The sequence below is a fragment of the Lactuca sativa genome, chromosome 7 (genome assembly GCF_002870075.4).
Source record: "Lactuca sativa cultivar Salinas chromosome 7, Lsat_Salinas_v11, whole genome shotgun sequence".
NCBI classification, from domain to species: Eukaryota; Viridiplantae; Streptophyta; class Magnoliopsida; order Asterales; family Asteraceae; genus Lactuca; species Lactuca sativa.
Genome location: NC_056629.2, coordinates 80,443,139 through 80,515,015, shown reverse-complemented (window position 1 = coordinate 80,515,015; position 71,877 = coordinate 80,443,139). Strand labels below are relative to the sequence as shown.

The 71,877-nt window shown below is 36.0% G+C and overlaps 5 protein-coding genes and 1 long non-coding RNA gene across 8 annotated transcripts; 4 read left to right on the top strand and 2 right to left on the bottom strand.

Annotated features, from left to right (window-relative positions):
• The first annotated feature begins 173 nt into the window (after positions 1-173).
• LOC111914007 (receptor-like protein kinase HERK 1) lies at positions 174-3,510 on the top strand. Its single transcript, XM_023909745.3, has 6 exons — positions 174-1,376; positions 1,498-1,757; positions 2,163-2,307; positions 2,398-2,534; positions 2,617-2,755; positions 3,108-3,510. The coding sequence occupies exons 1-6, from the start codon at positions 323-325 to the stop codon at positions 3,413-3,415; spliced, it is 2,043 nt and encodes a 680-aa protein (XP_023765513.1). The 5' UTR covers positions 174-322; the 3' UTR covers positions 3,416-3,510.
• Positions 3,511-7,788: 4,278 nt separating this feature from the next.
• Positions 7,789-10,037, bottom strand: LOC111914010 (uncharacterized). Of its 2 annotated transcripts, XR_002857671.2 has the most exons (4): positions 9,924-10,037; positions 9,581-9,693; positions 8,811-8,926; positions 7,789-7,925 (listed from the first exon to the last, which is right to left on the bottom strand). It is a non-coding gene; the product is annotated as an uncharacterized LOC111914010 (long non-coding RNA). The 2 variants fall into 2 exon arrangements; XR_002857670.2 differs by lacking the exon at positions 9,924-10,037 and having other exon boundaries at positions 9,581-9,915.
• Positions 10,038-29,546: 19,509 nt separating this feature from the next.
• LOC111913961 (uncharacterized) lies at positions 29,547-30,149 on the top strand. Its single transcript, XM_023909675.1, has one exon. The coding sequence runs from the start codon at positions 29,547-29,549 to the stop codon at positions 30,147-30,149; it is 603 nt and encodes a 200-aa protein (XP_023765443.1).
• A 15,599-nt stretch (positions 30,150-45,748) lies between these two features.
• LOC111914009 (probable receptor-like protein kinase At2g39360) lies at positions 45,749-47,585 on the top strand. The gene is made up of 4 exons (XM_052765727.1): positions 45,749-46,223; positions 46,407-46,450; positions 47,220-47,307; positions 47,419-47,585. Exons 1-4 carry the CDS (start codon positions 45,749-45,751, stop codon positions 47,583-47,585), a joined length of 774 nt encoding a protein of 257 aa, XP_052621687.1.
• Positions 47,586-48,073: 488 nt separating this feature from the next.
• Positions 48,074-51,674, top strand: LOC111914008 (receptor-like protein kinase HERK 1). Of its 2 annotated transcripts, none has more exons than XM_023909747.3 (6): positions 48,074-49,244; positions 49,347-49,597; positions 50,256-50,403; positions 50,485-50,621; positions 50,701-50,833; positions 51,231-51,674. In XM_023909747.3, exons 1-6 carry the CDS (start codon positions 48,197-48,199, stop codon positions 51,533-51,535), a joined length of 2,022 nt encoding a protein of 673 aa, XP_023765515.1. In that variant the 5' UTR covers positions 48,074-48,196; the 3' UTR covers positions 51,536-51,674. The 2 variants fall into 2 exon arrangements, with proteins under 2 accessions (XP_023765515.1, XP_023765514.1); XM_023909746.3 differs by having other exon boundaries at positions 48,077-49,244; positions 50,698-50,833.
• Positions 51,675-54,654: 2,980 nt separating this feature from the next.
• On the bottom strand, positions 54,655-65,211 carry LOC111914011 (nuclear pore complex protein NUP160). Its single transcript, XM_023909750.3, has 27 exons — positions 64,901-65,211; positions 63,942-64,074; positions 63,566-63,830; positions 63,253-63,313; positions 62,874-63,028; positions 62,565-62,650; positions 62,239-62,343; positions 62,057-62,154; positions 61,791-61,911; positions 61,292-61,474; positions 61,016-61,208; positions 59,924-60,492; positions 59,646-59,808; positions 59,287-59,564; positions 59,015-59,202; positions 58,219-58,295; positions 57,784-58,130; positions 57,631-57,699; positions 57,233-57,551; positions 57,009-57,137; positions 56,170-56,278; positions 56,010-56,060; positions 55,703-55,835; positions 55,495-55,602; positions 55,189-55,326; positions 54,914-55,087; positions 54,655-54,840 (listed from the first exon to the last, which is right to left on the bottom strand). The coding sequence occupies exons 1-27, from the start codon at positions 65,092-65,094 to the stop codon at positions 54,796-54,798; spliced, it is 4,491 nt and encodes a 1,496-aa protein (XP_023765518.1). The 5' UTR covers positions 65,095-65,211; the 3' UTR covers positions 54,655-54,795.
• Positions 65,212-71,877: the final 6,666 nt, after the last annotated feature.

The window sequence follows — 71,877 nt, the reverse complement described above, 5'->3', positions numbered from 1 at the left end:
GATAATCAATAAATAAATGTAGTAGAATAAACTATAATAATAATAATAATAATAATAATAATAATAATAATAATAATAATAATATAACAGCAATAACTTAAGACCATTTCTTACATTGGAATACAAAGCTTTTGGAGCGAGTTGACCTCGCCTCTCTTTAGAGGAAGAAAATGAGTTTTCTACTATAAACGATATTGGTTAGACAAAATATTAACCAAATTGATGTAGTTTTATATTTATCTATCGGAATATAGTAGTTGACAAAGCTAGCTTCACCATCATATATGAAACTACTGCTTCGGCTTCTACATCATCAATAATCATGGCCGAAGGCAATGAATCTCAGCCCTCTACCTCCTCCTCCTCCTCCTCCTCCTCCATAGAATGGTCACAACCATGTCGTCCCTTCGAATTTTCTGAGATTCTCTTAGCAACCGGTAACTTCAGTGAATCATTAGTAATCGGACATGGGGGATTTGGAAAAGTTTTCAAAGGCAATGTTATTAATGGATCAAGTGTTGTTGTTGCTGCATTTAAACGACTGGATTCCATGTCCTCTCAAGGTGCATCCGAGTTCTGGGCGGAAGTTAAGATGCTTTCCAAGTTGCGTCACTGTCATCTCGTGTCTTTGTTTGGTTACTGTAATCACGAGAAAGAGATGATCATCATCTATGAATACATGCCCAATGGAACCCTCGAAGACCACCTCCATAAACTTGGAACCCCTCTTTCTTGGCTTCAACGACTCAAAATCTGTATAGGTACTGCTCGTGGGTTAGATTACTTACACACAGGTACTGGGATTGAGTTTGGTGTCATACATCGTGATGTCAAGAGCTCTAATATTTTATTACAAGACAACTGGGCAGCTAAAATCTCAGACTTCGGGTTGTCCAAAATAGGTGTAACCAATAAGCCATCTACTTATGTCAAGACACTTGTTAAAGGCACCTTTGGGTATCTTGATCCAAATTATTTCACAACTGGAAGGCTGACTAGGAAATCTGATGTGTATTCTTTTGGGGTGGTTTTGTTGGAAGTGTTGTGTCGGAAGCGTGCAGTGGATAGAAGTCTTGATGAGGAGCAATGGGGTTTAGTGCCATTTGTTCAAGAATCAATAAAACAAGGAAGTTTAAAGAGTATAATTGACTCTGGCATAAGGGATCAAATATCACAAAAATGTTTGAAGGAGTTTCTTCGAATTGCAGAGAGATGTTTGCACAATAATCCAAAGCAGCGACCTGCAATGGCTGAGGTTGTGGTTGCTCTTGATTCTGTACTGACCTTACAACAGAAAACCGATAATTCATCTGGGAGAACGATATACGGAAGAATGCTTGATATATTTCCCTTCCCGTTTCATGGCGAGAACTCTGGTATTTCAACCTCCTAACTGCGTGTATAGATTCTTTAAATTTTTGTGTGTCCAACGTTGTATATATTAGCAGAAGGTTATTTAGAGGTTATACTGAATCTGTTTGTATTCATATGCCTTAGCCAATAATGAGTCGAGGCTATCAAGTAATAGCAAGGACAACAAAGATTCAGTGGTTTCTGTTCCAAGTTTGAATGTATTTAACTTCTCTGATTTGGAAAAGATCACAAAAAACTTTAGTCAAGATATGCTCGTTGATAGGGATGGTTATTCTGAGGTGTTCTTAGGTTGGGTTGACAAGAAAACATTCGCCCCATCAACAAAGGGTGTTGGAATTACTGTTGCTGTTAAAAAGTACAATGAAGGTCTTCCAGAATGGGAGGTAAGTATATATATATATATATATATATATATATATATATATATATATATATATATATATATATATATATATATATATATATATATATATATATATATATATAATTCCATCTATTGTCAAGAAAGAAATTTAGATTTCCATCCAAAACTGTTGGACTCTATGTCTTGGTTCTCCTTTTATATTAGTTTATAGTGTTTAATTTTTGCAATAACCAGTTAGATTTCTCAAAGCACAGTAATGTAATAAAAAGAAATGAAAGTAGGATGCTATAACAAACAAATAAATATAAGTATGTTGTTATATCTTCGATTTAATCCTATATGAAAATGTTGAGTTAAGAATCACCCAAAACGGTTTCATGAAGAATCTTTTTGCGGAATATAACTTAAAATTTTGCAAGATCAGGCGGTTGTGGCTAGCTTAGGACGGTTGGCTCACCCAAATATTATTAGTCTCTTGGGATACGGCGATGTTAACAGGCTTGATTGCTTGCTTGTTTACAATTACACAAACATGCAAAACCAAAATTTTAGTCGTTTCTTGTTCGGGGGTAATATACTTAAATCTTTCTCAAAAACTATTTTTGAATTATTTTTACTAAAACGCTGATATGACATGAATAATATTGCCCGTGTACCAGATGTTGTCGCACCACTTTCATGGGAAACACGCCTTATGATAATGATAGGGGTAGCCCGTGGACTTGCGTATATGCACTCGTCGCCAGAACAAGTCATACACGGTGGTATCAAAACCTTTAATATATTTCTGGATCAGGTACTATTAAGCTACTTATGTTTTTTAGTGGCGATTCTTTTGGTTTTGTGCCATAAAAGCTAACAATTTATTCTTATACCAGAACTCTAATGCAAAGTTGGGGTATTTTGGTTTGGCTAAATTTCGCCCTAAAATCCCGGATTTCAATGATGTGGAAGTTGATACTACTAAACATGACATGGATACCTTACGTTATCTTGACCAAAGGGATCAACGTACTGGTAGGTTATCACAAAGTGATATTTGAACGAGTAAACCTTTACAAATTACACTTGTTAGTGTTTCACATGACACATTCCCATTTGTCTTTATATTTATATATGTTGGAGTGACAATCTATGACTCCACTTACCTAACAACAATCGTGTTTTGTTTTTGTTGCAAAACAAATCGTTCTTACAAAGCATAAGAACTGCCCTCTTTGATAAATTATGGGAACATGCATTATTTGTAATTTTTACTGGATTCCAAATTTTAAGAAAAACGATGGTTTATTTTCAACAAGTTTTTAATAGCCAAGTGTAATGGCCGGTTCCAAAAGTTAATCTCTCTATTTGTGGTTCTAAACAATAGGTCAGTTGACTGTGAAGAGTGACATCTATAGTTTTGGAGTGGTGTTATTTGAAACCCTAACAGGCCAACGGGCATGGGAACCAAAGTTTGGGTTCACATTGGTAAAATGGGCAAGGCCATTTCTAGCAGATAGAGGAAAGATAAAAGATATAATAGATCAATGTCTTAATCAAAATTACCCTCTTCAAGGTGCTTTTGAATGTGTTGCACTTGCAACAAGATGTGTAGCTACAAATCGTGAGGCCAGACCTTCAAGTGAAGAAGTTTTGCAGAGCTTGGAACGTATTTTTTTAACAAGTATTGGATAAAAGATATGATGACATCCATGCCTACTTAGGGTGGTTTCGTTTTTTCCCAATTAATTCTTGTATGGAGAAAATGGTTGAATGGGTAAGGATATATATCAAATTGTTTATATATATATATATATATATATATATATATATATATATATATATATATATATATATATATATATATATATATATATATATATATATATATATAGGCTTGGGTTATTTTTTCCTACTAACTATTGTGTGCCAGAATGCACAGATCTAGACTATCGGATTGAATAGAATCAAAGATCATGATCTGAAGGTGTATGATATTACAATAGGGTAATATGTACCATATAATCATACAAATTTTAGCATAAGGACATTTTAGTCAATTGAGACAAATTTAAAAGAGGAAAAATCGAGATTTATGGGATAATTAATGATTTTGATTTAAAAAATCTGATTTTTTTTTTTTAAATTAATTCAATTTCAAACGTAATTTGTAAACAAAAACCGATTTTTCCTATCAGAATATTATTTTGTTAGAATGATATTATGTAATTCTGTCAGAATGGTATACAGCTATGAACACAAATAATTTTTAATAAATACAAATTTTATATAAAACGAAGTTTAATAGTTTAGAATAAGTAATTACATTCATTCTTAAAGGATACAACTATGAACATAAATTACGTTTGTTCTTGAAATCTCTTGCAAAAAAATATCGGCATTCTTGAAAGAATCCTCATTCATTTTCTTGTTTCGTTTCTAAATGTCTTGTGTATGTTTGACCTCTAAGCCACTTCAAAATATGCTAGCATTCTAGGAGATTCACATTTTGTGAGATTGGCATTATGTCAGAATTGTATTGCATGAGAATGATTTTATACAAGGAGCCTTTCCCATCAGGTCTTCAAGCTATTCTTCAAGCCATTTATATCACAAATTCATTGTCAAATATTTTGTAGTGATACACTTGTAACAACTGCACATTAAACATATAACTAATTAACTACAATTCTATCAGAATACAGCAATAATATTCTTACATAATAAACTATTCTTGTAGAATGGTTTTGAATATTCTTAAAAAATTTGTATTATCAAGAATATACTCAACGAACAAAACATTTGAAATATAAATGCAGGAAAAGATCATGTTAACACAAAGATGTATTTTGAATGAATAACTACAAAGATGTATTTTATATCAGATGTGCATACATATATACGATTGACATAAAAACTCAGTCTCACCTTCTAATATAATATGCTTCTGAGACAATCTCCTAGGACTTTAAACTAGAAAATGAAGAGGGGGAATCAAGGTCAGAAATTTAAACTTAATAGCAGCTTACAGTATAATGAAATAAACAAAAATATTATAAAAAGGTAAACAAGGTCTCAGGAAGAGAGCCTATCAAACATCTTGTCACACCCCAAAACCGGAATAGCGGAAACGTTCTGGGGCGGAGGACGTCATGTACAGTATCATAACAATGCACAATAGTAAATCAAGCAACAACATCCATTGCATTAATAATAATAGTTAATACATGTGCTCTTTTGTAAAGTTTAAATGACACCAAAAAAAATGAATGTATCAAAAAGAATAAGACGAGTCTTGAATAAGCTCCGTCTTCGCAAAACCTGGCCATATGTACCTGTCTACTGGTGACCTGAGGATACAAGTTATTTTGAAAGAGTAGATCAGCATTTAAGATGGTGAGTTCATAAGTATTTTAGTATCAAATACTTGTATTAGTTTCATGAAAATATTTGTAAGTGTTTGATGAAAACTGTTTGTATATCTCCTAGAAAATCCTATATTTTCTATTAAAATGGAAAGTAATCTTCTACCCAGACCCGACTATTTTGTATGTTTGTTTATCTATAAAAATGTATGTTTTCCCAAAGTTATGACTATCGTTTACTAGGAAATAGTTTGTATTACCCTTTATGTGGGAATATCACAATACGAATGTAATGAGAAAAAATAAAAGTGTGCAGTAATATTGTATAAAATAACTACTTTACTAGTACGTTTGTTTTGTAACTGACTTGTAGGAAAGACTCAATTACTCAGCTTGTATAATTGAGTTAAGTATAACTTTAAAGGCAAGATTTAATATTCCTATAGGTATTTAGCATGTATAATTATGAGTTAATCGACCGTCGGACTAGTGTATCCTACCCTAAGCCCACAACCAAACAAGGAACAAGAGTCAAGGTCATTAACAATAGTCTTAAGTCCATTAAAGCATATTTATACTTAAATATCTATATGAATATGATTTTGAAAGTAAAGGAGTTTTATAAGTAATTTTTAAAAAGGGTTTTGACATGAAGTTTAACAATGTTTAAAACGGTAAAGTTCTTATGTTTGCAAGAATTCGATGTATAACTAAACACAATTCAATTGTGTTTCAACTTGTATCCCCCCCTAAAAGCATTTTAAAAACATGTAAAAAGTTGATTGTAAGGGTATGAACTCACCTGCAGTGAGTGGTTAGACCGAAAGATTGATTTAGGATGCTAAGTATGCCAAGTGAAATCATGAGCACAAACAGATCCTAATAAACATATAATAACACATATATGTATACTATTAGTGTACATAACAACTAACCATGTATGGGAAACACCCTTAGGAACTAGATATCACTCACAATGGAGTGTATCAATCACATATGATTGATAAAAGGGAGTTTTCGGCCACACTTAAGCGTTTTTACGGCCCTGGGTTTGTTTACGGCCGTAAATGCTTGATCTTATGGGGTGTTTTCGGTCCTAACTTGCATTTTTGAAGTGTTCACGGTCTCATCTAGTAATCCAAGAAGGGTTTTCGGCCAAACTATGAACTGTTGAAGGGTTTACGGCCATAAGAAGAGTTTACGGCCATAAAATCTTGAAGATCATGCATAAAATGGTTGTTTCCAGGTTGTAAGTCTAGTGATTCTAATGGGTAACAAGATCATAGAAGGAATACTTACGATTTGGAAGCTTTGGGGTGTTTACGGCCACCAAGAGCAAGTGTGTGTTCTTGGTGTTCTTGGTGAAATGGATGAAGATTTGAAGATCTATGTCAAAAGAGTTGGATTTATGGATGAAGTCAAAGTGTTTCACTTAAATGTGAAAGATATTAACTCACAATGAAGGAAATACTTACAACTTTGAAGAACAATGGAAGTGTTCTTGATGATAGTCGAGAGAAAACTCGAGTTTCAGCTTTGAAGATAGGAGGAATAAGGAGAAAATGAAAGAAAATGATACTTAAGGGAAGGGGTTCACGACCAGCTTGGAGTTTACGGCCGTAAACCCGAGTTTGCGGCCGTGAACTCCTTGTGATGGAGTTTCCGAACGATTTCAACTCGACAAACTTAAGTGAACACATCCCCACACCCACACCTTGGATGCACTAGGCTTAGAACACTCGAACAGACCCTTAAGAATGCTAAAAAATAGTAGAAAGGAGTCTGACTTTTGATTGAATTGATTGGCTTTACGAGATAGAAATTTTGGGTTGTCACACATCTCCTGTAGATTTTTTATCGTCTAAGTTGTATGCCCATTTAAAAATAAAATGCAACTATATTGAACTTGAATTAAGAAATTGAGTGCAGACAATCTATAATATACTAAAATTGAATTAAAGTAAAAGAGTGATGAAGAGTCAATGGAAATGGACAAAAAAGAAAGTAAGATATATGTTTCAATTGGTGAGTTGGCACACAGACGAGAAACTTCAACCGAGCATATTGACAATCGAAGCAAAAAGTTATGAATGTTTAGAAAAATTAAGATTAAAAACACAAACCAACAAGCGTCATGGAGCCATCACAATTAACAACCAAACATGAACCAGATGATCCATCAATGGGTTCTGCAACATATTGATCAGCTAACTCCCATAATCGCATACGTTTATACAATTTTCGGTGCTGATCTGCCTTCTCCATCATAAATCTTCGATTATATTTTCCTTCTGATCCCTAACAAACCACTCCTACTGAATCAATTAGAATTTCCATTCTCCTACAAGAAATCCTCGAGAAATTATTTTGAGATGAGATGATTTTGTGATCGGCGGCCGACTGATAAAGGGATGTTGGTTTGGTAGGGTTTAACTAATTAAGGAGAGATTAATTGAATTATTTTTTACCATAATTAGATATACCAAGTTTACTGTTATACCCTTTTTAATGTATTTAATGATTTATTATTTCCTGAATTCTCATTGGTGCAGACATGCACACAATAGTTGTTGGAAACATTTAAACCTAGCTTTATATATATATATATATATATATATATATATATATATATATATATATATATATATATATATATATATATATATATATATATATACACACACACACTAGTGAATTTAAGAGGATCACAAAGGGTAATATTGGAATTTTAAAAATGTTATGAAATGTATAATATTAAAGGGTTTCAAATGTGTTAAAATTTGTTCATTTAGACATATGGGAGAGAAGCCCACATTTAACGTTGCTTTTAGCAAATTCACCTGCAAAGTACCCAAAAAAAACTGATCATATAACAGTTAGAAAAGTACTTTGCTACAACATAAACGAAACGCAAAGTACAATGCTATAATAATAAACACATAGGCTTATTCACACACAAACATTATACTTTGGAAATCATATGTAACTATAACAACGTTTTGGCTAAATACAACGCTTCAACAACAAAAAAAAATGCAAAAATTGAGAATGATTTATAGAAATTCTATTACATTTTTGTGTTGTTAATAATATTTATTTAATGTTTTTCATCTTTATTTTGTTATTCGGTGTGGTGATATATGTGTCTAACATTCCCCAGTATATTTTCCTATTAATAAATCATCCATCTGAAAATCAAGCTTCTTATAGGACAACATTTTGGTAGTTTGAATTCTATCATTTATATCTCTTTTTTTGCGACACCAATTGCCAGAATGTCTCCTTTTCGTTCAGCTATATTGTAGGTTTAAAAAAAAATGGGTAATATCAACAGATAAAAATATTAATAAGGTCAAAAATGAAAAAAAAAATCAATAGATGCTAATTCTCTTGAGAGGCAAAACACTATATAAACATTCAACATCCATGCATCATGAAAGGAAAAAATGGACTTATTTTAAAATGTCATGGGGAAGAATTCCAAGTTTCTTAATGCTCTTTAAATCATTGACTTGTGAACTTTCTATGCTAAACTGTCAGGAAGACTTTACTATGAGTTCACATTATATGGAAAATATTCAATAGTTTGCTAGCGGGGAATATCTCCATTTGAACGACTGCCATTACAAACAAATTACAATGAAAATGCAAATGTATTGGACTTTTCCTTATTTACTATTTCAGATATTTAATGCAAAAAAATAAAAATAATAAAGAGGTATTACCTTCAAGCACAACCTACAAAGATTCAGGTTGTACTGCTTAGTAGATACCCTGGTTAATAAAGTAAAAATTTTGAGCTTCCCAAATACTTGTATCACCATCAGTTTCCTTCCTCTATCTGAAAATTTGACAACATATTACATCTGAACTAAAAAATTAATGGATTAAAATATTACAAATCTCATGGTAAAATAGATATAAAAAGTTTTGAAAAGGTTAGGAAACGGTAATATAACAAATACAAGAGGTATGCCGTACCATTTGCTTTTGGAACCAGAGTGTCATGTTATGCTCAGTAAAGGATGAGGGGAGGTTAAGCATGAAAGAAGACAACTTACAACCAGATGTAGGCGTGAGGGGGAAGGCAATTGTTGTTATCTGATGCGTCTAACAACCTAAAATCTATCTCTTGTTGAAAATCAAATTTTAGTTGTTAGGTTTCTTAATTGAATGAATGTTAGTTTAACTTAGGTGAAAATATTTATCTATGGTTGTTAGAACCATGGATCACATTACTCAAACCTCAAATTATCTCTCTCCCTAAAACAACACACTGACATAGAGAAAGAAACCTCAATTTAAGAGACATGTCTCGATGTGATTTCCATATTGAAAAACCAAAAGTGCGTTTAATTGTTTTGATTAAACCCTAGTTCTTTTTTGTAACTCAACAAGTAAATTTATCTACAAAAATAAAAAATTAAGAGCAACAATAAAAATAAATTCAAGAAGATGGCATAAGATTTGTATGTGAAATCAATATACGGTTTACCTATACATGGGAAATTAGGGATTTAGGGCAAGAGGGTTAGTTCAAAATCATCTTGAGTCTTCTTTCCTTCAATTCATTGATGATGGAACCTGCTAATGTTTTGTGTTCCCAACCTGTAAAGGACTAAATGTCATCAACATCAATTACGATGAAAATGAGAAAAAAATGTCAGCAATTGACTTCAAACAGCTAAATCCATTGTACGGGTCAAATAAAGTTTATTTTATCTATTATTTCCTTGAAGAGTACATTTTGCAGAAAGATCTTTGAATACCATTTGAAAACATTGTGGTAGCTTTACATACAATACTAAAGAACAATAACAAAAAAACCAAATATTGACCTTCTCCTCTGGAGGAAATTCAACATTGTTCTATAGAATCTTTCGGAGACAAAACTTGGTTAAAATAGCATTTACCAATAAAGATTATTCTTTTAATTTATAACCCAAGGAAGCAAATAAATTGAACCTCACATCACTATATACTAAATCTAAAATAAAATTAAAATATGTTTTTTTTGCTAACCTGTTACTAAGAATGGAGAAGAAAACTTAGCCGAAAATGTCAGTTGTGGACACGGGGTAGGAATATATCATTAACCACATTAGATACAACTTCAAATCAGTCATGAGGATTAGTCCTATCAATTGAATCTAGTTACTGCACTTCCAAATCAAAATATTTGTAACCAAAAAGGAATGTTATGAAAAATATTAAAATAATAAAACAAACCCCCCATTTTGAAAAAATAAGTAACTCAAATTGAAATTGTGAAAGACAAATAGATACCTTTCTTTATTCAAATTTCCAAGAAACTTCAGTATTTTAGTTAGCGTGAAGGTGTAAGGCTTTCCAGTATGGTCCAAGAAGCACGTGTGGGGTCTGACGTGGACCCCCTGGTGACGTGGGGGGAAGACGGGCGAAGACGGATGTTTTCTTTGGCCAATTTAATTTCGAACCATTACTGCTCTCTTTTTGACTGTTTATGAATTAAAAAAATCTTTTTTTTTCAAATTCTCTCTATATATACATTCATTTTACACATTATTTTCACTAAAACAAATCCATATTATTTCAAAACAAACACACACATTCAACTAAAAAATGGATAATTTTTCAGGTTCAGTTTCTTCGTCATCTGATGATGATGATTCTGATGATGGTTTCATTTTGCATACGTTGTTATCCACGACACGAGACATGGTACGTGAGAGAGGCGAAAGTTCAAACGTCAAGAAAAAGCATTAAAAATGGATCAACCGGGATCGAGAGGCGCCACATGAACTTTTGGTACGTGATTATTTTGCCGTTGATAATTTATATGATCTATCGAAATTTGAAAAACATTTTCGTATTAGTAGAAATTTATTTTTATGTATAGCTAGAGATTTGGCATGTAAGTATGAGTTTTTCCAATTACGATGGGATGTTAGAGGTGTAACGATCCAAAAATCAAGGGTAAAAATTTCATTTTTAAATGTAGCTAAAGCATTGATACCATTTATTTTAAACATTTCAAATCATCATTAAGTAAAATATTTATCAGAGTTTATCCCAACATCATTCATTGCGGAAATTATAGGTGTGTGCACTGTGATCAATCCGAGCCCTTCTTTTCCAAATCGATGATACCTTGAACCATAAACAAAACTGTAAGCACGAAGCTTAGTGAGTTCCCCAGAGCATACCCCACACAATCCACATAACCACATAATCCATATAAGCTATAATAGCTACATAAACCGTAACAATCGCATAAGCATGCATATACACATATAAAGATGTCATGGAAACCCTCCAAGGTCTTATTCACATACTCACGTAAATCATATCAACTACACCATTCATGCATATAGACATATAGGGAAGCCTTGGAAACCCTCCAAGGTCTTACACCGGGTGCCCTAGAAAGCCTCTGGGGTCTTAGCCCACTGCCATGGGAACCCTCACATGGTCTTCACTAACTACCAATCAAACCATACATACCAACATATAAGCTAATCATGCAAACACATAAGAATGCCTTGGAAACCCTCCAGGGTCTTACACCGGGTGCCATGGGAACCCCCACATGGTCTTAGCCCATTGCCATGGGAACTCCCACATGGTCTTAACTAAGAATGCCATGGATACCCTCCAAGGTCTTACACCCTAGTTCTTCGGGAACCCCCCGAGGTCATTACATAGGATCTCGTGGAAACCCTACAAGGTCTTACACCTAAGTGCCCCAGGAACCCCCCGAGGTCTTCCATGCAAGTATCATAAAGACCACTAGCATATCACGTACCACATAATCAGTTAGCATACCACATAATCACTAGCATACTCCCTATCACATAACCAGCTAACATGCCACATAATACAACTTCAGCTAGTGTATCACATATCATAAAATGGGCCGGAATTGGTGCCTTAGACCCATTGGTATGGTGAGGAGACTCATCTGGCACTGCTGAAGTCCCGCGGATGAACTTCCAGCTGCTGGTTAACAGATTCCCGAACTGCCAACATCAAACAATACCCAATTAATAATTGGGTTCCAATGCATAACCACAACTCCATATTTGGGGTAAAAGACTACTTTACCCTAACTCAACTTTATTCATTCCAAGGCCCAATCTAAAGGCCCAAAATTCAAACCATTGACCAAAGCCCAACATATGGCCCACTTTTCCAAATTGGGCCCAACCTTTACATGGTCTCATTCAAAGGCCCAACCATTTAGTCTAGTCCAAACATTTGGCATTTCTAATGCCCAATATCTCATAATCATAAAGGCCCAATTATGGCCCATCTATGGCTTGGGCACAAACCTTCACATGGGCCTTAACCTAAAGCACATTAAATTATTATAATCCATATGATTGTTCTTGGATGGCCCATCAATATCCCAGTCACTAAAACCCAAAAGAAAGGCCCAACTCAAGGCCCAAGTGAAATTAGAGTCTCACATAAAATGACAATTAGGGTTAAGTGTTTCTCACTTAACCCATTAAGGACTTAATCCATTAAGTCCACCACTCTACTAAATAAATCATATGGTGTGATTGGGCTTAATACATAGTCCAAGTCCAATGGCCCAAATGTGGGTCCCGATAAGTCCAAACCCATAAATCCAATATTAGGGTTTTCTAAACCCTAATTAGAGTTTCCAACCCCATCTTAGCTGTAACACCCAAAGTTTTGAAGGCCAAGAAAGGAAAGAAAACCTTAATGTTTAGAGGCGACTCGGCGAGTCCAAGGAGGAACTCGGCGAGTCAGAGCGGGATCCGGGTCGGGGAGTAAGTGACCGACTCGGTGAGTCGGCCAAGGTGACTCGGCGAGTCTGGTCTATGCGAGGAAAACCCTAATTTCGGGAGTTGTATCCTATATAAAGGGTGTTATGTCCCTCCCTCAGCCCCCATATCATCCCAGAGAACCTGTAAACCCTATTTTTTCGTGTGAGCTTCCATCATTTGAGAGAAATAGCTTGGGAGGAAGGAAACTTTGGAAAGGAGCTTGTAGATCAAGAAGGTTGCTTCAAAGGAGAGGTGTGTGCTCGAGATCTACTTCAGTTTGTGTTCATCTTGGAGGTATTTAGCTGCCATTTTCCCTTCTTTGCATCTAGATCTATTTTGCCATGAGATTTGGGGGTTTTATGGTTGTTTGAGACCCAAATCGGGTTAGGGGGCTTAGATATGTTGTTGCCACTTCAGATCTATTGTTGGGATGGTCCATTATGTTATAAAGCATCAGGAGATGAGTAGTTGGTGAAGCCCTTTTGTCCTAAAACCAAACCTTAGTATGTTTTGAGCCTAGATCTCTTTAGTTATACGTAAAGTTTGCAACTTTACGTAGGGATTGAGCTTTGGAAGTATGGATCTATGGTTTGGAGTCCCTACATGACTCAAAAGTCCTCTGCATGTTTGGAGATCTGAATGGACTCGGCGAGTCCTTTGAGTGGACTCGGCAAGTAGCATGAAGATGAAGAGGAACTCGATGAGTGGGATGAACAGCTCGTCGAGTCGGATGATGTTGGGCTTGCACTCGGCGAGTTAGATGAACAACTCGGCGAGTTGGATGAAGATTGCCTGGTACTCGGCGAGTCTGTTCTTAGACTCGGCGAGTTAGGTCGCGTAGTCCCAAACCCTTCGAGTTAAGACTTGAGTCAGCGAGTCGAGCAAGGACTCAGTGAGTTGGTCAGGACAAGATTCAGGAATCTGTAGACTCGGCAAGTCAGGGACTCACTCGGCGAGTCAAGTCGCGATTGGAAGGACTTTGAGCATAAGAACTCGGCGAGTCAGTAAGTGGACTCGGCGAGTAGGGTTGACCTGGAAGGTTGACTTTGACCAGGACTTTGACTTTGGCAAGGGTTGGCTTGGTTGACCTTTGAAGATCAGTTAGATTAAGTAATGTGTTGATATTAGTAGCTCAGGGAGCTAGTGGAGCAGCAGTTCGGAGTCAGTGGTCGGGTGGCGGTCAAGGGGATTTGCAGCAGCAGTTCAGCAGTATCAGGTGAGTTTCCCTTTGTATGAATGGGTCTACGGCCACAATGCCGGCCCATGTAGTTATGAGTGGAAGACCTAGGGTTAGCCCTAGGCACAGTATGCTAGTATGATATTCGGACGAGGTCCAAAGATAGAGGGCGGATGCCCAAGAGATGGTTTATGTGATAGTTATACTTGTTGTCTGTGTGATACTTGTATGTGCCTGGTAGGGAGGTGAGTGTGGGCGAGGTCCCGTATCTCACCAATAGCAGAGTGTGGATGGTGTTGCACGTCTGAGTAGCAGCAGCCCATGGGCGAGGCCCAAGTTAGGAAAGGAGTGAGAGTGGGTTGGGCCCATATCTCACTAACAGCAGGAGTATGGACGAGGTTCCATGACTCATCAGTAGCAGGACACGGGCGGGGCCCAGAGATAGGCGAGGCCTTAGAGCAAGAGCTGTTAGCATTTGTTTAGGTTATGTGATGTTATGTGATATGTGTATATGTTGTTATATGTTAGTGGGCGGGGCCCTGTAACAGGCGAGGCCTAAGTGAAACAGATCTGTATCCGAGCGGGGCTCAAAGCCAGGTGGGGCCTGGAGCGGCGGGGCCGTTGTAGCGGGCGAGGCCCGAAGTAGGGGGCGAGGCCCCGGATAGCGGGCGTGGCCCAGTATGTGCAGTATGTGGTTATGCATGGTATGTGGTAAGGTGGGGAACTCACTAAGCTTCGTGCTTATGGTTTTTAGTTTTGTTTTCAGGTACTTCCGGTAGCGGAGGGAGGAGCTCGGGGTGATCGCATGGCACACACCATAGATTAGTCAGCCTGGGAATGTTTACTCTGATAATAAACATGTGTTTTGAAAACCCATACTCAGATTATGTTTTGGAAAGATGTCTTTGCTTAAAGTAATGTTTTATTAAAAAGAAATTTTTGGTCTTAAATTTTGGTACGTTACAAGTTGGTATCAGAGCCTTGGTTTGAGGGATTCGGGCATACTCTCGGGTGTGCCTTAACTCAAACTGAGGGGTCGGATAAACAGTTTTCAAAAATGAAAAGACAATTTTGTAAAAAGAATTTTGAGAACGAAAAATAGTTTTAGAAAAGCAAAAAAAAAGAATCCAGAAAGAGAAGAATTTTGAAAAGAGAAAAAGGGGTGTGGTGCATGCAATCAGCCAAGCTCAAGTAAGTACCCCAAAATACCCATACAAGTTTATGTTATGATTATCAGTTGATAGAACAGCATGCTAGAATAGGACTAAGGATCTAGGGATGATGCCTTATGTGCCTATTATTTGTGCTTTTGAGCTGCATAGTAGAGCTGATTAGGCAGTAGTAGGATAGCCTGTTTAGGTTATGACTGAGTTATGATTTGTGTTGCATGCTAGTTCAGATTCTTGCTATGTGAATCTGATTGCTTGAGTATGTTATGGTTAGATTTTCCCTTGTCCGAATGCTGCTTGCTTTGTGCATTGTGGGACTCTGAGCGATGGGAGTCAGCCATTAGGTGGATACGACACGCCACATGTGATCCGGGTTGAATAATCTCAGAGTGTTGGATTTGGTCCTATTGCGCAGCTCTTTTCTGAGTCCAACCGTTGTAGGATCAAGTCTTTTACTTGAAGGATTATCTGAGCCTCGTCACATGTGACGGTATCCAGGTGATGGCTAATTGGCATCCCAAGGAGACCTTCAGCAGCTGAGGACTGGTTTGAGTTGAGTCAGAGGTTTCCCTAGGGTAAGCCTTGGATGAGGTAGTGCTGGGAGCAGTATTAGTGGATAAGGGACCTGGTGGAGTCAAAGCAATTCCTGAGGAAAGTATGGATAGATGTGGAAGGTAGTATGGGCCCGTACTACTGAAAGCAGAGGATCCGTACTCGATTCGGGAAAGGCCGAGACAAGACCGGGGACCTGGAAGGGTGTGTTTGGTCTCGCATCAGTGATGAGTATTCTGATAGTGGTTGTGTTATATGTTTCAGCATGGTGACGTTGCGAGAGAGACCAGCGGACGGATCAGGCGCCGGAGAGGGATCAGGCTCGGGTTTAGGGGCCGAGCAGCTCGAGGATCGGATGAGAGAGTTGATATCAGCTAAGGTTACGCGCAGTATTCTAGCTCAGACTCCTGTGATCTTTGGCACGGTCAAGGAGGGTATACTGGAGATCTTGGATGAGAGGATGGGAGCCTTCCGTACTGAGATGATGGCATTGATGGGAGCGCGTACTCTGACATTTCGAGAGTTCAGAGCCTGCAGGGCACCAGATTATCATGGGGCTAGGGACCCCATTGCTAGTAGCAGATGGTTGGCTGATGTTGCCAACGCTTTTCGTTCGAGCAAGTGTCCCAAGGGGGACAAGGTCAAACTCACTTCCTGTCTTCTGAAGGACAGAGCGAGGGATTGGTGGGAGGAGATTGGTCATGCCTTGGGGGATGATGTCGCGTTGGACGCGATGACTTGGAGCGATTTCTCGGCCAGGTTCAGGGCGGAGTTTTCGCCGATTATTGAGGTGCAGCAGCTGGCACGAGAGTTTCAGGATTTGACGCAGACTACTGAGACTGTGGCGGAGATCACCGCCAAGTTCAGGGAAAGGGCTCTCCTCGTACCGCAGTATGTCGCGGATGAGGAAATGAAGAAGGCTCGGTACCATGAGATGTTGAGGGATGACATCAGGGAGTTCGTGAGCAGATCCAGCTGTAAGACGCTGGAAGATATGATTTCTCGGGCTAGAGAAAGGGAGATTGATTTGGAGCAAATCCGGAAGAGGAAGCCAGATGAGGTTCAAGTAGCTACGAGTTCGGGCAAAAGGCCCAAGGGATCGGATTTGAGATCGAGGGATCATCAGGACCGCAGTCGGTGCGGAAAGTGTGGCAGGGCGCACGGGGGCGCGTGTAGGAGTGGTAGCGGTGGTGAGTCTGGCTGCTTCAAGTGCGGTCGGACTGGTCATTTCAGCAGGGATTGTACTGTTACCGCCACGCAGGGATCAGACTTGATATGTTTTCACTGCAACCAGCGGGGCCACAAGAAGGCCCAGTGCCCCAGTTTGTCTTCGGCAGGACGGGTGATGGCACCCGCCCCTACAACCTTGAGGATCACGGATGGCCGTCAGGGCCGGGTAGAGGCACCTGCAGTAGGGAGCAGTGCTTTTCAGATGACGACCTTGGAGGCGCGAGCATCGTCGGACGTTGCAGGTATGCAATTTCCATTTTTCAGTTCTTTTATTTGTGCATGATTATATTGTTATGGTTCTGCATCATTATCGGTATGAGTATTTTATTTTATGTGCGATTGATTATGGTCGAGTTATATGCCATCTGCATACCTTGGTTATTTATATGGTAGTTAGGGGATGTTCTCTATTGAGGAAGGTTTCGAAGGATGCAGTAGTTGTAGCATGCTTGAGAGGGACTTGGTATGTCTATCTAGATCGGGGTTGTGTAGTGTCAGAGATGGATTGGCTAGATCCCTAGCTATGGTAAGCTTGGGTTCCTTAGCAGATTGATTGTGGGATGGTAGCAAGGATTGGGATTTCTTTTGAGTATTGAGTAGCAAGGGGTAAGCAGGATTGAAGTGGGGGAGAATCCTCCGAGTGTGCCCAGAAGGGAGCACGCAGACCCAGAATGAGTGCATGACCTCCGGGGAGGAAAGGGGTAGTACAGCGTTTGATGGATTGAGGATTTCAGGGTTGGGAGTTTGAGAAACTCCCCATCAGCTAGTGCGTGTGATGGTAATGGTTAGTTCATGGTTGGGAATTCAGGTTGTGGATCGCCCGTAGGACTCGAGGGAGTCGGAATGAGGATCTTGAGAACTAATGGCACATGGGTGCCTTCGTATTAGCAGTTAGTGGTGGAAGTGTTGTAAGACTAAGGGGCAGCCGTAGCATTCACTAGCAGTCAGCAATGGATGGTGATGTAAGACTATGGGTAAGCCGTAGCGTTCCTTAGTCGCTTCGTTAGCGGAGTTGGGGCGAGGCCCTTATTTCCTAGTGATCAGATGGGGATCAGGATGGATAGTGGATGAGGATGATAGGGAGTTGCCTGTATAGCCCTAGCAAGGTGAGACCTTGGGAGAGGCCGCTCCAGGATATAGTTGGGTGAGACCCGTGGGCGAGGCCCGAGCGAGGGTGAATAGACTATTGGGACTAGAAGGATAGAGGCGGGTGGGACCCGTGGGCAAGGCCCGTGAGTTTTAGCAGCGCAGGTGGGACCTGGTAGGGACCTTAGTGTCAAGTTAGGGGATCGGGGATCCCAGGTTTGTAGTGCCTAAGCGGCAGAATTGTTTGAGCCGTTATAGGTAGTCGAGGTTTCTTTGGAAGTCGCCGAGAGCGACTAGTGTTGGTGTTGGGACCAGCTACCGATGGGAGCCGGTAATCCAGATATCGATAGGTTGGTAGGGACCAGAGTAGTCTCAGTTCATTCGGAAGGCAGATGAGGAAAGGCAGAAATATCCAGTCAGTAGTAGTGCGGGAAAGCGGGTTATGGTGGAACTTAGTTAGTTGAGTCGAGGAATGCTCGACACCAAGTTATGTCAAGAGAGGAGTGTCAGTGGTTACTGGCGGTGATGACCTGTACTGAATTTAGCGGGAATAATGGAATGGTGAAGATAGGATCTTCACATTGTCAGAGGAAATAGTTGTTTTTGGAGCATTGCCTTGGGAAGGCAAGGGAATCGCATGAGGAAAGAAGGGGTGAACCCCTATAGGTTCAATTGCAGTACTCGGAGAGTACCAGAAGGATTGTCGGTTGAGTAAGTTGTGTTTCCAGAATGTTCAGGGTTAGGGTTGACCCGAGATGATTAACCGCAAGGATTGATGCTAGTCAGAATGATCGGGCGGAAGACCAGCGAAGGTACCCAGCTGGTGTTAGAATAACTGGCAGGGTATTAGAGGAAGATCGCAGGCGGTGGGCCATAGAAAACTTCAAGGACGAAGTTTAGTTTAAGTGGGGGAGAGTTGTAACACCCAAAGTTTTGAAGGCCAAGAAAGGAAAGAAAACCTTAATGTTTAGAGGCGACTCGACGAGTCCAAGGAGGAACTCGGCGAGTCAGAGCGGGATCCGGGTCGGGGACTAAGTGACCGACTCGGCGAGTCGGCCAAGGTGACTCGGTGAGTCTGGTCTGTGCGAGGAAAACCCTAATTCCGGGAGTTGTATCCTATATAAAGGGTGTTATGTCCCTCCCTCAGCCCCCATATCATCCCAGAGAACCTGTAAACCCTATTTTTTCGTGTGAGCTTCCATCATTTGAGAGAAATAGCTTGGGAGGAAGGAAACTTTGGAAAGGAGCTTGTAGATCAACAAGGTTGCTTCAAAGGAGAGGTGTGTGCTCGAGATCTACTTCAGTTTGTGTTCATCTTGGAGGTATTTAGCTGCCATTTTCCCTTCTTTGCATCTAGATCTATTTTGCCATTAGATTTGGGGGTTTTATGGTTATTTGAGACCCAAATCGGGTTAGGGGGCTTAGATATGTTGTTGCCACTTCAGATCTATTGTTGGGATGGTCCATTATGTCATAAAGCATCAGGAGATGAGTAGTTGGTGAAGCCCTTTTGTCCTAAAACCAAACCCTAGTATGTTTTGAGCCTAGATCTCTTTAGTTATACGTAAAGTTTGCAACTTTACGTAGGGATTGAGCTTTGGAAGTATGGATCTATGGTTTGGAGTCCCTGCATGAATCAAAAGTCCTCTGCATGTTTGGAGATCTGAATGGACTCGGCGAGTCCTTTGAGTGGACTCGGCGAGTAGCATGAAGATGAAGAGGAACTCGACGAGTGGGATGAACAGCTCGTCGAGTCGGATGATGTTGGGCTTGCACTCGGCGAGTTGGATGAACAACTCGGCAAGTTGGATGAAGATTGCCTGGTACTCGGCGAGTCTATTCTTAGACTCGGCGAGTTAGGTCGCGTAGTCCCAAACCCTTCGAGTTAAGACTCGAGTCAGCGAGTCGAGCAAGGACTCAGTGAGTTGGTCAGGACAGGATTCAGGAATCTATAGACTCGGCGAGTCAGGGACTGACTCGGCGAGTCAAGTCGCGATTGGAAGGACTTTGAACATAAGAACTCGGCGAGTCAGTAAGTGGACTCGACGAGTAGGGTTGACCTGGAAGGTTGACTTTGACCAGGACTTTGACTTTGGCAAGGGTTGGATTGGTTGACCTTTGAAGATCAGTTAGATTAAGTAATGTGTTGATATTAGTAGCTCGGGGAGCTAGTGGAGCAGCAGTTCGGAGTCAGTGGTCGGGTGGCGGTCAAGGGGATTAGCAGCAGCAGTTCAGCAGTATCAGGTGAGTTTCCCTTTGTATGAATGGGTCTACGGCCACAATGCCGGCCCATGTAGTTATGAGTGGAAGACCTGGGGTTAGCCCTAGGCACAGTATGCTAGTATGATATTCGGACGAGGTCCAAAGATAGAGGGCGGATGCCCAAGAGATGGTTTATGTGATAGTTATACTTGTTGTCTGTGTGATACTTGTATGTGCCTGGTAGGGAGGTGAGTGTGGGCGAGGTCCCGTATCTCACCAATAGCAGAGTGTGGATGGTGTTGCACGTCTGAGTAGCAGCAGCCCATGGGCGAGGCCCAAGTTAGGAAAGGAGTGAGAGTGGGTTGGGCCCATATCTCACTAACAGCAGGAGTATGGACGAGGTTCCATGACTCATCAGTAGCAGGACACGGGCGGGGCCCAAAGATAGGCGAGGCCTTAGAGCAAGAGCTGTTAGCATTCGTTTAGCTTATGTGATGTTATGTAATATGTGTATATGCTGTTATATGTTAGTGGGCGGGGCCCTGTAACAGGCGAGGCCTAAGTGAAACAGATCTGTATCCGAGTGGGGCTCGAAGCCAGGCGGGGCCTGGAGCGGCGGGGCCGTTGCAGCGGGCGAGGCCCGAAGTAGGGGGCGTGGCCCAGTATGTGCAGTATGTGGTTATGCATGGTATGTGGTAAGGTGGGGAACTCACTAAGTCGTGCTTACGGTTTTCAGTTTTGTTTTCAGGAACTTCCGGTAGCGGAGGGAGGAGCTCGGGGTGATCGCATGGCACACACCATAGATTAGTCAGCCTGGGAATGTTTACTCTGATAATAAACATGTGTTTTGAAAACCCATACTCAGATTATGTTTTGGAAAGATGTCTTTGCTTAAAGTAATGTTTTATTAAAAAGAAATTGTTGGTCTTAAATTTTGGGACGTTACATTAGCCCAATTGGCCCAATAGCTAGATCTTTTGATTAGTTAGGGTTCAATAGGCCCATTAGGGTTTTAGTCTCTTTGTCCAAACATTCAGAAAGAGTCACAATCCAAACAAGGCACACCGCCACCTGACACGACAGTCGATGGCGGCAGGAGGCGGCAGCCACCACGTTACGATGATGGTTAGGGTTTCTTTTTCATTATTTCACTTTCTAATAGATTTTACAAGTCTTTAATCCCAAAATAATGCACACACAGCTAAGCTAAACATGTTGGATTAGTGTCTAAGTCCATAACTATATTTGATATGTACTTGACCCGGTTGTGCACGGTCCTTTTGGGTTGCCTTCACCAGAGCAACTTGACTGGAGGAATAATATAGAAAGAAGTGATTATGGTTTATTAATATATTATAAGACTAATATATCAAAAGAGAAATCATACTTGTTTAATTAACATTGGTCAAGCACTAATTAAGAGTTAATTTTGTGATCAAAAGGAAGTTAATTGAACTAAGGGGACTAAACTATAATTATGTGATAGTTGCAAAGTTGGGCAAGGAAACCCTAATAGATAGGGTGGACGAATCTAGGGATAAGGCCTTAAGAATTCATCCATGATAGGGATTCTAGAATTATCTTATGGGCTGCTTGGTGGCTAAGTAACCAGATAAGGATAATGACTGAAACCCTAATTCCTACACTTATATAAAGGACCCTTGGGCTTGGAAATTTTGGCCACTCGAACCCTAGAAGTACTAGAGCCAAAATTCTCCTCTACCCTCTCTCGCTTGTTTCCTCCAATTGCTATTTGTGTTTGTAATTCATTAAAGGCACAACACTTAAGGTGCTAAAGTTCTCAAGGCTTCAAGATCTTCAATCAACAACAAGGTAATCATCTAGATCTATTTATTATGTTAATTTCGAATACCATTTGCTAGATCTAGGTTTTGAAAGTCTTGGATGAATGTATGTACAATACAGAAACCTAGATCCAAGCATTAGGGTTTGCATGAGCACATAGAATGTTATTTTGGGTCAAACCCATCAGTGTTATCTGAGCTTTGTTTGGTTTCTATTGTATTGATACCTTGTTTATTCATTCATGCTTTAAATTCAATTTTTGGGCTTTTTTTCTAATGGACTTCACGAGTTCCATTGAGAACTCGACGAGTTGGATAAACTCGACAAGTTCCAATGTGAAATCGACGAGTTTAGCTGTCAGACAGAGAGATTTTCGGGATTTCTTGCTGTTTTGCTTAAGGATAATTACCTAAATCGTTTTTTACTAATAAAATCCGAATTTTATTACTGTTATATGATTATCCTTACCAAATCAAAAGATGATTACCAATTGTTTGAATAATAAATTCCTTATTTGATAATATTTGATTATTTGAATTAATTATTGAATTATCTTGTAAATAAAATTGATTAGGTCAAATTTAGATAATCATTAAATTAATTGTTTAATTTAAAATTATTTACTATTTGATCCTTTGAGTTTTGAAAAGTTCAAAACTTGTCCTCAAGTTTTGAAATTAAAATTTTATGACTAAATGTTTAATTTGAACTATTTAAATTTCGAACCGTAGAATTTTACAAGTTTAAAATTCAACCTTATACTTTATAATATTATATATATATATATATATATATATATATATATATATATATATATATATATATATATATATATATATAAAACTTAAACGCTAGTCTTACCGTTAGTAGGCCTCATTAACGAAGCCGATCTATAAGGGGGTATAAGGTTATGGCCTATAAAATGGCCATTTAATAGGTGTTCACTCTCACCCACCTCTTCCTTGATTGGTGGGTGGTTGTTAGCCGAACGGGTAGGATAGGGCAACCATTTCCTCATTAATAAGTATAATGAACTATATAAAGTAACTAAATGTTTTTTTACAAAATTCCCAATCTTAGTTACTTTAGGCAAAAGTGAATTGATGCAATTCCATGAAATTACACTTTGTATCCTTGCTAAGACATTAGTGGAGCGTGTGTGGTTAACCGGCACACTAATTGGGTTCTAAGCAAAGGTGGCAAAGGGTGACTCATTGTTTTTCATAGTTCAATGGAGCATGTGTGGTTAACCAGCATATCGAATGGGTGACTGTAACAATGAGGGTACCATGTATATTTGCATGGTTATTCACACCCGCTTTGTGATCCTCGACATCCCAGTCACAAACTATAGGGGCATATTGAGATTTAAACATGCCATTGAAAAGTTCAATAAATCTCAAAAGATCTAGGAGTTTGAATAAATTTAAAACTTAATCTCGTTTTCGTTTTTCATGATGGAGAATTAGTGAATCGTCATTCACTTACTTTCAAATTATACTTGTTAGATTACGACATCCCTCTTCTAATTTGTAAATAATGCTGTTGGATCCTAGCCCTAATTTCTCATTTGGGTGTTTAATTAGGGATTCATTTCTAATCAAACTTTGTTCTTTTTCCATTTCAGATGTCGAACGTCAACAACAATTCTTCTGGCTCGAATTCCTCCGGCTCGTTCTCACTCATGAACTTGTGTGAGAGAGTGATCTTTGATGGGTCCAATTTCAATGATCGGATCTGCAACATCCGAATGGTCACTCGTTACGAGGACAAAGAGTATGTCCTCGACGATAAGCTGAAGGAAATCAACCTCAACACTGCCTCTGCTGAAGAAATCGCGGCCTTTGAGGCCCATGAGCATGATGTTATGAAAGTCCATTGCATCATGCTAGCGACCATGACTGCAGAACTCCACAAGTCCTATGAGGACATGTATCCCTATGAAATACATCAAGACTTGTTGGACCGGTACCACCAAAGTGCGAGGCAAGAAAGGTATGAGATCATCATTTCGATGATCACTGCTAGAATGGATAATGGAGAGTCCCTTACTGCCCATCTGCAAAAGATGCAAAAGATATGTTGATCGCCTGCTGAAGTTAAATGTTAACTTCGATGAAGAGCTGGCAATCGACATCATCCTTGCCTCCCTGCTACAACCAGATCCGCATGACCTACCACATGAATAAGGAAGAGGTCACTTTGAGCAAGCTTTAAGGCTTGTTAAGGATTGTTGAGAGCAATCTCAAAGATAAGTTTGTTGCATCAACTACCGCTCCTGCTGCTGCCCTTGTTTTGGCTATTGGGCAAGGGAAGGGTAAAAAGAGGAAGGCTCCCTCAAAGAGTCACCACAAGGGAAAGTCCCAAAATGGCACATCTTCTAGTGAAACCAAAGTTGGTTCCGCTAAACCCAACTCAAACCCCAAGGAGGCAGAGTGCCACCACTGCCACAAGATAAGGCATTGGAAACGAAGCTGCCCAAAATATCTGCAAGCTATCAGGGATGGGAAGATCAAGCTGTCCGTTGTAGGTATTTCTTGGGCTCTTGATACAGGATGCGGTTTTCACATATGTTCTAATTTGCAGGGACTAAGAAAAAATAGGGATGTGGAGCGTGGGAAGATAAATCTAATCATGGGAAAACATAAGATCATCGCTTGTACCCAAGATTGGAGTTTATTCCCTAGTGCCTATTAATGGATTGGTTTTAGATTTAAATAATTGTTGCTATTCACTAGATATGGCAAGAAACATCATTTCATTTCATGGTTTATATAGACAAGGATTTAGATATTCATTTAATAGTGAAAAAGGGTTCTATTTATGCTAATCTTAATAGTGTTTTATATTTTGAAGCATTTCTATGTAATGGAATATATGAAACTGTGATGGTTATAGACAACTTAGGAAATGGTGTGTTGTGTGTTGATTCTTCCAATAGTGTGGATAAAGCATGCTTTTGGTATTGCCGTCTTGGACATGTCAACAAGAAACGCATCGCCCAACTCCAAAAGGATGGAGTGTTGGATTCATTCGACCTTAGGGAAGATGACGTGTGCGAGTCTTGTTTACTTGGAAAGATGACCAAGTCACCCTTTACTAGCACTTGTGAAAGGGGTGCGGATTTATTGGATCTCATACACACGGATGTGTGTGGGCCCTTTATATCCACCACAAAGGATGCGAGCCACTTCTATGTGACTTTTACCGATGATTATAGCAGATATGGGGATATCTACTTAATCAGACACAAGTCAGAAACTTTTGAAAAGTTCAAAGAGTTTAAACAAGAAGTGGAGAATCAATTAGGCATGAAAATAAAGATGCTTCGATCCGATCGAGGTGGAGAGTACCTAAGTCTTGAATTCCACGACTACCTCAAGGAATGCGGAATCGTTTCGCAATTGACGCCACCTAGGACACCGCAGTTGAATGGTGTGGCTAAGAGGCGTAATTAAACCTTGCTAGACATGGTTCGTTCCATGATGAGTCGTGCTTCACTAGATATCTCATTCCGGGGGTATGCCTTAGAGACTGCCGCCCATATCCTTAACTTAGTCCCTACGAAGAAGGTTGCCAAAACACCTCACGAGATGTGGACAGGGAAATCTCCCTTGTTGTCACATATCAAGGTTTGGGGTTGCGAGGCTTTTGTAAGACGAGAGACTCACGAAAAGCTTGAACCTCGTAGTGAGCGGTGTATTTTCATCGGCTACCCGCAGAACTCATTTGGTTATCTCTTTTGTAGACCGAGTGACAATGTTGTCTTCGTCGCGAGGAGAAGGGTTTTCCGTGAGAGAGAAATCATAAGTCAAGGAGACAGTGGGAGGCAAATCGATCTTGAAGAGATTCAAGAATCGAGCGATGAAGGAACCTCAAACGTTGGCGCTCAACCTGAGGAGGAAACTCCGGTTGAAACGATTGACGAGTCCTTACCTCTTAGATGTTCCGAAAGAGTTAGGGTTCAACCCCAGTTTTATGGTTTTCATATAACTACCGAAGGGGATACGTTCATTAGTGATAGTACACTAGTGAATTTGGATGAACCTAACAACTATAAGGAAGCCATGGCAGGCCCGGAGTCTGCAAAATAGAAGGAGGCGATGGACAGCGAGATTCAGTCTATGTATGACAACCAAGTTTAGAATTTGGTTGACAATGTACCATGTCGTAAGACGGTCGGGTGCAAATGGATCTTCAAGAAGAAGACCGACATGGATGGGAATGTGCACACATATAAGGCGTGATTAGTTGCGAAGGGTTTCACTCAAACTCTCGGAGTTGACTATGATGAAACCTTCTCACCGGTTGCGAAGATAAAGTCTATTAGGGTGATGCTAGCCATTGCTGCATTTCATGACTATGAAATATGGCAGATGGATGTCAAAACCGCTTTCCTTAATGGAAAGTTGGCTGAGGATGTTTACATGGCTCAGCCAGAGGGTTTTGTCAGTTCAAAGCATCCAAATAGAGTGTGCAAGCTTGAAAGTCTTTTTATGGACTGAAACAAGCGTCTCGCAGATGGAATCTTTGTTTCGATGAGAAAGTCAAAGAGTTTGGTTTTCTACGAAGCGAGGATGAATCATGTGTATATGTCAAAGCTAGTGGGAGTATAGTAAGATTCCTCATATTGTATGTCGATGACATACTACTCATAGGAAACGACATCCCAACACTGCAGGAGATTAAGTCCTGGCTCGGGAAGTGCTTCGCTATGAAGGACCTCGGAGAGCCTGCCTATATTCTGGGAATAAGGATAGTGTATGTTATGACTTTTACTTGCCCTGATGTGGCCTTCACATTGATCATGGTCAGCAGATATCAAGGGAACCCTGGCGAAGCACATTGGACCATAGTCAAGAATATTCTTAAGTACCTTCGAAGGATCAAGGAATGGTTTCTAGTCCTCGGTGGGAGTGATGACTTAAAGGTTCGAGGGTACAGTAACGCCAGTTTTCGGACCGACAGGGACAATTACTGTTCGCAGTCAGGCTGGGTCTTTAGCCTAAATGGAGGAGCAATGACTTGGAAAAGTTCCAAGCAAGATACCGTAGTTGATTCAACGTGCGAATAAGAGTACATTGCAGCGAGCGAAGCATCAATGGAGGCAATATGGTTGAAGAACTTCATTGGAGACCTTGGAGTTGTACCGGTCGTATAGGAGCCTATAGAAATTTTATGTGATAACGAAGGAGTGGTTGCCTTGAACAAGGAACCGATGGATCATGGAAGATCTCAACATATCAACAGAAAATATCACTTTATTCGACATCGGGTGGAAGAATGACTCCTCGTAGTGAACAGGGTATTGTCAGAGGATAACCCTGCAGATCCTCTTATGAAGGGACTGAGCAGTTTTAAGCACTTGCAGCACACTTGGAGCATCGGGCTGAAGAACGATATTAGTTTAGATTAGATAGTTTAGAAACATGTAATAGATAAATTGTAATTAACATTCGATGATTAAATAAATGGGTATTATTTATGAGTAAAGTTATTGTCTTATGTTAATTGTTTACCTAACTTTTCAATTTTGCATGTTTTGACTTCCTGAATAATAAGATTGTTCAAACAGTCCACAATCGTTCATATGTTGGAAGTAGGTCTGAATGAAGACTGTCATGAGTTGGTGTGTAGACTGTCTAAAGTGTGTTAGACATAGAAAGAATTTGCTACAACATTCATGAGTGCTTATGAACTTGATTTGAGCATTGGAATAAACCCACGCTTACTGGAGTCACTTCATGGAATTTATCACGAGTGATCGCAAAACGATAATATCATATGGTCTTAAAACCTAGATATATGGTTTATTGTTTGCTAATTGGTTGTGCATTGATAATGCGTAAACACATCAGTAACTTGATGTTATAAAACGCATTGTTGTGTATGATTTGATTAGTGAATGGTAAATGCATATAAGTCGAAGTTTATCTGTTCCTTTTATTCTAAGGGGATAAATCGATATCAGGGCCCCTCGATGATTTGGTTTGACTTATGTGTCGGGCCCGGTCAGGACTGAATTGATATGTTCGATTAAGTTCTATGTCATACGAATCTAAGCTCGAGAAATAAAATGTTGGACAATAAGTATGACTATGTTCCATGTAATTGTTTGCACGATATCTAGAACAGAGGATTATACGATCCCTTATCTTAAGGACAGGTTATTGATAAGATCAAGAGTTTTGAGAACTGCGATTCTAATCAGATCCAGAAGTTACCTGTGCATTTATAGTTATTATACTTATCCAAGTGGGAGACTGTTGGATTAGTTTCTAAGTCCATAACTATATTTGGTATGTACTTGACCCGGTTGTGCATGGTCCTTTTGGGTTGCATTCACCAAAGCAACTTGGCTGGAGGAATAATATAGAAAGAGGTGATTATGGTTTATTAATATATTATAAGACTAATATATTAAAAAAGAAATCATATTTTTTTAATTAACATTGGTCAAGAATTAATTAAGAATTAATTTTGTGATCAAAAGGAAGTTAATTGAACTAAGGGGACTAAACTGTAATTATGTGATAGTTGCAAAGTTGGGCAAGGAAACCCTAATAGATAGGGTGGACGAATTCTAGGGATAAGGCCTTAAGAATTCATCCATGATAGGGATTCTAGAATTATCTTATGGGTTACTTGGTTGCTAAGTAACCAGATAATGATAATGACTGAAACCCTAATTCCTACACCTATATAAAGGACCCTTGGGCATGGGAATTTCGGCCACTTGAACCATAGAAGTCCTAGAGCCAAAATTCTCCTCTACCCTCTCTCTCTTGTTTCCTCCAATTCCTATTGGTGTTTGTGATTCATTAGAGGCACAACACTTGAGGTGCTAAAGTTCTCAAGGCTTCAAGATCTTCAATCAACAATAAGGTAATCATCTAGATCTATTTATTATGTTAATTTCGAATAACATATGCTAGATCTAGGGTTTCAAAGTCTTGGATGAATGCATGTACAATAGAGAAACCTAGATCCAAGCATTAGGGTTTGCATGAGCACACATGATGTTCTTTTGGCTCAAACCCATCAAAACACACACACACACAACCACCTTGTGGTGGCTGGCAGTGGCAAGTGGAACCAACCACCACCTCACGGTGGTGGCAGTAGGGTGACTATTTGTTTAGCCTCCAAAATCTCTTCAAATGAAGTCCCATAAATTACCATTTAGTCCCTGCCTTCAATAATACTTACAAATTAAGTCCCAAAATTATACTTTAACCCCAAATAATCTAACTTATAACATTTAGCTCCCCAAAACCCACCCCCCCCCTTAAATAATATGGATTTAGGGCGACTATTCGTTTATCAATTTTATCTATTTACTTATTTAATAAACAAGATGTTACAAGAAGTAAACGTGGTTTTACTACAATATAAAAATGTACGGTCACTCTTAAACAATCGGCATACGACATCGCCGCAGACGCATCAGACGAGTATTTGAAAATGTCTGAAAGGACGGGCCGAAAATATACATATCTATTTTGTGAGTATGTTATAGAGCTTTACCGTGACATATACTTGCGACATCCGACTAAAAGCGATGTCGAACGGTTGTATGTCGCGCATCAAGCTAAACATGGTTTTCCAGGGATGCTTGGTAGCATTGATTGTATACATTGGGAGTGGGAAAATTGTCCCAACGCGTGGCTTTGTCAGTTAACGAGAGGTGATTATAGGGTGTCGATTGTTATATTGGAGGCGGTTGTTTCACATGACATATGGTTTTGGCATGCATTCTTTCGTATGGCGGGGTCAAACAATGACCTGAATGTTCTCCAAACGTCTCTGATATTTAATGATGTTTTACAAGGTAAAGCACTAAACATGCCATACGTTGTCAATGGAAATGAATATAAGTATGGGTATTACCTAGGCGATGGGATATATCTAGAAGGAGCTACATTTGTCAAGTCATACACATTTCCGGCTGGCGATAAACGAAAATTGTTCAAGTTAGCACAAGAATCTGCAAGGAAGGATGTAGAACGGGCGTTTGGAGTCCTCAAACAAAAGTGGCACATAATCAAACATCCGACACGAATATAGGACAGGGCAAAATTAACGACAGTGTTGACAGCTTGTGTTATTTTATATAACATGATAATTGAAAAAGAGGGTAGGGCTATTTGTTCATATACCACGAATGATATACTTAATTCACCTGCAGTAATACAAGTTGGCAGCCCGACATACTTCTCAAGGGTTTTGAAAATACAAAACCGTGAAACGCATCACAATCTACGACATGATTTGACCGAATACATATGGGAAAGACAATTCCAAGGGCAAAATGACAATGAAAACGAGGAGGATGAGGACGGTGACGACAAGGAGGATGATGTTGGTGATGATAATGACGATGAGTACAATTTTTCTATGTTTTTTAATTTTTATTTTATTTAGACAATGTAATATTTAATTTTAGTAATTTAAGTTTTAAATTTCTATGTTTTTAATTAATGAAATGTGGTTTTATTTTTTATGTTTTCAAAAAATTAATTTATGTTATAAATTATGTTTTTTATTTAATATAATGTTAAAAAATAAAAAAATAATAAAAAACGAATTTGTTGAGTGGTAACCATTTCCAATGTTTAGTGGATTGGTGGTGAAGCTAACGTTGCACAACCTAACAGTTTGAAGCCATTGTTTTCTTGTTACCTCGTACCTCCCCTGATGCTTCTTCTCCCTCCAGTCACTATTTGGTTATTAATGGTAACTCCTAATCAGAGAATGGATATTAGAAGATAAAGATGAATTGAATAAAAAAGAGTTAAAGAATTATGTGAGTTAGTAAACCCTAACTAGATTTGTAGAGAACAACATAAGCAATCAGTGCCTGGAGGCATGGTCTTCTAATTTTGCACCAAATAAAATCACAAAGTGTACAATACTTGTTTAAACATTTGATAAAACTTAGGGTAGTGTACACAAGCACATGTATGAGCCTAAGATACAAGTTCTATAACTTGTATAAATATAAAAATCTATATATTTTTGTGTATGTATGAGGTACATTGAAACTACCAAGTTGATAACTATCTATACAGTCATAGCACATTTGTAGACGAAACGCATATGTTGTTTTTATTAGTTGTATTATTTTAACAACATAGCATCTGTAAATATTGATGTTTAAAACGATTTTGCTTACTTATAACATATAAGTATTTAAACAAATATTTCACAAGCTAGAAATGTGTTTACACAAAATAATAATAATTCATGTGTATTTTGTATGATAAATATTACTCAGCACACATGTAACATCCTAAAATTTAAGACTGGGTTCTTAAATTAATAAAGTAAATAAATGAAAAACGATTTATATTGTTAAATCGTCAATGGATAATCATATCATTATTTTATATGAAGTTTAGAACGTTAGAAGTGAAAAAAAATAACACTTTAAAGTTTAAGGGTCAAAAGTGGCGAGTTAGCAAAGTAAGTTGACCAAAGGGTTGACTCGATTAATGGGTTAGACTACAAAAGTTTATAATTGATGGGGAAGGACTTATTATGTCCAGATTGAAGTTAAAATCTCAAAATATGAGTTTACGGTGGAATTTGGAATAATAAGCAAACTTGAGGGACCAAATGGTAAACTTTTGGAAAATAAGATGCATTCTTCTTCCCTTCATTCTTTTGGATCGTTTTTTGCAACAATGGAGAAGAACTAAAGGTGTTTTGCTCCTCTTCATCATCTAGATTTTGATTCAAGGGGGAATTGAGCATCCAAACAAGGAAAGGAAGAACAAAGGCTTGTAAGGTATAATTTCTTCTCCTTTAACCTAGAAAATTCAAATACGTGAAGTGGGTGAAATCCCAATGTTGATTTTTATGGGATCTATTGATTAGGGTTTCATTTTCTAACATCCTTTATGTAGTTTTTATTATCCAACCTCAAACCAATCACTATATTGGTGGATTGGATGATTTGTGTGAAAACTCTCATGAACCCTAGAAAACCCATATTTGTGATATTGCAATAGATGATGAAATTGGATTGGATTCTATGAACTAGATGATATTTGATAGAAACAAATCTAATTGGAATGCTCAAATTCAAAGTTGATGATAGAATCAAGTATAAACATGGATTTGTAATGTTTTGGGTAAAATTATAATGAAAACAATGGAATCCCTAGTAGTTGAAAATTTGTAGAGTAAAGGAAGTGAAAGAGTTAAATGCTTTTCGAAAGAATGTTTTGAAAGAATGCCTTGAAGGAAACAATGTTTTTGAAAGTAAAGAACGTTTTAGAAGAAAAATATTTTGATAATGTGTTTGAAATGTTTTAAAATGAGTATTTTGATAATAATGTATGAAATGGGTGAATCATGGAAAGTAATGACAAGAAATGGAAAGTAATGAAAAGGAATGAAAAGTAATGAAAAAAAAAGGAAAGAATGAAATGAAAACTGTCCGGGCCATGATACCTTGTAAGATGCACTAGAGGAATCCATCGGGGTGGCGCCTCCCCTTCGCGAGATAAATGTTCTAATGGAAAGGATGTCTTAGTGGATTAATTTGTTCTTTCCACTTGGTATAGACTCGGGAGTGGTTCCTTTATTGGACGTAGACCCTAAGTATAAAAATGGCGACGATTTAACAGCGGAATTAGCCCTTAATGATAAAAGAAAATGAAATATGGAAATATGGCTTTTGAAATGAAATGAAAGGAAATGAAATGATATTTATGACATGTATGAAATGAGTTTTCCATAAAAATTCTTGAAAATTTTTTATAGTCTATGTGACATTCCCAATTTCACGGCCAGAAAAGACCGATTTGTTTATGCTTTGTTTTAAAAACTCAGAGTAAATCCTTTTGATTAAAAGAGTTGCGGAATTTGTTCCCAAAACAAAATATGATAAAATTTATCAAAACGTTTCTCAAAGAGAATGTATTTTCATTAAATAATAAAACCTCGGGATGCCATGTTCTAATACAGACCAAAAGCATAAACAATATAAAATAGACCTTACAACAGTTATTTATAACTACTGATCTATAATCCAAATTCTCTCGTCAAGTCCACCAACTTATACCCTTGTGCCATTACATGTAATGCAAAGAAAACTGAGTGGGTCGGGCTTGGGATCCTGGTGAACATATAAGCTTTTCAACCCACAATAATACATTTATTATATTCAATTATCAAACAATCAACCCAAGTACTTATTCCCATTATCTCCTTTATTTCTTAAGGATTTACCCTAAGAATCAACTATCCTTTATCCATTTATTCCTAAGGATTGACCTAAGGAATTGACACGAAGTCCACCACTACCAAGGTCCACAAATTACGACTGGTAAACACTTAGTTCAACATACTTAACAAACAACTAGTTCTAACACTCCTAGTGAACAATTAATTCAAAACATCTGGTGAATACTTAGTTCTAAAACACTTAGTGAACACACTCAGTTCAACAACACCAAGTGAACACATCTAGTTCAAAAATACTTAATGAGCACATTGAGTCCAAAAATACCAAGTGAACACATCTTCGGAAATACCTAATGAACACATTGAGTTCAAACACCAAGTGAACACATAGAGTTCAAAAATACCTAATGAACACATTGAGTTCAAACACCAAGTGAACACATAGAGTTCAAAAATACCTAATGAACACATTGAGTTCAAAAATACTTATTATTTCATCTCACATCAACTATTTCATCTACCCATGTTCTACCCAACATATTTGTAGATGCAAACACATATATAGTTTAAATCTTTTAAAACATGTATAAAACATTATTTCAACATCTATCTCAAGTAAACAAACAATGTATAAATACCTAACATGTATTTCATAGCAAATACTTCATATCTATGCGGTAGAAGAAAGTGAATATACATTCACACATATAACAACAAAATATACACATAACACGTATTTCGTATAAAATACTTCGTATTTATGCGTTAGAAGAAAGTAACCACACACTCACTTGGTTAGACGTTGCTCGGACAGCACTACAGCTCTAAGAGTAGTATTCTTCGGTGAAACCGGGATCACTTTGCATGCACACCGGGCTTCTCGCGGGCAGAGCTTCGGCTCGGAAACTCTTTTCTTCTCGGGATCTTCGAGCTTCGGGACTTGCTTCGGGTCTCAGGGTTGATACCGGGGCTTTGGGGGTACTTCTTTGCATGTAAATCGAGGTAAAACGGGAGAGAGAGAGAGAGAGAGAGAGAAGAGAAAATAGCAACCCTAAATGGCTGGCCCTTCAAATCTATTTATAGGGAAAAATTGGCCCTTGCCACGTCGTGGGCTTGATCGTCACTGCATCCATCATTGCATGTTGCATCTGGGGGACTCCAGGAGGTGTCAGAAGACTTGCCACGTCGTGGCACTGCTTGCCACGTCATGGTATCTGACAGTTTTGGGGTTTCGCGCCCCGAGCTTCAAAAATTCATAACTTTTGCATACGAACTCCGTTTTCGACGTTCTTTATATCGACACGTAGGTGAGATTATGATCTACAACTCTCGTTTAGACTTCGTTGGACAATTTTTACTTTATTTTTAATATATTATAAATATATTACTTATATATTATTTTTAGTAGGCCGAGACAGGAAAACTCCGTTATAAACTCATAACTCCTTCGTATGACGTCCGTTTTCGTCTGTCTTTCTATCGTTACACTATTATCGATGAGATATTCAGTTCTCATTTAGATTATTTTGGCTAAATATCGCTCTAACGTAAATTCACTATTTACGTCGCGTTGTGTCGTGCCGGTTCTTTTGCAAAACTTTGATAGGTCATAACTTCTTCGTTATAACTCGGATTTTGGCGTTCTTTATATGTACGAAATCCTTGTAACATATACTACAAATTAGTTAAAATTAATCCTTATAAATAATCTTCCATCAAAAAGTCGTTTTTGATGCTTATCGTCTCTAAAGTGACTAGCCCTGATCTACGGGCGTTACAATTATCACCCCCTTAGGATGATTACGTCCCAGAATCATCAAAGAAATAGGACTTGTATAATGATTCCATATGCTATCTCTTCATCCTAGGTAATAACAGTAACTTCTATGTTTCTTCAAAAGAGTATCTAACTCTAGGGCTTCTTGACTGCAGACGATGCTCAATATTGCATCTGCTTTTCGTACTATGTTGGACTTTCAATCATAACCTTCAAGTTACAAAATAAGTCCTCATTTTGGACTCCTTATTCTTCTTAGGATAAATACTTTCCTTTATCTATTGTAATAGACCGATGGGTCATGTTCTAATGACCTCTCATCGTATGATGCAACGCTTTGACTGAAGTCTCTTAGAGTCAAATTCCAAAATGGAATATACCTTCCTTCATATTCTAATGTGATATGATCACATTTTAGCATGTAGCATTTCTAGCTACAAGCTTCCTTAACAATGAGCGTGATGCCATCGATCACATTGATTTCAATCTTCTGTCTTAAGTCAGATGTTACCTCGAACTTGGTTCTTTGAACCATGTAACAAACTCATCGTAGTCGGACTCAATTTGATATTACCACTAGGGTCAGAATAACAACCCTCTTACTAGTCATTACCGAAACAATGGTAAGGACGTACATGAATAAAACGGAATCAATTACTAGTTTCTTGGTAACCTTGCGACTTTCCCTAATCCAAGTGTGAGTCCTGTGCTTCCAGTAGTATAGATCTCTACTACTATTCACACCTACTCATACTCGTCTGAAGTATTGTCTCGCAGTCCCCAAGTCCTAAAATCACAAAGCAACTTAACACATACGAATGTGTCCAAATAATCATAAAAAATTTCCTAGAGTCTACTAGGACTTCTTCCATGCGTATCTCCAGTCATCAATCCTGCTTCACCTTGGTTGGTGGTGGAAAGTTCATCCGATGGGACAACTTCAGGAATAACACCAATTGTTCCATCATTCCGCCAATCAAAGGTGTACTTTAGACATACCGTACTCCTCTAAACATTTCGTTATCTTATCAGACATAAACTAAAGGCAAGACACCACTCTTATGATATCTTCCGATAGGTATCATTCACTATCATAAGCCTTTCATTTCCTCCATTTACTCAATTCTCTACGAGTCTTCACCATAACGTTTTGTACACCCAAGCTAACGTTCGGTGTACCGGGCAAGAATTTAAGATAAGAAAGCTTTAATTAAGATAGACGTATAAATCTCCTTATCACTCCGAAACGTTTACATGCTAGTTCTAATACCGTAGTCGTACGCTTAGAATCCTAAACACATTAAGTTTCCAGATGCGATCGGCAACAGACCATAGATCTGAACAAACAATAGCATATAAGGCAAACATATATCATTTAGCACATAAAAGCATTTTAGGCATCTTTCCTAAAATATACTAGTGCTCGTGTCTAAAATATGGTAGACACTCATCTCACAATCATCGCTTAGCATTCTAAGTTAAAGTCTAGAAATCCTACAAATTCCTAGTTCGCTTAAACTAATGCTCTGATACCAACCGTGAAATCCCTAATTTCACGGCCAGAAAAGACCGATTTGTTTATGCTTTGTTTTAAAAACTCAGAGTAAATCCTTTTGATTAAAAGAGTTGCGGAATTTGTTCCCAAAACAAAATATGATAAAATTTATCAAAACGTTTCTCAAAGAGAATGTATTTTCATTAAATAATAAAACCTCGGGATGTCATGTTCCAATACAGACCAAAAGCATAAACAATATAAAATAGACCTTACAACAGTTATTTATAACTACTGATCTATAATCCAAATTCTCTCATCAAGTCCACCAACTTATACCCTTGTGCCATTACATGTAATGCAAAGAAAACTGAGTGGGTCGGGCTTGGGATCCTGGTGAACATATAAGCTTTTCAACCCACAATAATACATTTATTATATTCAATTATCAAACAATCAACCCAAGTACTTATTCCCATTATCTCCTTTATTTCTTAAGGATTTACCCTAAGAATCAACTATCCTTTATCCATTTATTCCTAAGGATTGACCTAAGGAATTGACACGAAGTCCACCACTGCCAAGGTCCACAAATTACGACTGGTAAACACTTAGTTCAACATACTTAACAAACACCTAGTTCTAACACTCCTAGTGAACAATTAATTCAAAACATCTGGTGAATACTTAGTTCTAAAACACTTAGTGAACACACTCAGTTCAACAACACCAAGTGAACACAACTAGTTCAAAAATACTTAATGAACACATTGAGTCCAAAAATACCAAGTGAACACATAGAGTTCGGAAATACCTAATGAACACATTGAGTTCAAACACCAAGTGAACACATAGAGTTCAAAAATACCTAATGAACACATTGAGTTCAAACACCAAGTGAACACATAGAGTTCAAAAATACCTAATGAACACATTGAGTTCAAAAATACTTATTATTTCGTCTCACATCAACTATTTCATCTACCCATGTTCTACCCAACATATTTGTAGATACAAACACATATATAGTTTAAATATTTTAAAACATGTATAAAACATTATTTCAACATCTATCTCAAGTAAACAAACAATGTATAAACACCTAACACGTACTTCATAGCAAATACTTCATATCTATGCGGTAGAAGAAAGTGAATATACATTCACACATATAACAACAAAATATACACATAACACGTATTTCGTATAAAATACTTCGTATTTATGCGTTAGAAGAAAGTAACCACACACTCACTTGGTTAGACAATGCTCGGACAAAACTACAGCTCTAAGAGTAGTATTCTTCGGTGAAACCGGGATCACTTCGCACACCGGGCTTCTCGCGGGCAGAGATTCGGCTCGGAAACTCTTTTCTTCTTGGGATCTTCGGGCTTCGGGACTTGCTTCGAGTCTCGGGTTTGATACCTGGGCTTCGGCGGTACTTCTTTGCATGTAAATCGAGGTAAAATGGGAGAGAGAGAGAGAGAGAGAGAAGAGAAAATAGCAACTCTAAACGGCTGGCCCTTCAAATCTATTTATAGGGCCAAATTGGCCCTTGCCACGTCGTGGCACTTTTTTCCACGTCGTGGGCTTGATCGTCCTTGCATGCGTCATCGCAAGTTGTGTCTGGGGGACTCCAGGAGGTGTCAGAAGACTTGCCACATCATGGCACTGCTTGCCACATCGTGGTATCTGACAGTTTTGGGGTTTTGTTCCCCGAGCTTCAGAAATTCATAACTTTCGCATATGAAATCCATTTTTGACGTTCTTTATATCAACGTGTAGGTGAGATTATGATCTACAACTCTCGTTTAGACTCCGTTGGCTAATTTTTACTTTATTTTTAATATATTATAAATATATTACTTATATATTATTTTTAGTAGGCCGGGACAAGAAAACTCCGTTATAAACTCATAACTCTTTCGTCTGACGTCCGTTTTCGTCTGTCTTTCTGGCATTGCACTATTAGAGATGAGATCTTCAATTCTCATTTAGATTGTTTTGGCTAAATATCGCTCTAACATAAATTCACTATTTACGTCGCGCTGTGTCGTGCCGGTTCTTTTGCGAAACTTCGATAGGTCATAACTTCTTCGTTATAACTCGGATTTCGGCGTTCTTTATATGTATGGAATCCTTGTAACATATACTACAACTTAGTTAACATTAATCCTTCTAAATAATCTTCCATCAAAAAGTTAGTTTTGATGCTTATCATCTCTAAATTGACTAGCCCTGACCTACGGGCGTTACAGTCTAAAACTATGTTTTGCAAAGATTAAATGTTTTTGGTGAAAATGTGATAAATGTTTTGAGTCACAAACCCGTGTAGCTCACGAGACATTATTTTCTTATGTATCTCTTTTTAATACCATGTATCTCAGGTTACCTTTAAGGAGAGAAGGTGATAGATGGAAGTTAGAAGTCAAGTTATAAAGAATGGAGTGGATCTTGATAAGTTCCTAATCATTTTATATTGATGTAATTCTTATTTGCTTGCTATAGATTTATTGATGCTTAATGGTAACACCCAATGTTTTAATTTAATAATGTTTTTGTGGACCGGTTTTTGTTAAAGTGGGCTAATACCCGAATGTTTTTAAAACCTTAACATTTTAAAGTTTGAAATAGTTCAAAAAATTTTTGGGGTGTTACAGTTTGGTATCAAAGCCATAGTTTAAGCAAATTAGGATTGCATCATTCCACTCCTAGGCTTAGACTTTGGTTATGGAAAGTATGAATGAGTCATAGGATTGTTATGCCTTGGTTAGATAGAATCTTATGCAATATATAACAAAAAGGATTTAACATGCTTGATGTTTTATGAAGCTCTAGATATGTTAGATGAACTGGTAGAAAACTATATTGATACTTTTAAAGTGGGTAATGGAAAATTAGACCGATGGATCAAAATATTTAAGTGGTGAAGCCTAGATTTGTTGTGTATGATGTGAGTATAATAGTATAGGGTCCATACTATTATAAACACATGATACATACCCGAACTTGGTGGAGCCATGAAAGGGTTTTGTGAAATCTGGTAAAGAATCGAGTGAGTTAGAGACCCGATGTACACATATCGTGTGTCAAGTAAGAGTCATGCAGGATCTTAAAGCATGTTGATGGATAAAGGAAAATTTCTGATAGCATTAACTTTTCTGTCAAAGTCAAACAACGAGCATAAAATGAAAATTATTGGGTGTATATTTGATACATGTTGGAAATTAAGCTTGTATCCATTAAGTACTATTGGTAGTGAGTTAGAAAAACCAAGGAACAAAAAAAATTAAGATGTCAAATGAACAAAACAAATTAAGATGTCAAGAAACAAAACCAATAGTACTATTGGAAATTAAGTACTATTAGTAGTGAGTTAGGAAAACCAAGGAACAAAACAAATTGAGATGTCAAATTTGTTAACAAACAATTAGCTAAAAGGGACATAGTTGAATTTTGGTAAAAGTCCAAAATTAGACAAAATTTTGAATTCCAAATGTATGATTAAGAAACTAGTTGAAGTTGGTTATTTGGGACAAATTCATGTCACCACATAAGAATGATAATTTCAAGTTACAAGCAAGTTGATTGAGAAAAGAATGGAATGGGATCATGAATTTCATCCTTAGATGAAAGAAATACTCTAGTATGAATAACGACACTAGAAGGTAAAACAACAACCTATATGGAAAAATGGTGATATGATGGCGAAAGCGAGATAGTACAAGAAACCGCAACTGAGACAACTCGTAAAGGAGCATAATACTATTGAATCAATGAATACTTTTTGGGATCCTAATGAATGGAGACCAAATGACAACAATATTAGATGTCGGGTACGATAGTAGATGTGGATAGGGTGTCCTTGGGAAACCAAGACACTAGTAAAAAGCGAGCAATGGTGTATTAACCTCATGCACTATACTGGTGAGTGATGTCACTACAAAGAAAGAAGTGTATTGATAAATAACTTAGGGTACTTCTTGAGCTTAAAAGAAGTCAAAAATATTAATATCGTTATGAATTATTCAAATAATGGAAACTAAAAGGTGACGATAATAAGTCCATGAGAGTACCTTACCCTAAGGTACTAGAATACCGTGATGAAAAATGTAATGGGAGGAACTTTGCAAGCCCTACTTACGAGTTCTATGAATTGTGATAAGAATTTATGATTACATAGGGAATGTGATGACGATGACAGAAGAAATAAGACTCCAAGGTGTGATAGCTTTACGATGAAAGAGGAGTATCTGGAAAATGTTCTATGATCAATCAAGGAGGAAGACGATTTCACATGAGGGAATATTAAAGAATGCAAATTGAATATCAATGATCTCATAGTAACAAGGTGAGGACAAGAATTAAAACTTGAGGGTTGTTGAAAAAGGTTGTCAAGAATACGATGATGAGTAAAGACATTTTTTGCAATTTTCATGGATAAGTCATAGAGAGACGAACTACTATATTATAATAATCATAGGGTGACTTGGACCTTAAAAGAAATTCCCTCATTTCTTTTAAGGGGTAGATGGTAAGAAGGTCATGAAAATGTGAAGACATGTTACAAGAACCCATAATGCGTAAAATTATGAGTGACGCGAACGAACCAAGGATACAAGATTTCGAGCTTCAAGTTTATGTAACCTGATAATGTAGACCAAGCACACTCAAGTACAATTAAGTACTAAGGTTGAGTATTGCTACTATTATGCATTTGATAACCAGACAAGAGCAGTTAGACTTATGATTTTGAGCTCACATAAAAGATAGAACTTAGACTCAGAGCATTATGGTTTACTTGTCTATGACCAAAGGACGCAAAAATCATCTGATATAAAAGTTGTTTGTGTATTCATAAGTAAGGGACAAGAAAAAGAAAGATGTAAAATATGATGATAATTGAGCAGGTAAACTGACGGAGTGCATAATGGAAGAGCCAAGTACTCGAGCAACAATGTTGAAGGATGTGTGAATAATGAAAATCATATTTTGATTTAACCTTAAAGGAAATGCATTCATTTCTTTTAAGGGGTAGATAGTCAAGAAGAATCAAGTTACAAGTGCTAAGATCCTTTGAACCCATCAACCTATTGAGACTTGAGCTGAAGCAATACCATGCGATTTAAAACTTCTTGTCATAATATGATTAGATGTGTAGGCTGGAGAAATGGGTTAACTCATGAAATGATATTTTAGTTTGACACATAAGTTAAAAATGAATTAATGAATTTAGGGACAGGGTCCAAGAAGTATATATAGACTTGAATAGTATGGCACCATTGGTGCAAAGGTAGTAGATAAGGAAAGTTATACATATTTGGTTCATCTTATTGAGGATGTTGAGGGAAAGCATCATTAGTATAAAAGATGAATTGTAAATGTTGTGGAACATAAAGTGTCCTTTTTGTGACCTTAAAGTAAGAACTTTGGGAAGAAAGGTAGAGGTATTAGTAGGAGCTAAATTGATAAAATAAAATGGAACGAAAGTTTAAAAGTAACAAAAAATTGTAATGTGTGATGCACCATAGTGTAAGAATCACGTATTATGCTTAAGAGTATAATAGAGTGCAATGAATTGATGGTGATGTGCATGGATAATAAAGAAATAATATTGGCGTGCTTGAGCACGAAAGGATGCACTTAAGAAACGTCAAATGCCTAAGTAAAGAAATGGTCAAATGATGACTAATGGTTGGAAGGACCCAATAAGGTTTCATAAATGACTTAAAACTTGTTGATACAAGTTGGGGTGTGTGAGTTAAGGTTGGGTAACCTTATTTTATGATGTTGTAAGAAGTTCAAGAAGGGGACAAAAGGGTAAAAGTGTCCAAGAGGGTTAATAACCCTAAGTATGTATGATTATTAAGCACACTGCAACTGTGACTAATTACCAAAGTGATGTAACCAACGATGAAAATTTTATGTCGTTAGTTTTGGGACTTTACAAATTTTCATACTTCATTAATCCCAAGCCAAGTCTAATCCATAAATTGGGCAAAAGACCATTTTGCCCCTCCTAAAATCCAAAACCCTTAGAAATTGTCAAAAAGGCAGACTTGGTCAAAAGTCAACGACAGTCGTACGCATGGCGTACACATCTATACGTTGGATGTAGAGTGTATGGTATGAGGAGTCGGGTTCACAACCGGCTATGCTACGCATAGCTAGAAGTATGCCTGACGTACGTGACAGATTCCAATACTACACTTTTTAAGGACTTAATCATTAAGACACTTATTCAAACTTCAGATCTGGCCATAAAGAGAAGTTTGAATCCATAAAGTCTCTAACTTTAAGCCTTTGCATGGCTATAAAGATCTAAATCCCAAAACCATAACATTTCACTTCACTAAAAACTCCATAACTTTTGCATGAGAGAAAGGAAAAGGCCAATCTAACATCTTAATGACTCAAAACACCTTAACATGTCTGAAAGGACAACGTATAAGCTCTGGAGTATTCCATGCACACAAAGATCAATGCTTTGGGACAAAATGAACTGAAATCCAAGACTAGACAAGATCTATCAAAATAAGCTCTAAGGTTTGAACTTTACATCTTAAAAATGTGGAAAAGGAGATGTTGATTATGGATCCAAAATCTAGGATGCACCACCACCTCTTGAATGATCTTCCTTTTCTATCAAGAACACTCAAGGATCACTTTCAAGCTTCAAATCTCACTCACAAAGGTCAGGGTTTGATTTTAGGGTTTGGAGGAAATGAAGGCTTGTCATAAGAATGTCCAAGAGGGATTATGATGCTTAAATATGGGTCATAACCCAAAAGATTAGGGTTTGGGAAATACATGAGTGCGCCCGAAGGACACACATGTACGCCTAGCGTACTTTATTTTTGACTTGCCACAAGTATGTTGACTTACGGCTGACGTACAACTTTTTACGCCAAGCATAAGGACCTATTTTGCAAATTTTTTAAAACATAAAGGATTGGAAATGAAAATACATGACAACGGGTGTTACAATGTAAATGTTTGGTGTCTTTTCGAGCCAGGACTTTTGGCTTAACCCATTAAGCCATTATGTCGTGATTAAGTCAAAAAAAAAAAAACATTCATGTATATTCTATAGTTGTATATATTAGTCATTATCATTATCTAGTATTTATCTAGCTAATTGCCATAATGAACCTTACATTTAGAAAAATATGTTCCTCTCTACAGGGTTAAGGTTTTAAGTCTCATAGTGGACGAATGTGTAGTTTATGAGTAAGATTTAAAGTGTGTTTGTGTGTTATAGTCTCTCTCTCTCTCTCTCTCTCTCTCTCTCTCTCATCTTCTTCAATTTAATGTTGTGTCAGGAGCATCTTGAAATCTCTATTTTAATGCTTTTCTATAGTTGAACAAATGGAGTTTGATGTTGTGCTTGTACTTTAAATGAGAACCTTGAAGTGTTTCTCGAATGAAACACTCTTTTTTGGGATGGTTTGATTTCTAGGTATGTAAAGAATAAGATTATAAAGGATGTCGAGTAACTTTTTGACAAAATGTCTGAGAGAAATGTTTCTACATTTATTGGAAGATCCGATTAGTTATGTTAATTCAACTTTTTAGTTTTTTACATGGAGATCAAGCTTGCTTTTTTGATGATTAGGTTCATTTAGATCTAAATCATTCCAAAATAGGCACAATTGATATAATAATCTCATGTGTCTACAACATAGGGGGCGTTGAGAGGGGGGGGGGGGGGGAATTGGGCAGCTGGGCCCAATTTTTTTATTATATACTTTTATTTAAAAATAAAAACTTATAATAACAATAATGAATTTTTATAGCTCGTCTAGAGTCTTTGAAGATATTTAATTCTTCAGGACCGTCCGTGGTCTACAACAACAAAATACTAGATAATTTGGTGTTAAATTTTTATTTACATTTCCTATTTGGGTTGTGACTTGTCATACTTTCATTCAATTTGCCAAATGTCATTTTATGATTTTTTTTTGAACTAATTTTTTTTTCTATGTGTCATTTTATGAGTTTTTCTATTTTATTAAATTTCACATAATATTTAATTTAATAATTGCAATAAATCTACCCTAATAAATGAAAATGACTTTGCCACATGTCATTCTCTCATAAAATTAGTCACATGTCATTTTGTCATAATTTGAGATATATATTATTTTCCACTTGTCATTACTTTAATTTTCATTTTCAATATATCATTAATTTAGTTTCCATAAATTAAATCTACCATAATAACTATTAATTTCTAATTTCAAATTTCAAATTTCAAATTCAATTTCAAATATATTTACAGTTTAAACATTTATGTTTAACATTTTGTTATAATTAACCCGTTTAATACACACTAAACACATAATTTTAATTTATTTATTTTTTGCATGTTTTTTTTTTCTCATAATTTTCATTTATTTCAATTTCAAATTCAAATAAAATTTCTATTTAATCGTTCATACTTAACATTTTGTTTTAATCAACCCGTATAATATACGGGTCTCACAACTAGTATAGTAATAAATAGATATCAATTTCATTAATAAACTTACATTTAAATTTCAAATTCCCAAAATTAAAGCTCATTAGTATCTTTTATTTATTTAGATTATTTGTTTAAATTTAAAGTTAAAAAAAACATTTTCTTTATAATAATTCATTATTTTTTTTTATTTTCTTATAAAAATTCAAAATTATCAAATATTTTTATCTTTATATTTAATTTTTTTTAATTAACTCATACCAAGTCTCAGAACTAGTTTTTAATACACCAAACACAAGGTATTTAGAAACAGCCCAAAGACTTTTGTTAAACGAAACAAAAGGAAGGGAAGCGGGAACAAGAGAAGAATAAAACAGCTTTCTACACCATCAATAATCATGGCCGAAGGCAATGAATCTCAGCCCTCTACCTCCTCCTCAATAGAATGTTCACAACCATATCGTCCCTTCGAAATTTCTGAGATTCTCTTAGCAACTGATAACTTCAATGGATCATTAGTAATCGGGCATGGGGAATTTGGAAACGGTTTTAAAGGAACGTTATCAATGGATCAAGCGTTGTCGTTGTTGCCATTAAACGGTTGGATTCCATGTCCTCCCAAGGTGAATCGGAGTTCTGGACGGAAGTTCAGAGGCTTTCTAAGTTGTGTCACTGTCATCTCGTGTCTTTGTTTGGTTACAACAATTACGAAGAAGAGATGATCCTCATCTACAAAATATATGCCGAATGGAACCCTCGAAGACCACCTCCAAAAACTTGTAACCCCTCTTTATTGGGCTCAGCGACTCAAGATCTGTATAGGTACTGCTCGTGGGTTAGATTACCTCCACACAGGTACCGGGATCGAGTTTGGTGTTATACATCGTGATGTCAAGAGTTCAAATATTCTGTTAGATGACAACTGGGCAGCTAAAATCTCAGACTTCGGGTTGTCCAAAATAGGCGCAACCAATAAGCCATCTACTTACGTCAAGACACTTGTTAAAGGCAACTTTGGGTATCTTGATCCAAATTATTTCACAACTGGAATGCTAACCAGGAAGTCTGATCTGTTTTCTTTTGGGGTGGTTTTGTTGGAGGTTTTGTGTCTGAAACGTGCAGTGGATGGAAGTCTTGATGAGGAGCAATGGGGTTTAGTGCCATGGGCTCAAGAATCTATCAAAGAAGGCAATTTAAAGAATATAATTGATTCTGGTATAAAGAGTTAAATAACCCCAAAATGTTTGAAGGTGTTTGTTCGAATTGCAAACAGATGTTTGCAAAACAATCTAAAGCAGCGTCCTACAAATGCTTGATTCTCCTTATACATTAATTCATAGCGTTCTTTCACTAACATGATATGTGTGGTAAAACAATTAATTTTCTTTTTGATTGAAGTTTGTGGTGTGGGATTTCTCAAATTGAAGCTCAAACAACATCTGGTATTGCTTTTTTTTTCTAATAATGTTGGTTTGAGAGTAAAATAATTCAGTGATTCAAGAATTAGGAGTTATAAAATAAATATGGCCCGATTTTAAGAAACAGAAGTTAATAAATTGCATCTAAACAAATTGTGATGAAATTTCACTGAAAGTTACCAATACGAGATGACATTATCAAAGTGCTAAATGCAAGAAATAGCAATACGAGATGAATTAAATTTATGTTTTATGTTGTTAATGCAACTCACGAGCCCTTTGATTTCTTAGAACAATGCTAGAATTTTTATTTTATCCTTTGGCGAATATAACTTGAGTTTTTTTGTTGAATTCAGACAGTGGAGAGTAGCTTTGGACGGATGGCTCATCCGAATATTATTAATCTCTTAGGGGTATTTTCATGATAAAAAGGATAATTGCTTCCTTGTTTACGAACACGTGCAAATGAAAAACCAAAATCTAAGTCACGTCTTATTTGATGGTAATAAATATACTTGAGTCTCTCCCATAAAACCATTTTCGAATTATTTTTACTAATAAGTTGAATTCTTGCAATGAAATAGATATTGCTAAACCACTTTCATGGGAAAGACGTCTTATGATGATCATAGTGTAGCGCGTGGACTCGCTTATATGCACTCGTCAAAAGAACAAGTCATACACGGTTGTATTAAAACCTTTAATATATTGCTGGATCAAGTATTGAAGTTATTTTAGTGGCGATGTTTTTGGTTTTATGCCATAAAAGTTAACAAATTTATTTTTATTCTAGAATTTTAATGTGAAACTCACGTACTTTGGTTTGGCTAAATTTTACCCTAATATCGATGAGTTCGATGAGATGAAAGAGGCTACAATAAGTAATATTTGATCGAGTGATGGTGTCCCACATTAATATGAAGATAAAACATCATAGAGTAGCTTGAAAGGTTAATATATCTATATCTTGTGATTATGTACAATAAATATAGTTTCGGAGTGGTGTTTGTTTGAAACCCTAACAAGCCAACGTGCATCAGTGTCGGATTTTGGATTTACCTCACTCGCAACAAGATGTGTAGCTGAAGATCCTGAGGCTAGGCCTTCAAGGGAAGAAATTTTGAAGAGGTTGGAGCAAATATATTCTAATAACAAATAATGGATAAAAGATATGAGGTCATACTTCTTAGACTTTGGTTGTTTAATGAGGTACATGATAGATGTACGCTCATTTTTCTACTTTATACTATTCATTTTTGCATGCACCGTAAAATCTTTACCCATGAAATATTTTTCTTGTTGTAAGTTGAATGATTAATTACATGTCATATAAAACGTTTGACTAAAAATAATTCAAAAATAAATTTTAAGAGAGATTCAAGTAGCTTAGCCACGAAATGACCATGTATTTTCCTTGGATGTGTCTTTTATTAAACATTTTTTTCATATATGCGATCTTAGTCATATTATATCACCAATCAACATAGTATTAATAATATATTTTAAAAGTTAAGACAAATAATGGTTTTTGATAATACAGTTAATAAATGTAATAAGATAAATATAAGAATAAGAAACAAAAATAATATGATCAACAGCAAAGGCTGCTATTCTTTGGTACGTTGACTATAAAACTTTTGGAGTAACGTAACGTTGACTTGGTCTCTGTTTAGATGAAGAAGATAGGCTTTTGAGTTTTTGTATGGTTGATTATAAATTGTCAGTATCAAGTATGAAGCTACTCATTCTGCCTCTATAATATCAATAATTATGGGCGACGGCAATGAATCTCAACCCTCGACCTCCTCCTCCATAGAATGGTCACAACCATGCCGTCCCTTCGAATTCCCTGAGATTCTCTCAGCAACCAATAACTTTGATGAATCATTAGTAATTGGGCATGGGGGATTTGGAAAGGTTTATAAAGGTAACATTATCAACGGATCAAATGTTGTTGTTGCTGCCATTAAACGACTGGATTCCATGTCCTCTCAAGGTGCATCGGAGTTCTGGGCGGAAGTTAAGATGCTTTCCAAGTTGCGTCACTGTCATCTCGTGTCTCTGTTTGGTTACTGTAATCACGAGAAAGAGATGATCATCATCTATGAATACATGCCCAATGGAACCCTCGAAGACCACCTCCATAAACTTGGAACCCCTCTTTCTTGGCTTCAACGACTCAAGATCTGTATAGGTACTGCTCGTGGGTTAGATTACTTACACACAGGTACTGGGATTGAGTTTGGTGTCATACATCGTGATGTCAAGAGCTCTAATATTTTGTTACAAGACAACTGGGCAGCTAAAATCTCAGACTTCGGGTTGTCCAAAATAGGGTCAACGAATCGGCCATCTACTATTGTCAACACACTTGTTAAAGGAACTTTTGGGTATATTGATCCAAATTATTACACAACTGGAAGGTTAAATAGGAAGTCTGACGTGTACTCTTTTGGGGTGATATTGCTGGAACTGTTACGTCGGAAACGTGCGGTGGATGAAACTCTTGATGAGGAGCAATGGGGTTTAGTGCCATGGGCTCAAGAATCAATAAAACAGGGCAATTTAAAGAATATAATTGATTATAGTATACGGCGTCAAATATCCCCAAAATGTTTGAGGAAGTTTGTTCGAATTGCAGAGAGATGTTTGCACATTAATCCAAAGCAGCGTCCTACCATGGCTGAGGTTGTGGTGGTTCTTGATTCTGTACTGACCTTACAACAGAAAATTGACAGTTCCTTTCAAGCTGCTGGTAAAACGATATATGGAAGAATGATGTATATGCTTCCGTTACCCTTCCAAGGAGAGAATTTGGGTATTTTTAAGCTCCTAATCATGTGTATAGATTCTTTGAATTTTTGTATGTCCGATTTTGCATATATTATATATATAACCTGTTTGTATATATATACTTCAGCCAATGATGATTCAAGGCTATCAAGTAATAGCAAGGACAACAACGATTCCACAAATCCTATGAAAGTATTTAAGTTTTCTGATTTGGAAAGGAGTACAAGCAACTTTAGTCAAGATTTGGTCATCGATAGTGATGGTTATGGTGAGGTGTTCTTAGGTTGGGTTGATGAGAAAACATTTGCCCCATCAACAAAGGGTGTTGGAATTACTGTTGCTGTTAAGAAGTACTCTAAAGGTTTTCCACAATGGCTGGTAAGTGTGTGTGTGTATATATATATATATATATATATATATATATATATATATATATAGCACCTGACTTTCGGTTACTTTTACAATATTGTATTTCTAGTTTCTTTTCTTATTGAGGCATTGCACTTTGAAAAATCTAACCCTACTTTAGCATTATACTTTAATTTTTATTGTCTTATTTGGACATTATACTTCGAAAAATCCACCCAATCATAATAATGTAAATTACTATATATTTGATGACGTTGCTATAATTTGGTAGATTTCTCAAAGTACAATACTGTAATAGGACAAAATGGAAGGAGGATGCTATAATAAAAAAATTAAAAAAAAGTGTGTTGCTGTATCTTGCATTTAACCGTATATGAAAATGCTAAGTGAAGATCACCCAAAATTTCCTCAGATGTTCCTTTCTCTATACAGAAAAAAAAAAATCAAGAACACAAATTTTTACTTGTCTTTGTTTTTTGCCAATTCACTTTGTTTCTGTCCAACCATGGGAAAAGATGGAAATGTGAGGATTCGGATGGAATTAAAATTAGACATATCTCTGTTTTATGATGTGAATGCAACTCAAGAGTCCTTTCTTCGAACAATGTTAGAATTTTTAATTTATAAATTCTTTTGTTGAATATGACTTCAAATTTTGTGAGTTCAGACAGTGGTGACTAGCTGTGTACCGTTGGCTCATCCAAATATTACTAGTCTCTTGGGATACTCTGATGATGAAAAGCCTAATTGCTTGCTTGTTTACGAGCACATGGATATGCATAAGATCCAAAATTTTAGTCGCTACTTATTCGGGAGTAATATACTTGAATCTCTCTCTTAAAAACTAATTTTGAATTATTTTTTACTCAAAAGTTGAACTGTTGCAATGCAAATAGATGTTGTCGAACCACTTTCATGGAAAAGACGCCTTAGGATAATGATAGGAGTAGCCCATGGACTCGATTATTTGCACTCGTCAAAAGAGCAAGTCGTACACGGTGGTATTAAAACCTATAATATATTGCTGGATCAGGTACTTTCAAGTTTTTTAGGGGCAATCTCTTTTTGGTTTTCGGCCATAAAAGTTGATGAATTTATTCTTCTTCCAGAAGTTTAATGCGAAACTCGGGTATTTTGGTTCTGCTAAATTGCACTATAAATTCCATGAATTAGATGACATGGAAGATGCTACTAGAAGTGACATGAATATCATAGGTGATTTACAAGCAAGGGATCAACATACTGGTAAGTTAGCTTGTATACATGAAGTGATATTTGAATGGGTGTCCCACATCAGCTAGACAGTGTCACATCTACTTTCGTTATGTCCTCTCTCTCTCTCTCTCTCTCTCTCTCTTTTGGAGAGAAAATCTAGGACTCCACCTATCTAACAACTAGTGCGTTTTGTTTTGTTTTTTTTTTTTGTTTCAAGACAAATTATTCCCTACAAAGCATAAGAATAAGCCATTTTTGATAAACTGTGGAAACATTAATATGAAAAAATATAGTTGTAATTGCGAATCTCAAGTCCATATTTGCAAAAGAGCAATAGTTTTTTCTTTTAATATAGCCAAGTTTAGTGGCTTGAAAAGTCCATATATCTACATTTTGCTAGTATAAACACTACAGCTCTTTGTTGCAGGTGATTTGACTGTGAAAGGAGATATCTATAGTTTTGGAGTGGTGTTGTTTGAAACCCTAAAAGGCCAGCGGGCATGGGTGACGAAGTATGGGTTCACTTTGGTAAAATGGGTATTGCCATTTTTAGATGACATAAGCAAGCTAAGACTTGTAATAGATCATCGTCTTAATCAAAATTATCCTATAGAAGGTGCGTTTAAATGCATTGCACTCGCAACAAGATGTGTAGCCGAAGATCCTAATGATAGGCCTTCAAGTAAAGAAATTTTGAAGAGCTTGAAACAAATATATTCCCATAACAAATAGTGGATAAAAGATATGATCTCATAATTCTTAGATTTTGGTTGTTTAATGGGAGACACTTGTTTAAACTTTATTTGTTTTGGCCTTTTAGTTGTCTTGTTTAAATTCTCATGATAGATGAAGAGTCAATTTTTTTGCTTTATACTATTCATTTTTACATGGTAAAATCTTTATTGTTAGACCATCTCCATCGGTTTTTCAAACTCCTTGCAAATGAAACTTGCAAGTCCATGTAGGATCTCCTATTGCTATACTTGAAAGCCTTGCAAAGGCTCTAGTTGGTCCCACTATATATATTTAAATCTTTTTCATATATTAATATATTAGTCGTTAATATAATTATACATTAGATACATTTTTATTTATTTATTTATTTTACAAATACATTAACAATGATAATTGGTAATTACAGATTTTAACTTATTATATTTATGTTATAGCAATTCATAGGTCGATGATCCTCAATTTTTTTAATAAATTAACTTTATATATATATATATATATATATATATATATATATATATATATATATATATATATATATATATATATATATATATATAAAGTAATTGTTGATGTAGTAGTGGAGACCACATTTAAAAGACGAGTGTTATTGCACTGATGTAAGTAGTCATTGCAAAATTGATGTAGTACAATTGAAAGACTAGTTGCATTGTGATGTGGATGGCATTAGTGTATCTCATATCAGTGTGATATGGTCCAATACTCCAATATATACATTGGACTGTCTCTTCTCTCCATAAGAGCTCTTTTAAAGAGAAAAATCTTACACTCCACATATATCTTACATTTACCCACGAAATGTTTTTTATGCTATTTTAAATCAATCAAAATGTGATTCAGGTTTAATGTGCTTGTCCAAGAAACTTAAAATGACCCTTTATATATAATGCTCCCCAAAAGAAGAAGAAAACTCATTATAAAGGGTTTTTGTAAGCTAAATATACCTAACCCGGATATTCATATGCTACGTAAGCAAGAACATTGCAAAATTACCCTGACCATAATTATAAATTAAAACATGTAAAAATTATGTAGCCTCCGATTTCTAAACTCAAAAGCATATTAAGGGTGGGGAAAAAAGCACGGGTTGACAATATATTGTTGTCCGTTTCACATTAACGCAATGTACTAATTTTCTCATGATAAATAACAATGTAACTCCCCTCTTTCATCAAAATAACATCAATTTTGTTTGCCGAGGCTTTGGTCTCTTCCAAAAAAAACTGTAAATAACAGACAACAAAACAATACTTCAACAACGAATTATACAATCTAGAACATTTATTTGCCGTAAAATACGTAAGTTGTTACTCTTATAACCAGAATTTTGAAACTTAAAAACGTGCAAGCTTTATCAGCATCGTAGCAACTAGCATCTAGCACCAATGCCTTATGGGAGTACATCCTTCTAAATTGTGATGATTTTTCACTCCAATATCCACAATTTTTTGGCACGTTTTAGTCAATTGGGCCTGGAAATTAAATGAATAATATTTTTGAAGAAATATTAACCTACTCGACTAATAGGAATTAAAATTTACTAGACGTTTAGTTGACAAACAATGTTATGAAAAGTTTATTTATTTTTATATTTCGAAGTTGATTTTTTTAATGTCAACAAAAAGTGGAATATAAATTAAAAAAGAGGGATAATCACAAAAACATTAATTTATTATATTAATTGGAATTCAGATGTACGTGTAGTTTTTTTTTTTTTTTTGAAAGAGCAAGATGTACGTATAGTTGGCAAACAATGAAATGAAATGAAATCCAAGTTTACCTATTTCTTTCTATATTTCTATGTGATTTGTAAATTTGTCAAAAAATGTAATATAAATTTTTTAGAGGTTGGCTAAAAAAACACTCCAACATTTCATTTAGACGCCATATTTGATTTTTAAGGTTTTTTTATTAGTTAAATTAACGTTGTTTTTTTAAAAAGTAAATTGTAAATAGTTTATTATAGGTTGATTTTTAATAAAAGTATTTATAAAGGCAGCACTTATTTTTTTATTAAAAAAAAGATGCATAATCACAAAAATGATAAATGGGAAGTGTATTATCACTTTTTGACTAGGGCCTCTAGGTATCTTAGAACCCCATGAGTGTGTGGGTGTAATGTGTATGTTGACTTTTCCCACACATGTCCCATCAAGTGGGAGTTTTTTAGCAACACCCTATAATCTATCTTTTGTTGTTTTGCGACAGTTCCCCAATAGTTAAAGAAACTCTCCCAAAATTCTCTTGAGCGCACATTTCACGATCCTTTCTGTGAGTATTTCTTGCAACCAATTTCCAAACTCATTTCATGAAATGTCTTTTCATGTTGCAAACCAAACTCCTAACTTATTGTCCTTTTACCAAGATAACTTTCCATGCACTAGAAACAGGTTGTGATGCCCTAAACTTATTTTGCAAAATGATTTTTTAAAGTATTACTATTTTCAAGTTATACTTTGATTATTTAACATGTTGGGTCAACATGGTAGTATATATACTTATAAAAACTCCTAAACTATTGTATTTTTACCAAGATAAATTTTCGTGCAACAGAAAACATATCATTTCACAAAATGGCTTTTTCATATTTTTCTAGTTATGATTTAATTATTTAACATTTGAGTCAATATGGTAGTGTACTTACTTAACCAAACTACTAGTTTTTAGCACAGCTAATTTGCCTGGATATTGTTTTACGAACTAGGAACATCTTAAACCCTAATCCATTTTCAACAAATGGTTTTTCCATTCAATTTTTTTTTTCAAGTTAGGCTTTGATTATTTACAGTGTTGGGTCAATGTGATATATTTATTGTTTAACAAACTAACATGTTAAAGAACCCTCAACTGTTTCCAATAGTAATATATTTATTTAATTCAATGTTATTTCCTTTCTTAAATTATGTGTTGAATGGTTGATTACATGTGTTTGGTCATTGTGATTTTTACAAGACAGCCTACTGCAGAGAATAATGGAAGTCATTGTCTTACTTTAAAGAGTATCCCAAAGGATACAGAATGAAATTAAAATTCCTCGCATAAGGGAAAAAAATTAAAAAAATAAAATGGAATTAAACAGAAAGAAGCAAAAGATGAGATATTAAAACCGTTTGTCCTGCCCTTGAAACTATGAACTTGTAAAATCAAGGATGATATATTTGTTTGGATATGTCATATGTAATGTTACAACGACAAGGAACTTTTACATTTAGAGTGTGATTAGATAATCTGATTATCAATTAAGAGGTTGCAGAGGCCATCACATCGTCTGAATCCACTTTTAGCTGTTAGATAAAACATCAACAAAGATTTTAGCTATTCCACAATTTTGTATATGTAAAAAAAATTAAACTTTACCTGATGAAAGTGCTTGAGTAGAGCTGTTTGTAAGAGGCTTCTTAGCTTTTCACATTGATCAACCATATGGTCTGAACTGATTAAGTCCCCAAGCTTACACCACAACCGTTCGATTGTTGTGTATGGAAACCAGACTGCAGATGTTCTCTTCCTACCAACAACATCAGCTGGTCTCTGCAGAAAGATATAAGAAATTATTAAAATTATTGAATTTTAAAACCAACACTTAGTAAAAGCTGATTAAAACTATAATAAAAACTAAAGACATTACATACCAGTGATGCAAGGGATTCAATATAATGAAGCAGGAGATTAGTAGCCTCTGGATATCTCCCATAATCAACATAAAGTTGGAACAATGATGCAGGGCTTGATTCAGCCCCAGACATGCCCCAACTTCCCTTCACTTTCCCCTATCATTTGCAAATAACTTCATTTCTTTAATATAACATCCTACTTTCAATTCTATAATCTAAATGATTTCTTAATTATAATCATTTCTACATGGCAGTTAATAAATAGAATGTAAATTCAAAAATACTTTTAAGGACCCAAACAGAAGTGGAAAATTACTAAAATACCTTGAACATCTGGACAAGCCAAAGAGGGAGTTCAATCAGTCGATCAGCATATAGAAGGGTTTCTGCAACAATAACTGGCAATCTTGGATGAAAACTTTTATATTTTTCCTGCATTCATAGGATTAAATTAAATCAATTAGTATCGATAATCAAAGCAATAATAAACAGGATACAAAAGTTGGGAGTAAAAGGAGATACAGATACTAACTATGTATTGCTCAAGTGCATCCCACTGGTCATTTCCCTTTGAATATTGTGTTGCAGAAACCATGTCATGAGAATCATGAACAGCCTCGTTGTTTGATGATGTCAGAAGCAGACTCTGCTTTTTAAAATTATCCCTGGAATAAATATCAATAATTACAATCCTACTTCCATCTAAAGATAGATAATTACATGAAGAAGAAAAAAAACAAGGGTTAAATGCAAGAGATAGCAATGCAGATAAATAATAGTAAGTTGTTATTTCTTGCATTTAGTCCAAAATACTTAAAACGATAAACAAAGAGTGAAACCTGGTAGGACAGCATTTGAGTGACATGGCAATAAAAACTCTTTCCAGTTCCCTGAGCAAGAATTTATTGTTCTTCCATCAGCAGTAAAAAGGTAAAAAAGTAACAAAGGAAGCATATGGAAAGAATGAATTCTTTATAGAAAGTGAAAAGTCCAGTATACCTCTTTAATTCTGAACCCTTAAAGAATTTAAGAATTACTGTGAAAACCATATCATATAGATTTGACTGAACCAACAACTCAACCAAGTTTGGTGGAGGTTTCTCAATCCCTGAAAGAGTACCCAAAAACAAATAGTATATTAATTCTCATGGCATTTACTAAACAATAACACAATATTAGATTACAACACTATTCTTCAAGACTATACAACACTTTCTTCATACATGTATTCATTTTAATTTGTTAAATACTTAAATAACATGAGAAATTATCAATTATAAATTCAAATCTGCAAAAGAACAAAAATTATGTAAATTTAAATTTTATATATTTTTATTTTCTTTTTATAATAAAAAAACCATATATATTATTTACTTAGTTTAATCTAGAGTAAACTAGAAAATGGTCCCTAGCTTTCTGACTTTTACTGCTTTCAATCCAAAATTATAACTGTTTCCAACTTCAGTCCTTATTTCAAGGTTTCATATCAATTTTTGGTCCATGGAACCTTGAAATAAGACCAAAATCAATATGAAATCTTGAAATAAGGACCAAACTTGAAAAAGGTTACAATCTTGGAGTAAACATGAAAAAATCAGAAAGCACAGGGAGCATTTTTGCAATTTTCTCTTTATTTTATTTTCAAATACATTGATTTGTATGAAAATAATAAAAATTATATAACTTAAAAATGGTGGCACACATAAATAAGCTGCACGCACAGAGGTTTTGTTACAGTGGAGATACATTAACATTTTTAAAAATGTTTGCTGACTTGGTGATGACATGGCACAAATAAGTAATAAAAAACAGTCTAAGAAGTCATTCAAAGTTAGTACCAGTAAATGTCCATTTAATATTTGCCAACGAAAGCAAATACTCCGCTGATGTCAGCACAAACTCATTTTCAAGTTTCTCAATATCCATACAAGAATCCAGTTTCTGACCAGGGATATGATCATTAGGTTCTGCAAAAACAAACAAATTACATACATAAATTGATAAATCTGATACTTTCCCAGATAGTAAAAGTAAGCTTTTTTTTTTTAAAAAAAAAAATTACCCTGATCTTGAACTGTAATTCTCGCCTTTTTACTTGGATATAAGTCTTTATGATTAGACTTCCCTTGAAGTGAAGGAGTGATCCATGCACACGATGGATGGACAAGATGAAGTGCATTTATAGTGGCAGAAAGACAATTCAGTCTTTCTTGTAAAGTCAATGATCTGAGCTGGCAATCTTTTAAAGTTGCTTCATTTTTCAGTTGAAGTGAATGAAGATACATATAAGTTGCAGCCTTACGCCAATTATGCTGATGCATTTCAAAGGCATATAGTAATTTATAAGGGTTTGGTTTCACCAAAACATCTGAACGCTCTGCCTGCAGAACAAACACATTTTGAATTATTAAAGGTCCAAAAAAGATTTATTACAATAAAAAATAATTATATATTACACACCTTCCAAGCAAGCTCCTGCTCTACTTTCTCAGCTAAACCAATTAATGGTAATTGGCCATCACAAAGAATCTACAAGCAAAAGATATTGTAAAAAATTTGTAATTCATATGACTCAAAAGAAATGGATAAGTGCAAAAAATATATGAAAGTAACCTTAGTTGCACCACGCTCATAAAGAACGATGATAAAACGCCTCAAGCAGATGTATTTGCTTTCTTCATCTGGATTTGAAATAATGGCACAATAAGCATCATGGTAATTGCTCAAATCAAGTGTAAACTTGAATACATTGGCCCAAAGTCTTCCTTTAGCAATATTTGGAGATTCGTTGAGAAAATCTGCCCCTGAATAAGTGTCTTTAAGGCCCAAAACTTCATCAACTTGTTCAAGTGCAGCAAGGGCAAATTGGCATGCTCCTGCGCTCATATTATATTGCTCAAATATCTGCATTGCCCATTGATAGTAATGAAGTTTCCATGCTGCAGGGGAGACGTGATCAGCTGCAGACAAGTGTGTTATAAGAACCATAGGGTATCATATCAACAAAATATTCCACTTTTAAGCATCCAGAATTTTAGATAGACTTACAGATGCCAAGGTGAGGCATTCCGGATTCATATGATAAATTCTGCAATGACTTTGATGCCCCTTGCAAAGATGCAGCTCTAGAAACACAATAAACATATCAGCTTTTTAAAAGCATAGTGGTTTTTACCATTAAGTGATGTATGGATAAAGTGCTAAATGGATGCATGATGTCAGTCTGGAATAAATGCATCAAGTCAAAAAGAAACACCACTATATATTTGTCTATTTTGTCGACTGGATGAACTATCTAAATGTGAGTAAATGACCCTATTACCCTTCTGTACATATGAAGTCAAAAAGAAACACCCCTGTGTATTGTCCTTTTTTGGACTGAATGAACTGTCTGAATGCGAGTAAATGACTGTTTTACCCTTCTTTATGCATTAAGTCAAAATAAAACAGACCTGTATATCTGTCCCTTTCTCAGGCTAAATGAACTGCCTGAATGTGAGTAAATCAAATGACTATCTTACCCTTTTGTATGTACTATGTCAAAAAGCATCACCCCCTAATGAACTGTCTGAATGCGAGTAAATGACCATTCTACCCTTTTATATGTGTTAGGTCAAAAAGAAACACACCTATATATATATATATATATATATATATATATATATATATATATATATATATATATATATATATATATATATATTGTCCCTTTTTTGACTAAATGAATGAACTGTTTGAATGTGAGTAAATGACCATTTGACCCTTCTGTATCCGTACCCATCAAACTAAAAGATGATGAATGATAAATGATACATTAATAGATGATATGTCACATAATACATACCTAAAAAAGCAAGAAATAGCTTCATTAACTTTCTTTTCAGTAGAACCCCGTGGTGCTTGACGATGTGCTTGTGAAAGAAGACAACAGCCAAGAAGGTGAAGAAGTGTGCACCATTCATTGTTTACACCCTGAATACCACTAGATGTTTTCTCCTTCAGTATATTTTGGTTCACCATAGTAAGAAGATGCTTCAAAAACAAAGATATATACAAACTTTTACTATGTTTCTTGATATTATAAAAAATTGTTTGTAATGACACAAAGAAACAAACCTCAACAGCATCAAACTGCCCATGTTTAAGCAAGATCAAAGCAAGCATAGTTGAGTGAGTAGAAAAAGAAGATGACACGTCATCACTCCTTCCCCAAACTATCCGGCTTATGAAGTTTCTTACTGGAGCAATGAAAGAGGTGGGATTTGGAAGGTGTTTTGAATCAACACGGTTTTGATCTTTGAAAAAACTTTGATGATCAAGCAACAGAATAAAAGCCAATGTAAAGTCACATTTTCCAAGCTTGTCATTCCATGATCTTCGATCAATGCTGCTATCTGATGGAGCACATGAAATGTTAAAGTTAAAAATATAGACTAAAAATATGATTAGGTGAACAGTTTGTAAAATATGGTTACCAATTTGTAATAAAGAGAGTTGAGAACTGAAATCTTCTATGGCAGGTGATTCAGAAGGTGTGGTTGAGAAGAAATGTATTATATGCCACTCAGTAATAATTTCTTGGATCAATGGAAATAATTCGAGTTGCACCCTGGAAACATCATCAGGTGACATATTTATCTGCATATGTAAGTTTAAAGAATAAGGTTCTAGCTTTGTTTTGACTTCTTTCTTGTATGTATGTATGTATGTATGTATGTATGCATAAACATAGAATAAAACATCAAGTGCTGACCTGGCCACCCAACTTCACCATGTAGCTCAGCAGCAATAGTATCCCCACTGCAGATTCAAACATCACTTGAGCAACTTGTGAAGTTGCTTGAACTGTTATGCAAGTACTAATATCAAAAACAGCTTCAGAACCCAATTTCTGTTCATTCTTTTGAGGCACTAAATAGTTCAAGTATTTCAATACAACATCTACAACTTTGTCCCATGTTGAAGCTTTTTTGTAGAGACCATGAAGAGATAAGAACATATGCACAGAGAACTTCCTTAATGCTTTGTGGTCATCAATTTCCTTTTTCCAAGCATTATCAACACCTAACTCTGAGACATGAACAGCTGCTATTGAAGAAGTGTATCCGGTTTCTAGAACCTTCAAGAAACGTCCAACAATGTCTTCAGGGGACATAGATTGTTCACTGAAGAAAGATTCGTAAAATAAAGCAGGGGTGCCTTTTCCTAGCTGTTGGCTAAGACTATTTGTGCATGACAAAACCTCACAAAGTAATTCCTGTTCAAGATCATTTGATAAGTTGATCCTTGAGCTTGCAGATTCACCAAGTTCATCAAAAGATCCTATATAGCAAAGGAAATGTTGAGAATGTTATATAGAAATTAAACATTGTGTTTAAATTTATGTTACTAATCATGTTTGTCATTAAAAACAATTCGATTTGTGTTGTTATTAATATAAAATGAACAGTTATTTATAAACAAAAGGGTAAAATGGTCATTTACTCAGCTTCAGACAGTTCATTCAGTACAAAAGGGAAGCAGTCTCTATGCATAAAGCACTTTATCCATACAGAACAAAAAAAAAAAAAAAAAAAAAGCTAAAAATAGTGTGTTGTTTTGGCTTTAACTGAAATCACAACTACATTTTGATTTCTAAAAAAGCTAAAAAGCCAAAATGTAGAAAAATATTTTCACAGTTTATTGGCTAAGTTTTGCAATTCTTCCAATTTTTGGTTATACAGTAGAGCATGCCCTAAGTACAAACTAACTGAACTCTTAGATTTTTTTGGGTAATCAATGTATAAAAAAAACTCAATATGTAAATCTATAAAAAAAAAAAAAAAAACTTTATATGTAAACATACCAAGGGCAAGAAGCTCTATATCCTCCAAACAACGCAATAGAGAAACTGATGATTTTCTTATTAAACCAATGGCACCACTTGATGAATCAAGAAGTAATCCACATGCTGCATTCTTCTTATCCCAATTGTAAAAATAGTGTTCACAGAAGCTTCTCCAGCAGTTTATAAGTGAAAGTGGATTCCTGGAAACACCCTATCACAATGAACATGGTTAACAAAACTACCTTCATAAAAAGAATAACAAATAATAACATAACTATATTTTTAACTTCAAACCTCATGCTCAATTAGAGAAATAATCTCCTTTTTTAGTCCATCAGCAGTTAAAGAGTGAAACTCAGAATCAGTGAAGTGTCTGTTATGATCTTGTAGTGTTTCTCGGATAACAGAATTATGGAAAATGCCTGGAAGAAATAGCATACGCATGAAGACTGAAGACACATGAGGGGCAATTTGGTCCTGCAAAAAGTTGGAACATACAAATAACTTCTAGTTATCATAATTTCACCGCATGGCAAAGAAGACAGGGACAAATTACAGGAAATAGCAACACACTTTACTCTTTTTACCAATATAGGCAATGTAATGTGTTTTTTAACCATAATACATACATTTTTTACTCATAATAGAAGATGTAACATAAAACTTGTAAGCATTGTACAAGCTTCTTGTTATATATTGCTATTATCAGTAAAAAAACTGTAAATACATTGCTATTAAGGGTAAATATGGTATATAAAAAATTAAATGGCAAAAACTTCACACTTCACAGCACCTTTGTGGATGAATATAGTGAATGAGCAAGCCAAAGAAGATCATATGCAGCATGGTTAGAAGTTTGAAATAGTTGTTCAGCAACAACTGTTTCCTGTAAGCAAAAGCGTTGCTCGAATTCCCTAACAACATTTGCAAAATTAATCAAACATTATGATCAACTAAAAATAGAAATTCAAACCAAAAGTGTGACACAAGTCAATAAAATCACTAATAAAAACAGTAGAAATGAATAAATCTAGCAAGTCTTTGTAATAGAAGCCTTACCCACTCTCACGTGGACTTAACAAGTTGTGCAAAACCAGTCCCTGTTCTTTGAGTATCCAAATTTTATTTGAAGAAAGTTTGACATCAATGAGTGGACCCTAACAAAATCCCAATGATAAGAGTTAGACATTTTACATCAAAAATTTTAAATTAGAGCAATGATATTTGATAATATGACTCACCCCTTCCATGGAAATGTTCATTGTTGAAGGCTCAACAAAATAATTAGTCTTCCCTCCCAGACTAAAATGCAAATTGTATACAGATATCACCTCTCTATCAACTTCCTAAAAGTTTAAGAGGGAAAAAATGTATATGTTTATAAGTGTCCTTAAAGAGAACTCAAAGCAATTAACTTACATAATATAGAAGTCACTTTGAATCTGGCCCTTACTATTATAATAATAAGGGTGAATTAAGTAGCAATAAAATCACTAATAGGATGAAACAATATCTAGAATGAAATCATTATTGAAGACAGTTATTAGTTTAAAAGAACTGGAAATACCGGCTTAGGCTTATGCAGAACTGCAAGAGGTACTATACTTGTATCATGGATATTTTCTCCTGCCCATAACCTCATGAATGTAGCTCCTAAAATCATACAAAAAGAAATTAATGACAGATTGACAATAACCACGATAACAGATTAACATCAGAACATGTTTCCACTATTGCCCTTGCTGGAAAGCAGAAAAGGGCTCAAAATAACTATAATGTTGCATTTAGAAGGTCCTTTGCTCAGATAAAGAATTCATGGATTGAGAAATTCCATTAACAAAGATTGATATTGCAAAAAAAGGATAAGAGGACTTGCCTTCCAATGTGGAAGCATTCATGGTATAACTCAGAAGTCTGCTAAAGCTCAAAAGGTCCCACAATTGTAAAACTCCATCTAAATGTAGCACAAGGAGAAACCTTTTCCCTTGAATATGTAAACATACCAGATCCTTCACAGGAGCTATGGTCCTCCTGTATGATAATTAAGAAAACAGTTTAATCAATTTGAAAACAATAGTATATAGTTTATATTTTACTATATAACTCGGAGTGCAGAAACACTGCAACTCCAATATTCAGATACATCATGATGATTCAGTGAACTTTTACAGCATTCTAAAAAGATAAAAGATTGCCTAAACCAGTCTCAAAGCATATTTTCTAAAGAAAATTAAACAATAGAAGTTAAAAATTACCTCGACATTAAACTCCACAATCGACCAAAACTGGAATCATCTCGTAGTTCATGCAGAAAACCTAAGATTTAATTGAAGTATCGTTAAAAACTATATTAATTTTCCACATGTCATAAGAATCCATGGAAGTTAATAAACAACATGACAGATAGTAGCATGTGACAAGACCACACACAATAGCACATCCTTTCAGGCTTTCGTATTACAAGGTAAATCAAGACTAAATATAGGGAAACTGTATAATTAAACACATCTGAAAGCAAATTTATGTAAATATGTATAATGAGAATGTTAGAGAAAAGTAGCCTATAACCTGGATCACTAGAATCAAGAAAGCCAAGTCGGAAACAACCAACCAATCCAGTCCTTCCACCTATTACAAGACACCCCATGGTTGCTGATATGGCTGTAATTGCTCCATAATCACCATAATTTTGAATAGAAAACTCAACAACATCACTTGGTGGGAAAGCAGTGCATGATGCATAGTTAGTTATATCAGTCAGTCTAATAAGGTATGCAACTCCAGCAATTGTCAATGCATAAAGCATGTATGGGTTCTCAAGTGAAGTAGGGACCTACAAAAGAAGACATCACATCATTATGATATATTTGCACATAAAACATAAGTATGAAATGAAATTAAAAGGGGCTGCCAAACATATAAAAGAAAAAGAAAAAGAAAAAACCTCTTTTTTGCATATAAAAGCAAATGGACATAGAGCATTAGCGAATTCAAGCCGCAATCCAACCCTTGGAAATTCTTCAAAACTATGGAATTCGACTATCTCCAAGACATTTGGATAACTCTGGTCTATTCTCCTGTTATATCACAAGTCATCAGCATGAGACACGTATGCATACTATTTATCTTTGTATACTAACTTTGATGGTTTTTATATGATTATGTTTTAATTCAAAGTTTCTTATTGAGTACCCTTTATAATATATTACAACTTGATGATAGATTCATGATGGATGTCCCACCCATGTGTCACGATCTACTGCAATTATAATCTTATTTGAACCATAGGCAATTAGGCACTTCTAGATGCTAACAAAATTGGAGCTTTTATTAGCAGGTATGTGTTGCTAGTAGGTACCCCAATACTTAAAATCTCAATAGTTGCTTAGTGTTTACTATGACAATTTGGTTATGTTGAAACTTGTGGCTTCATAGCAAGAGAAGGAACTGACTAGAGCAAAAATGTATGTGAACCTGTGAGGTACAATCAAACTCATCAGGAGCAACATTCCCCTCTTATACTCCATCCACTTGCCTATGTAACATCAACAATTGCAATGAACAGATTGCTAAACATTACCAGCATTAACATTATTGATCATTCTACATGAACTTTTAAGAAAGTATCTGGTTACAAGGCAACTAGGAGCGTTAAATCAAAAACGAAGTTGTATGAATCTTTATATGACTGGTTATGTTGACTTTTCATGGTCCAATTTTAGAATTGACAGCATACATAAAGCTGCTATGGAGTCAAATCGACATGTTTATCTCTTTACTGAACACAGAGTATGCAAGGAGCAAGGGACAAGGGGGCAAGGTTTAGCCGTACACTATTAAGAAAAACAAAGCGAATGAAAGTATATATTTTGCAGCAACACAGTAAAAATGCTTTAGGTTTACCAAATGAAATAGGTGGGAGGGTCTCCAATACTGCAGCATGATGATACGTCGACAGTAAGAGGAGCAAAGGGCTCAGGCGATGGTGGAGGCGGCATAGAAGTAGAGATTGAAGGGACAGCGATGTTGAACCATTTGATAGAATCGCTGCCGATTATCGGAACCTCCATACCGGCAAAAGATGACCGAGCTGCCATCGATCGTGGTGGAGCCACGGAGGGTTTGTGCTGAAAACCTAGTCTAGTAACTGTAGTAGAGCGAGGGAAGGGTTTAGGGAGGGTATGGAGGGAGATCCGGGGTAGAAATTTTAAATGAAAAATATGATAATTTCCAATCCATTGTAAGTTTGTAACGATACTTTTTTAATCAGGCTTAGTTTGATCTTCGTATATTAATCTTTTAGTTATTAGTTATTTAGTTATTTTTTGAGACAACGAGTTGTAAAGGTAACGAATTTTCAACTTTGCTCATATTCAGTTGTTTGAATTTTTTTTCGTGCTTGATTTACTCCTGAATTATTTAATATTGTTTATATTTTACCTTTATGACCGGTGTTAATTATTTAATATTGTTTATATTTTACCCTTATGACTTAACACCGGTCATAAAGGTAAAATGTAAACAATATTAAATAATTCAGGGGTAAATCAAGCACGAAAAAGTTTAATGACTAAATATGAACAAAATTTGAAGTTTGTTACCCTTAAATGATTCTAAATGTTATTAAAAATGAGCACAAGTTGTAACACCCGGTTTTGAAAGTGTTCGATTGTGTCTTCGGAGACCAAGGGTAAAGCGTAATCTGACGATTCAGTCTTTTATGGGTCTCGGGTCTTATTCGGAAGGTTGTAGGGCTCGGGTGTGGAGCTGGGAGCGTAGGGTTTCTCATCACCTTTTCGTGGATATGAAGTTCGTAGGGAACGGACTTAGAACGAAGGAGTTATAGTACTTCGAAGTTGTTGGCAGAATTGGTCCCTTAATGAAAAAGTTTACATTTTAGCCCATGCATGCAAGGTGGCAGCCAGGTGAGTACGCCCAGCGTAAGCTGGGGTACGCCTAGCGTAGTGTTGGATAAGGAATCGCGGGTGCTAAAGACGTATGCCCAGGATCTCCAAAACCCTAACTTTTAGGGTTGGCTCACTATTTAAAGCACCTTAAGTCCTAAGGGTGCGCCTCCCTTTCATTCTCATAGCCTTAAACCCTAAATTCGAGTGGTAGCTTCATCCAAGAGTGTTGTGAGATTTGTGGGTGCATTTTGGGTGGTTTTTGGTGCATTTCAAGAAGATGGAGTTTGTTGCAAAGATGGAAATCAAGGAAGAGCTTGTGGATCTGGCATTTTGGACTTATTCTCAGCTTGATGAAGGTATAAAGCTTTGATCTTGATCATTCATCTCTTAGATCTATCATTGTGAGTTTTAGTTCATTTTGGTCCCAAGGATGGAACCTTTATGGTTGAAATTCGATCCATAGGCTTAGAGTTGCCACTATCTGTGTTAAATGAGTCCCTAAGGCAAAAAGTTGCCATCTTGGAGGTCTTAATGGGTTCATGCATAAGTTAAGACCATTCCCATGGAAGTAGATTATCATTTTTGGAGTTTGAGCTTATGTGGGTCATGCAAAGCCATCAAGTAAGCAACTTTATGGTTTAAGACATTGAAGAGGACTTGGATCTACAATTGTAGCTTCTGGAGTGGAGTATTAAGCACTTAATGGAAAAAGTTGCTTAACAGAGGATACGTTGGGCGTACATGCAGGTACGCGCAATGTACACTCCATTCAGCCAGTACGCTTAGCGTACAGAAGAATACGCCCCGCGTACTCATCAGTTATGGGTTTGGTGTGTTTTAGGCCTCGGGTTGGGCCAAGCAATAGACTTTGTGTTTTGGGCCCTGTTGGGCCGTCAGGTTTGGGATTTATATTTATTTGTGGAGGCCCATTATGGTTTTGAGCCCAATTTGGATTTAGGCCATTAAAGGACTAATGGACATTAGAGTGTTGGGCTTTTGTTTTAGGTTTGGGCCTTAGTTTTGGATCATACTGTGCCAGGGGTAGAATGGTCATTTTACCCCATGCATGGATTAAGGATTTTGGTATGCATCTATACACGAATTTTAGGCAACATAAGCATTTAATAATAAACCTAAGTGTACATGCACCTTAGATCTAGGTTTTACTATTATAGCAACCTACTTTCAAAACTACAAATATAAACTACCAATAAGATAAGATTACTAAGCTTTAAAGTATAATCATATATACTTTTGTTTCCCTTGAAGATTTTGAACTCTTGGTTTCTTCTGGAATGATCTATCACACAAAATATGAATGTCTTTAAAGGCTTACACCCAAAAGTCTAAAACCCTAGAAAATTAAAGAGAGAAGAGATAGGGCTATAAGAACCAAGTTCTTAGTTTTGCAAAGTGTAGGATTGGATTTCTGAAGGTTAGTGAGGTCTTTATATAGCTGAGATAACTTACAGATAAAATTGATTTGAATTAATTAAATAATCATATTTAATCATAATTCAAATCATTTCATTGTATGTTACCAGGAACGATTCCAGAAGGCTCCTAGACCTTCTCCAAAATCGCCCACCTTCTTAGGGTTTCTAGAATGTTACTATTGCTCAACTATTGAACAATTAACATTCAGTCTTTATACCTTTAAATAAATTTTGATTAATTCTAATTAGTTCCATTAACACCAAATTAATTCTAACTAGTTGCTAATTAATTTATTAACCTGTAATAAGTTAATAAACCATTTATCTCACTATCTTAAATCATTTTCTAGCTATTTTAGCTCTCAATGGAAACATTAAAATGACTTTATTATTATTCTCAAAGTTACACCAATTAGTTATGACGTTGATGTCACACCCCAAAACCGATAACGGCGGAATACGTTCCGGGGTGGAGGACGTCATGTACAGTATCATAACAATTGCATAATAGTAAAAGCAAGCGACAACAACCATTGCATATATGTATAGTAAATTTCATTACAAAAGTGTTTTGTAAAGTTTCATAGACACCAAAATGTATAACAAAATAAAAGATGGATCTTGTATGTGCTCCATCTTCTCCAAAAGTTTCACCTATACCTGTCTATCTTTGACCTGAGGGTACAAGTTATTTTGAAAACGAGTATCAGCATAAAGCTGGTGAGTTCATAAGAATTTAGTGACTTTGTTGTATAAAAGTGTTTCCAACTTATAGAATAAAAACTAAAAAATTATGTTTATAAGTAGTAGAAATCCCTAGAAAATCCTATATTTTCCAGAAAAGTACTTTGTAAGTTAAATCCCTTGAGTTGTGTGTAAGTATTTTCATTGAAACCCTTCAGTTGTAAAAGTACAGTAATAAATCTTGTGTGAGTAACATATGTGAAGAGAAGTTATGCCTTTCATCAGTAGTAGTGGTGCAAACTTCCATTAGTAATAGATATTTACTTACTTCGGGATGTTAGCTTAGACTTAAGTCTTAGTGTATTATGTTGGATAAAGGGGGTAACCCCTCAGGTGACCAGACTGAAGTAGTAATAGAGAACCTGATGACCTTCCCGGTCATGCGTAGTGTAGTGATGTAGTGCCACCCCTGAGCCTAGTCGGTTCAAACTGTAGCTAGCAGTCGGGATGTAATAGTGTCCTTCCCGTATAGATCTATACATGTAGTGATGCCTTCCATCCGGAAAGCCCTGGTCACATAGGGTAAGCGTAGTAGAGTGTCTTATAGAGGGATAGTGTGTTATACTCTGGATTCGTGTATTCTTCGGTATTATAGTATAATAGTCTTTTGTATAATTCTTAGAGTGTTCTCTTATACGTGACTAACTTGTCGTAATAGCCGTTATTGTGAGTATAGCAGTAGTAAAGGTAACAAGTAGTAGTCTTAGCTATACCTATTATAGCTAACTAGAGTGTATGATTTCCGGCCTTTGAATAACAAAGGTATTGTATGGTATGAAGACTTTCATATCTAACACTAATATATATGATATATAACTAAGAAATCAACGACAGCCGAACGGATAACAGATACCCTAGGACCACATCAAACAAGAACAGGAATTAAGGCGAGTTATCGGTCCTAAGTCCTTCAAGTCTTACTTATATAAATATATTAGTGTAGATATATTTTAAAAAGGAAAGTAATTTAAACACAATTTTAAAAGCAGTTTAATAACAAATTAATCTTAAAATGCATTTGATAATCAACTAAAACAATTTTATTGGAAAGCAGTTAAAAGTGTACAAAATCCCTTTTTGATGATAATTTGTGAATCACATATGATTTAATAATAAAACTTGTAGAATTTATACTTGTATCCCCCCCCCCCTAAAACATGTAAAAACATTTTAAAAGGTTCATTAAGGGGTATGAACTCACCTGCAATGAGTAGATCGGGTGGAAGTGTCGGGTGAGCGTTTGGTGTCAAGTAGAGGCTTGTACACCCTTTATGACCCTAGTAACATATGAAGACATATGTTTACAAGTAATTAGAGGTTAAGACCCGATTTATACACATATATACATCCTAATGTGATTAAAGGTCTTATGGTTGAGTGCTAGAAGGCTAATGGATTGCAAGGAAGGAGTATAAGACCTCACCATAGAGTTTACTCTCCTAAAACTCACCTTAAGCGAGTTTACGGTTAGGGGACCTTATCCCCCATGAGTTTACGGCCGTAAACTCATGGGAGGAGTGTTTTTGAGTGTTTTCAAGTCTCATGTGGTTTTAGAAGTGGTTCTAAGGTATTATACAAGGTTTTAGGGGTGTTTAAGGTTGCAAGAGTGCACTTCCTTGGAGTTTACGGTCCAAAGACCACTCCTTGGGAGTTTACGGTCGTAAACCCCATGGTTTACGGTAGTAAACTCTTGTACACCTCCAATCTTTGATTCTAAGGCTCTTGGCTCGATCCTAACATGTTATAGTGAGGGTATAAGGCTCTTTAAGGGACTTAAACTCTTATTTGACATGATTTATGGGAGTTTACGGTCTAAGCATATGCTTAGGCCGTAAACTCTAGTTTATCCCTCAAATGTTGATGCTTAGGTGTTCCAAGTCCGCAATAGCAAGTCCCTAAGCCATATCTTAAGTCTAAATGTGGTTTGGAAGTGTTTTGGGCTTGGTTTGCAAGGTTAGAGGGTGTTTACGGTCTAAGCATGTGTTTGGACCGTAAACTCTCTTTTAAGCCCTAAAACTTGATGATTTGGGGTTCAAACACTTTTAGGTTAAGTCCAAAACTCGTTTCTAAGCTTAAAGGGAAGAAATTTGGGACTTTTGGCCTCATTTTAGGGGTTTACGGCCTAAGGAGGTTCTTAGGCCGTAAACTCCTCCTTTACAACCTTTAAGTTCGATTTTTGGGTTAAAACCACAATAATTAATGTCTAGAACAAGGTAGGGTAGAAGATCTTACGTTTTGGAGGCGGAAACTCGCGGTTTTGAGGCGAAATCGAACTTGATGAGAGAGAGAGTAGAGAGAGAAAGTGGGTCTAGAGTGGTAAAAGGGTTTCTATGGAGTGTCCAACTCCCTATATATAAGTCTTGGGTGTTGCACCCGACATACGTCTACCCGATACTTATGTTTAACGAGGATTAAACTTTTTACCCGGATAAATGGTCGTAAATAAAATAACTTTTTCCAATTAAATGGAAATGTAAATTTACTTGATTTTATTAATTTTATTACGACGATATTGACATAAAACACAAATAAATAAAACATTTATTTATTTGCCGACCCTAATTTAACGGAACTTTTTATAAAATAGAATTTTCCATTAACGGAAACGGGTTATAATGACGGAAATAATTTTGGGTTGTCACAGTTGAACACCCATATCTATCAGGTATATCATACTCTTAGGTTTATACATATACATATTACTATTTATTTATTCCCTTTATGTTATTAATTTTATGACCACATTGGTTCTGATACAGACAATAACACAATTTATTTATTTGTTTTATGAATAATAAATCTAAAAACACGTTCTCTTCAAACTACAAATCTTTTCATCCCCTCTCGACAAACTCATCTCCCTCCAACTGCAAGTCTTCTCATCTCGTCCCAACAGAATCATCTCTAGTTTTGTTACTTTCTTGTTGGAAATCTTCTTCAGAGCTTCCAAGATTGTAATAGAAGCCTTCATCATGGCTATAACATTATCAACATTAGCATTTGCCTAAGCAATGTTAATTCAACTTTTTGTGAATTTTTTCCATCATATGTGAGGTTTATCTACATTTCCATCACCTTGAACCAAAACAATGTTGGCATGTTCAATAAACTTATAAATATGTTTTTTATTTGCCAAGGTTACACATATTGTGTAACACTCACAAACTTAGGGCTAGAGTTTTAACCTTTAGGTGGACCTTTAAATAAATAATAATAATAGTTAATTAAACAAAAATAAATAAAACAACAGATTTCAAATGTTCAAAGCTTAGCACTATAAAACTTAAATAAAAGTTAGTTAATGTGGTTTAAGAGAAAGTTGAACTTAAAAATCTTTAAGATTAAGAATTAAGGAATAAAATTTGAGTACATTCACTTAATTATGATATGGACTTATTTGCAAGAAATTTTATCATTTAGTTTTTTTATTAGAATTTATAAAACCAAAAATGTTAACTAACATGTCAAATGAGTAAAACATAAAACTTTTAAGATTTAGGGACCAAACTTGTCAGATATAAAAAAACTTAAGTATGATCTTGAATTAACTAGGTTTGGACCTAAAATCTTAAAAATTAACTTTCTGGAGTTGATGTATAAGTATTAACACTTATTGGTTAAATCGGAGTTAGTTGGGGAACATTGAGAAACTTAAAAGTCTCTGAGACCAATTTTGCCATTATATAAATTTTGAGTTAAAACCTAATTCTCTTTCTTTTTTCTTATTCAAATTTCATAACTATAAAGCCCACGATAGTCCATTTTTTAATATAGATATAGATTGGGAATAAAA

What these genes read in the sequence shown, in the direction of transcription:
- LOC111914007 (XM_023909745.3), top strand. Translation starts at nt 323, where the DNA reads ATGGCCGAAGGCAATGAATCTCAGCCCTCTACCTCCTCCTCCTCCTCC. An exon ending in AAGGTCTTCCAGAATGGGAG is followed by an intron (nt 1,758 to 2,162) that starts GTAAGTATATAT and finishes TTGCAAGATCAG; the next exon opens with GCGGTTGTGGCTAGCTTAGG. An exon ending in CCAAAGGGATCAACGTACTG is followed by an intron (nt 2,756 to 3,107) that starts GTAGGTTATCAC and finishes TCTAAACAATAG; the next exon opens with GTCAGTTGACTGTGAAGAGT.
- LOC111913961 (XM_023909675.1), top strand. Translation starts at nt 29,547, where the DNA reads ATGTCTGAAAGGACGGGCCGAAAATATACATATCTATTTTGTGAGTAT.
- LOC111914009 (XM_052765727.1), top strand. Translation starts at nt 45,749, where the DNA reads ATGCCGAATGGAACCCTCGAAGACCACCTCCAAAAACTTGTAACCCCT. An exon ending in AAAGAATATAATTGATTCTG is followed by an intron (nt 46,224 to 46,406) that starts GTATAAAGAGTT and finishes TTTTGATTGAAG; the next exon opens with TTTGTGGTGTGGGATTTCTC. An exon ending in TGAAGCTCAAACAACATCTG is followed by an intron (nt 46,451 to 47,219) that starts GTATTGCTTTTT and finishes TTTTTATTCTAG; the next exon opens with AATTTTAATGTGAAACTCAC.
- LOC111914008 (XM_023909746.3), top strand. Translation starts at nt 48,197, where the DNA reads ATGGGCGACGGCAATGAATCTCAACCCTCGACCTCCTCCTCCATAGAA. An exon ending in ATAATATATTGCTGGATCAG is followed by an intron (nt 50,622 to 50,697) that starts GTACTTTCAAGT and finishes TTCTTCTTCCAG; the next exon opens with AAGTTTAATGCGAAACTCGG. An exon ending in AGCAAGGGATCAACATACTG is followed by an intron (nt 50,834 to 51,230) that starts GTAAGTTAGCTT and finishes TCTTTGTTGCAG; the next exon opens with GTGATTTGACTGTGAAAGGA.
- LOC111914011 (XM_023909750.3), bottom strand. Translation starts at nt 65,094, where the DNA reads ATGGCAGCTCGGTCATCTTTTGCCGGTATGGAGGTTCCGATAATCGGC. An exon ending in TGAACATTTCCATGGAAGGG is followed by an intron (nt 62,155 to 62,238) that starts GTGAGTCATATT and finishes GGATTTTGTTAG; the next exon opens with GGTCCACTCATTGATGTCAA. An exon ending in TGGTGAAGTTGGGTGGCCAG is followed by an intron (nt 59,809 to 59,923) that starts GTCAGCACTTGA and finishes TTACATATGCAG; the next exon opens with ATAAATATGTCACCTGATGA.